Consider the following 72,089-nt stretch of genomic DNA (forward strand, 5'->3'; position numbering starts at 1 on the left):
ACCCAGGTCTCCCGCGTGAAAGTCCAATATCTTAACCATCACTCCAAAGGGACATCCCTATGGAACGAGAGCAGATACTAGACTTTTGAGGCTTCAGGCTGGGGCTGCGTCTCATCACACTGTGCGACGGTCTACGACCCACCACACTGGCCTCTCATTCTGTGTAGCTTAACACATTAAACGCCCATGTGGTGTCAACGCGCCAATCTCTTTGATGTCTACGTGTGCCCAACGACGCGTTGACGTGTTGTACAGTAAACTATACTGTACTGTAGCTACTGCACTTGGCACCGCGGTGATGAAACAAACTCCATTTCCCAACATGCAGCGCGAAATCACGTCACCAGGACGTGCTGTCTGTCGCGTTGACTTCCTGTTTAGCGGCTGCACAAAAATGCAGTTTTCTCCGGATTCTTTTCCTTTTTTCGTTTTTTTCTCAAAACGGCGGCCTCTTCTACCGGCCGTAACACAAACACTGTGGCTTAGAATTGATAAAAAACGGTCCTAACTGAAAGAAAAGATTTTCGTGAAATAAACATACTGGGATTACATTTACTCGGATTACTTTTCTCACCAGTACTTCGAAGGTAGGTAAAATGGCGGGTTGCCATGGGCACCAGCAAATTAAACGTTGAATAATTCTGGGCACCCGATGTGTTAATGACCAAATGAATAGAAAAAAAAAATTAAAAAGTATGTCATGACGTCACAGGTAAAACCCTATCCTTTGAGCTTTTGGGACTGTGGCTCCCCGACTATGTGGTTTCATTTTCCTGTGTGTCTCTGTGTAGAAAATAAAACACATGGCACTGGCACATGGCAGAATGGAAATAAGCTCCTGAGCTTTTCCGTGTTTTATCCTTAAATTCACATTCTAATGTATGAATTTATGTAAAAAAAAAAAAAGAAAAACATCAATCAAAACATAATAAAAAATAAATTGGTAGCCTAAATTGGTTGTTGAGGACAGCATGCTGTCCTCAACAACGAACCAATTCTCAACCAAACCTATCTTATGTATTTCCATCTAGGCCTATTGGTGATGGCCAGATTCCAAAGTTATGATAAACCACACCAAATAATAAACTCCTTTAATAAGTTTCAAAACTGTTTCAAGGTTTAAACTGAAAGCAGCCTACCATACCTTTTTAACAATCATTCAGGAGACATATATTAGGTGTGTGTAAATAACTTACACTGTACAATTTTGAGGTATTACTTGAGGTATTTAATCCACTACAATTATTTTGAAAACGTATAGTTACTTTGTTGATTGATTACAATGTAGGCCTACAAAACATAGGCCTACATTAAACACTTCAACCCTATATTCATTTGGCCATTTCAAAATACGATCTACAAGCTCACATTAGTGGCGTTTCCATAAAGCCACTTTTGGTATGAAAAGTCACCTTCAGGCGGCGCTGCTCGTGACTTGTAAATAGACTAAGCCCCCACGCTCCCACCCCCCTTTTTTCTGCCATTTGATGTTATGCTTTTTCTGTTTTTGAAATTGATGTTATCCTATAGATACAGTGCTATGTTCTATCCATCTGTCTTTCAATGTTATATCTGTGAGATAGCCTACATAAAGTGTGGTTCCTGTGGAAATATAAGCCTTGGCTTTCTAGGATCTCCTTTTAGTAGACCTTGTACCAGTGAGTTGTGCTGTCATGAAACTGTACTTTTTTCTATTGCAAACTTAATAAATTCTTCAGTCAATCAAAAACATTGTTTTGAGCTTGTAGATCTGCTATTTTCCAAAGATTTGTAGGCCTATACATTTGAAAACTTGAAATAGGACATTCCTAAATGAGCTACTTTTACTTTTGGTACTTTGATTTAAGTACATTTTACATACAAAAGTATGGATATAAAAATTATGCTCAAGTAGGCTAAATGTTGAGTTCCAAACTTACTGTAGAGTATTTCTTCATTGCAGTATTGATACTTTTACTTGAGTAGCCTACTTGTCTTTTTCCACCACTGACTGCACTCAGTGCACTGATGAGTTGATAATTTAAAGGTCCAGATCAGATCCAGCGCAGGTTTTTCATCATTCTCTCAGTGAGGGGTGGCCGGGTGGGCGGGGCCAGGCATTGGGACCAGGCCAGTGGTAGGATGCAAATATCACGGCTTTTTGTGACCACACGCTCAAAGTGGATTCATGTGGAAAAAGCTACTTGCAAGAGCGTCACTACAAAAGAACTCTGACAAAAAACAACCAAAAAATAACTAGGCCTACATTTAAAACTTTTCGGAACACGTTTATTTTATTATTATTTTAATTATTATTTTGTGTTGCTTATTTTGAATTCACTGCGCGTTTTCTTTTCTTTTTTTCCTTTTTTTCTTTTTGGTGGGTCTGAGTGGGCGATTTTGATATTGTGATAAAATAACGCGAAACATCATTTGTCTCATGCAATGCAACAAAAATGCACGTCTTTCCCTGCAGCTCAAATGGAGGTATCATGTAGGAGGAGTTATTTGTATAACCAAACAAGTTACGGATTTTCCCTTATAAAAAAAGGGAATTAAGCTCCGACCACTCTGGACTGCTATTGAAGGATCTCGCAGCGCAGGTGGGTTATATCTCTTCAAATTAATATTTCGCACGGATTCCCATAATTGAAAAAATACTATTTTAATTAACCATATTTGTGACAGCTAGTGTGAGGTCCATAATTAGACTACTTATTATAAATGTCAGCCTTTTTGTCATCATTATCATTAGTAGTCTAATTGCTTTTCATGTAGATTTACTACTAGCCTACAGCACATTCGCAAATTCAAATTCTCAGCATTTGTTTTTAATACAACGATATAAAGATAACATGAAACTTGAGACAGTCTAAGTTTATTATCTTCTGCAGACAGTGTAGTTTGGCTTTCAGTTGAATTCTCATCTATAGCCAATTTAGAGAACCGAGTGCAAGTAGTCTAGTCTAAATGGATAGGCTGATTTATTCTGGCACATCATGATGAGTGGCGGCAATTTGACAGTTCATTATAATAGCCTATGACTGAGCTGTGGAGTGTGGAGAGGGAATGATGCACCCTCATTCTTTCCTTACTCTCAGCTACAGTCTGCCCACCCACTGTCTGTCTGTCTGTCTGTCTGTCTGTCTGTCTGTCTGTCTGTCTGTCTGTCTGTCTGTCTGACTGTCTGTCTGTCTGTCTGTCTGTCTGTCCATGATACATCCATCAATCCATACGTTTCTCTGTCTCTCTTTAGATTTATAGATGTAGGCCAATGCATGGAGATTTGGCTCTCAAACCGTTTCATGTCAAGGACCCCCAAATTGACACTTATTAGCCCGCGGACCCCCATTTGAAAAGATATGCCAGGGACCCCCATAAAAGAAGATTTTCTACGGCTCTAGCAGTGGTTCTGCATCCTTTTTCATTTCAAGAAGAGTTTGACATGCTTTAGGCGACGGACCCCCACTTAATGGCATTTATATATCTCTGAAACCCCAATTTATATAAAGGGTCCATTTGGCTCCATTTGTACACTCTCCGAGTTACATACCCGTGAGGGTCCATTTGGTTCCTAACTATCATGCATGGGGACCCCCTGGAACTCTGTCAAGGACCCCTGGGGTCCCCGGAACCCCACTTTGAGAACCAATGATTTAGAGGGATGAACAAATAACATGAGGAGATATAGGCCTACAGTGTGCTGGCAAGAGGACAGGTGGATGTCCCCACTTGGTTTTCCATTGTCCCCAAAGGAGTAGCTGTGTGTGCAGCTCTAATAGTTAGCATGCTGTGCCATCATCATGCATGTATGCTCACAGCAGCACAAGGGATTACATAAAGGTCTATAACTCCAGTAGTGGTGACAGTAACTACTAGAGTGCATTTACTCTTGAGGTATCTGTACATGAGCATTTGTGTTTTTGGATAGCCACTACATTTCAAAGACAACTATTGTACTTTTGACAAATTATTAATTAACCACTTAAGCCCTATTTCTAATATAATAATGCATCACAATGTCACATGCTGTGAGTTTGTAGATCTGCTATTTTTATTAATATTGCTTTTTCTTTTTTTTCTTTCTTTTTTGAAAACTTGAAAACAAAAGTATTTTGATATGCAGTAGTAGTATGTAGTGCTTCTTTTGAATACAAGCAAATATTTTATCCAGTACTTTAACTGGAGACAAATTTGACAGAGCAACTTTCACTTATAGTTGAGTAATGTTTTGACCAGGAGGAGGACTCAAGTACTGGGGTTGAGTTACTCTGTCCACCCCTGCCCGTGTAGCACACCGGTGGGGTCCAGACTCCAGCCAGGTGTTTCTCTGCACACGTCTGCACTGTGCACAGTCAGCCAGGGTACAGCTACCTACTAGCCTCTGGTTTAGATTACAGGGTGTTGATAGGATGCTCAGCCGGGCCGAGTGTGGCCAAGCATGACCAGAAGACGGATAAAGACCGATGTTCCACTTAACCACTTATGTCTGGTATATACTTAGCTGTATGATGGCATCACATGGTGAAAATAGGCGATCGACAAACTTGTAGAAATGCTATTTTTGATATAGCCTCAGGTTATTTTTGAGAATGGGACGGCAGGTTTAATGTGTAACATGCCCCTCTTTCTTGCTTGGGTTTTTTCCCCACATTATCTCCTCGGTATGTCCGGGCTATCAACAACACATCTCGTGGCTTTTATGTAGAGATAAGGGTGTGTAAGAAATGGAAATGAATCCAACAGAGTTGTTAGTTGTTCTCTAAAGCAGGTGTAAATTCAACACACTAACCCAGTAACCCCTGTGGCTTTGCTTTTGCCTGTGCTTTTGTACCGCAGAACGCGGACTTTGGTGCGTCCATCCATGCTGCAGGAGCCACTTCACATTAATTTAATTTAAAAAAAGGAGTTGTAGATCAAAGCCACAAGTAGTAGCAGAAGATGCTTTGCTCCTGCTTTTTGTCTCTTAATTTTTGGGGGGGTACCACGGGGGGGACAAAAACATGTACTCTGAATTTTGGGTGCTTGAAATGACGGAACGGTACGCTTGCATTCATTCTTGTTGGTTCACTGGTGTCACGCACAGCGACATTCTGAGGGTTGATTTGGTCTCAGAATTTTGCTGTGTGCTGCTCACACTTGTTGAAGTGCCACTGCTACCTTTCTTTCACAGCAGGCTCAGACAGTAAATGTCTTTTGAGTCAGGCGCAACTGAAGGATTTCCACCTGTACTTAAAAATCACACCCGTGTGAACTGAGCGGTGGTCGTGGAGGCTGTGCAACAGCACTACTGGGTGGGTGCAGCGGGGTTAGTGTGCTTTACAATGCTGTAGTTTCTTCACACACTCTAATTTATTTGACCCTAAAACATTCAGTTTGTTAATAATAATAATAATACTTGACCACACATGCTGACCCACCCTTCCCCCCTGTGTGTGTGTGTGTGTGTGTGTGTGTGTGTGTGTGTGTGTGTGTGTGTGTGTGTGTGTGTGTGTGTGTGTGTGTTTGTGTGTGTGAGAACAACAGCGCCCCTCCCTTAACATGTGTGGTCAGAAAAGGTACTGCAGCCTTGAGGCTACATACAGACACGGACGGCCGGACGGCCGGACGGCCGGACACACACACACACGGTGTGACCACCGCTCAAAAAGACAGTATAGCCTGTGTGTGTGTGTGTGTGTGTGTGTGTGTGTGTGTGTGTGTGTGTGTGTGTGTGTGTGCGTTTGTGTTTGTGTGTGTGTGTGTGTGTGTGTGTGTGTGCCTGTGTGTGTGTGTGTGTCTGTGTGTGTGTGTGCGTGCGTGCGTGCGTGTGTTTGTGTGTTTGCTTTTTATTTATTTATGTATTTCAGTTGCATGAATCTGTGTGAGCAACCCAATACGTTCACTACTTTAAGGGAAAAAGTTCATGGGCAGGTTGCGTGACTCTAAGGTGGCACCTTCTCAGGTTCAACAAATTCCCAGTGTGGGAGCTCCCTTTCAGTTGCTTGAATAATTGATAGATCAAACTTAGGACTTACAAAGCAGGCAATTTAATCTCCTGACTATTTGATGAGCCCGGCTTGGCTTTCATTGGGTCGAGCTGAATGGGGCCAATGGTGAGGAAAGGGACACAGTGCATGTGGCTGTTTTAATGGATGAGGGAGCAGAGACAGAGATCTTTCAAAACACAGAAAGGTGCCACGGTGTTGCCACAGTGTTCCCATGGTGGCTCCGTAAGATGACCACGCATGATGTAGCGTGGCCAAAAGATGGGTATCTTTAGCATCGTTAAATAATGAAACATACGATGGATGGGGGCAGAGACGTGCTGGGCCCCTGATTCAGCCCGGGAAAATGAGTTGGAGAGGCCCTCATTGCGCACTACAGAGAGAGATCTCTCTATAGCGCTGCTGCTACTCAAAGCCATTTCAGATCATGACAAGTGACAAGCCAGTGGGCCAATTACATGAGTTATATTTCGTTGTTGTCGAGTGGAAACCTTGTATGTCCAAAACCGTTTGTTTTGTATTTATCATTTTAAAAATGATTTAAACTAGTGAAAACAGCCGATCTACAAGCACACAACGCCTCGCACCGCGAGGCATTGTGAGGCATTGTGTGCTTGTAGATCTGCTGTTTTCACTACTTTTGTGTGCCGGCCTTGTATGATGAAGCAGGGCTTTGCTTTGCGAAAAAATTTACACATTTTAAACTTGGAGATACGAGGTTTCTGACCGACAGTGACGATTTACTTTGTTGGCCGCCCAGCCCCCAAAATGGAACGAAGGCCGACATTTTATTTTTAATTTTTTCCTAATGGCCAGCCGGGAATGAACCGGCCTTTCGGGAGTTGTCCGGCCAGCACGTCCCTGGATGGGGGGGTCAGAGAGTATACCAACCAGGAGGCTCTAGTCTATGACCTGGTGTATTCCCTGGTAATCCACAGCCTGTTCGTGTCTCCTTTCTCTATGCTATGACAGCAGATATGGAAGGGCCGAGGTGGGCTCTTTGGCAGGTTGCACGGTCTCGTGGGAGTGCTGGTTTATGAAAGAGGCTCTGACACATATCCTGAGTTACTCAGCCCCAGAAATATTGTGTTCCGACTGGTCCACAGCCATATAGCATGTCCCTCTTGCCAAGCATCACTCTCTCAGCGAACAAACAGGTGCAGAGAACGACAGGCCGCTTGACGTTTCTGGCTCTTCTCAGTAAATATGACATTAACCGAGAGGTGTCATAGAAATCCTTTTCTCGTTAAAGCTCCACGAGGCAAACAAACTTCCAGTTAGGGGAACAAAAAGTCTGTGGTGCTTCCCAAATAGGAGAGGCTGAATTGTGGGGCAGTGTGTAGGGGCAATAAAGAAACCTTGTCTCCCATTTGGTTCCTTCTCAGAGATACAGTACTTGGCATAGCAGAGTAGTTACCTAAAAGAAGACTTAAATCTGAGGAACTTTATCTCAACCCTTGGAAATGGATGCGTTCAAGAACTGTGTGTGTGTGTGTGTGTGTGTGTGTGTGTGTGTGTGTGTGTGTGTGTGTGTGTGTGTGTGTGTGTGTGTGTGTGTGTGTGCGTGTGTGTGTACTGTAGCTTTTTGACTAGTTCCACATGGATGGGCTACAGAACAAAGCCACAGTTAGCAGTCTCTGTGCTCTTGGAGCTTCCTCCCAGAGAGATACTCCAGTATGCTCATATTAGGGATGATGGACCGACCAGTGATTGTAATTAATAGCATCCCATCTCACATTTTTAACATTTCACAATAGCAAGACAAGTTGTCTTGTACAAATCCCTCCTCGCCCATTTTAACGTTGACACCCATTTAGAGAATGAGAGGGTTCCTGGACAATATCAGGCTCTTTCGTTCATCTGTTACATTCTTTTAGCTTATGGTTGACATCTGCATTACAACAATTCTCTTGTTCTTGGATTTTGGCGTTTAAAAGTCAATTGCTTTGGCAGAACAAGAAGAGCTCATAAAAAGATTAGCATGGTCATTTTTGTTAATTTGTTTCATAGAGAACACAATGTTGTCTCTTGGAATGTTGTACCAAATGGCATTGTCCTTTGCATGATTCACTAGTATAGACCACACCATGAAACGAGAATGCACATTGGTTGCTTTGGCAGAACAGCAGAAGAGCTTATAAAAAGTTTAGCATGGTAATCTTTGTTCATTAGTTTCATAGAACACAATGTTTTCTCTTGGAATGTTGTACCAAATGGCATTGTCCTTTGCATGATTCGGAGCCACAACCGGCTCAACGGCCAAATATGGCCCTGTTTTTCTTTATCAAGCCGCGAGGGAGGACCCCCCGTTGCCGCGATCCCAACATGTACTGTGTGTCCTCTTCACACAAGAGCTGTAAATATAGGCAGCGTTTGACACTATCTGAAGAGATCTCAGCTCCAAATATGACGAGCTCCTCTAGTCCAAGTGTGTTTCTCATTTCCCAGAGAGAGTTGGGTATGTGCGGCACTTTCATCATTGTATAGGAATAGAATAAACATGCTTATTCTATCACGCTATAGAATAAGCATGTTTGAATACTGCTTGGAGAGGTGCCTTCATTGCCTACTGTAAGAACATTTGTGGCTTTTGGTTTCCTTGCGCTGTGGCTGGTGTTTGGAGGGGAGCAGTCAAGAGTTCTGTGCTTCAAACTGACAGTTCTCTGTGAACGGAGCACATTCTATCATACTTCATTAGTATTATTCAACATAGTGTAATCTAGTTGCAGTTATTTCCCCGATAACAGAGTCTATTACTTGCTCGTTTCGGGATAAGAATTCAAATCTCTGCAGGTTTCAATAACTGGTATTGATATCAAGTCATAGCTGTTTCGAAAACGTCCAGTTTTTGCCAAGATATCACTATCCCTTTGTCATGCTGATTTAATGGCATAGCGTTTAGAGTTTATGTTTCATTGTTTTTCTCACCCCATTACTTCCCACCCACTCCACCTCCCTTCTCCCTCAACTCTGTTGCCTGCGTGTGTGTGTGTGCCTGTGTGTGCGCGCGCGCGCGTGCACGCATGTGTGTGTGTGTGTGTGTGTGTGTGTGTGTTTCCTCCCTCTTTCTCTCCCCGGCAGGTCCTGGCAGAGGCAGATGCGTTGTCACGCATAGGAGCCCAGAACCTATCTCCGTCAGGCTTTCCCCTGTCTGCTCCCCCCCCCTCGTGACCCTCCCTCTTGTGCCTCCTCAGAGCATCTTTAATAAGACACATGCTCCTGAGCTCAGTCTCTCACTCACACCAAACTCTCGCCGGCGTCAGCACCGACGACAGGCTACCTGCTCCCCTGCCAGCCCGCCACTAGCTTCATGGGTTGAAGCGTCAGAACCGCCCCATTCTCTCCTCTCCTTTCATTCCCCCCTCAGTTCTTCTCCTCTCCTCTCCTCTCCTCCTCCACCACCACTGCTCCGTTCATCATCCAAGGCAACCCCTTCCACACTATACTTCTGACCCCCACAACAGCACAACAGCCCTCCCCTTCCCACCGTCCCCTCCCCGCATCAACACCTCAGCTTCTTTCCCATTCGGGCCGCTGCTACAGAGGCGACGATGGCTCGTCGCGCCCCGGACCTGTCGGGACCTCTCGCAGCCGCGGCGGCATCGCCCTCCGCCCTCCAGCGGAGCCGCGGACGCAGTGCCAGCCAGTAGAGGAGAGGAGAGGAGAGGGACAACGGAGGAAGGAGAGGGACAACAACAAGAAAGAGCAGACCAAGGGAGACGAGAGAGCGACCCAGAGGGAAGGGTAGCAGCAGCGGCCGGCGGTCCTCGGCACCAGCAGCACTAGGCAAAAGAGTTCCACCTGTCAGAGCAGGGGGGGGGGGGTTCCCCCTGCGTGGTCCGGCTGGCTGCTCGGGGGGGAACCCCGCGCGGCCGGGACGGCAGCAGGGACTATGCAGCTGGGACTGGCAGCGCTGGCGCTGGTCTTCCTCAGCTCCATGGGTCACAGCGATGTTGTCACGCTCCCCAAGGCCAGGAGACACAGACGGAGTGAGTACTTTTTAAACCGTGACGTGAAGTAAACCGTTTAACCTTTTCAACCGCATATATATTTTGTTGTACATGAAATAGGGAAAATAGCTGATCAACAAGCTCACGACACATCGCATCTTTTATAGTTTACATATCGGCTATTATCGCCTAATGCACAGAACTTATAGTATATATAGCATGGCTATGTTCGTCTGTTTTGACATTCCCAGAGTAGGGACGCCAGTAGTTCATTTGGTTAAAATTCGCTCCACAAAACATTTTCTCCCCACTCTCTCTTTTCTGATTTTCGGACTCTTCGGCCTTTCCGCCTTCCTCTTCTGTGGTCTGTGTCACGGTGGTGGAGTTCTTATAAACATTTAACAGGCACGTCTTGTTTGTTTTCCTCATCATTCTGATTTATTTTGCCACGGCGTTATGGTGATGTAGGCTCCACTTTAAGTCACTCACCCCGAATAGCTCGCCTATCTTCCTCTTTTTTATGATTATGCCTTTCTCGGTTTATGTTAAGCTTTTATGGGTATTAAGATTGTTTATAGTGAGATTTTCAATGGACTCACCTTCCTGAACCATGGCTTTCTCTGCGTCAGTCTCTCTCTCTGGGGGAAGTTAGTGGGATGAGGAGGCTACCTGTCTGATGGTTTTCAGAACCCAGACGAGACGTGCTGCCTTGTGCTGTTGTAAGAATTGTTCTGGCTCTATATCGTCGTTGTCGGGTGGAAACCTCGTATCTCCAAGTTTTAAATTTGTATGTTCTTTCACAAAGTAAATCCCTGCTTCATCATACAAGACAGTCGCACAAAGGTGGTGCAAACAGCAGATCTACAAGCACACAATGCCTCGCGGTGCGAGGCGTTGTGTGCTTGTAGATCGGCTGTTTTCACTAGTTTAAATCATTTTTAAAATGGTTTTGGACATACAAGGTTTCCACCCGACAACGACGATACGCACCCATAGAAAGTGTTTACTTGCTAGCGACCTCATGGCGTCAGACCCGGGGTGAATCTCTGTGCTTGGGAGTTATTGTCAGGTTTCGAGGCAATTGCTTCTCGGCACACGAGCAGCTTTCAGGGAATGCCAGCTCAATGAAGCGGAATTTATATTGAACCACGATTGGTCACAGCAACAGATGCAGGCCTGTGCCAACCACAAACATGGCGATGGGCAGCACGGGTTATTATTATAGTGAGAAGTTGCTATGTTACAGTCCAATTAATTCAATGCTCTGGAATGATTCTCTAAAGCGCTTTTAGACTTCATCATACAATGGTGTGGCATGCCGGGAATAGCAGAGTGAATTTGTAGATTGGCTATTTTCAGCAGATGTCATGTATAATGACAGTCAGAATTGTACACCTCTTTCATTTACAGTGCCCAGAGATTTGAAACCAAAGATGTATAGTAAATGAAATATGAAAATTGTAAACAATTGCTTCCTTTAACCGTCCTTGACTGCTTTGCTAAACCACTTGTCTGCACATTTGCTTGGCCGGTCCTCTGCTGTTACCAGACTGCTGCAAAAGCTGTGTTTGTTTGCCCATTTTCTAACGATGGAATGCGGAGATCAAACCGAGACCATCTTCTCTCTCTGGAGCAGAGTGTGTTTCTCTGCTCCTCCTCGCACTCCAGACCGCATGAACTCTCTCTCTCTCCTGAGCAGCCAAAGGGTCAGAGACTGTTTGCAACACCACATTTTCCAAATTCATAGCCTAACACCCCTCCCTACTGGCGGTTAAATATTATACCATGGATCATTATTACTATTATCATTATTACCGCAGCGATAAGGACATGTCTGTAACTGCTCCTCCTGCATCTGAGAGCACCGTGACTCAGACATGGTGTAATCGATTCACGCCGGGAGAACCTTTTTTTTTAAACGCTTCAACCATTCAACTTATCTGACGGAGACAGATGGATGGATGTGTTGCCGTGTGAGTGTGTATATATTTAGAGACGATACCGCACAGGACTGTAAATCAAACTCTGATGACTGCAGTTTCGGCACCCAACGGCCCCTAGAAACAGGATGTGCACTTTGACACGCTTTTCCCCGGCAATAACTTAAGATTACTGACTATGCGTACAATCTCTTTGCTTTTCTGGAAGATGAGGCAATTGGGATATAAAGTATGGTTCTTACATGGTGGTTAAGTGTAAGTACGGCTGTGGTATGTCTAGAGTTTGAAGGGTCAGTGAGTTGCTCTATTCGGCTTTTACACACTATTACTGAAAAGGTCTCGCCACATGCTGAGCTGCGGCGCTGTACAGAAGCACAGAGAGGGTTTTGCACATAATTACATTGGTGTGTTACGCACCCCCCATTGTTATTGGGCATTCCCAGAATCATTATTTTGTGATTGACGCTAGCTGGCCATATGGTGGCTGTGCGATGTCAGTGCCTGATTTTGAATGGACCTTGGCGGACTGTCAGTTCCAAACACTCGGGTTTCTCCAAACTGAGAATCTGTTGAGGATCTCTGGCGAGCAGTTTCAAGTAAACAGTGAGTAACTGTTCAAACAAAGAGGTTTGGCATGGCCCCTGGTTAGATTAAGCTGCAAACATTAACCCCTGCTAGTTGGGGTGATAAAGCGCTGGCAGGTTTATGGCCAACGCTGCCTGCAAAAAATGAGAAACGTGCCCTGATGTTGTTCTTTACTGGCACCACAGAAACTGACAGTCTTTGTTTCATTTTCCCATGAAAAAAAAAACAACAACCTCAGGCTGAAGATGGTCAACTGAGGTTGATGATAGCATAGGGATGGGACGATATGAACATTTCATATCACGATTATTGTGACAAAAGAAATCGCGATTTACGATATTTTCGCGATAATCAAAATCCATTATCCAGGAACTTTATGCCAAAAAAATAGCTGATCTACAAGCTCACAACGTGTCGCGCTGCAACGTGTTGTGAGCTTGTAAGATCGTCTATTTTTTGTCAAAGACATTTGATAGAGAGTGAAAAAAAGACTGTATCAAGTACGTATATTAGTGCCTTTTAACAATAAAGTGGTACCGGATATGCAGCTCGTCAAATAAAAGGTGAATTGTTCCCAGTGCATAACGGAGGACGATTTCACGATAAATTAAATCTCCACGATACGATTATCATGAGTGTTTTTTATCACGATAAACGATAATCGCATATCGTCCCATCCCTGGTTGACGATACCCCATAATATGCCGTTTGGTAATGATGCTCTCTGTTCCTGTACAACCCCCCCCCCCCCCCCCCCCCCCCAACGCCTCCCTCTCTTTTACTTTATCTTTCCAACAGTTAGCCCAGAGGTGCTGCCATCTTGCCCCAAAGGCTGCGACCGCTGCTCTGAGTATAATGGCTGCGTGAAATGTAAGCCCAAGCTGTTCATCTTCCTGGAACGCAACGACATTCGGCAGATAGGAGTGTGCCTGGCCTCCTGCCCCGTGGGATACTTTGGGATGAGGAACCCCGAGACCAATAGATGCACCCGTGAGTTTGAGCTTGTCTTCTTGGACCCCCTACTCAGGTGCATGGTGAGGGACACTGAGACCCCGAAAAGCTGAGGTACTGCCGGGCACATGCGATCCAAAGAGGTCGACAGGCCACATTGGTCACTGCAGGGTGCAGCCCACTTGTTAACCACTTTCAACCTGGCTTCCCTATTTTGGGCATGTCATTATAGGTGAAAACTTTGCAAAAATAACAGATAAACAAGTCATGTCGCATCGCGACATGTCGTGGGGATTGTAGTTTGGCTATTCTTGCTATTCGCTGTACAATGAAGTACAAAGGGCTTGTGGTTAATTCTGCTGTATACGTAGGTATCTATTTTTGCCCAATTACAGAGTTACTCCCTACTTTACAGCCTGTCGAGTGATATCACTGTCTAAACTGTGTAAAATGCTGCCATTATGACTGGCAAATTAAAATAAATATGACATAATTTGGTTCACTGACATATAAGCCTAACTCTTCTATTAGTTCACTTCTCAACATCATATGTTATATTCAGGAACATCGCTGTGCACTCTTTTGGGATTATCTTTTAACACCAAGTATCACTCCCTTAATTATTTTCTGTCACTGTAAAATAGAAATTAATAATAGCAGGAGGAACTTTACTTTTAAACGGACTCCTGTTCGTAGCCTCCTGGCCACATAGCAAACAAAGCAATAATGTCAAAACACATGCACACACACACACACACACACACACACACACACCAGGTAGAGATAAAACAGTAGAACTTTCAGTTTTTAGGGTTGGCTGCAGCTAGGTTTTGCTAATATGGAAGGCGTGTGGCCACAGTGTTTATCAAACTTCCCCGGTTGGCTCGGGTGGCACTAGCCTCATGTTTTTGGACGATGGATGCCAGCAGCTCAGTTTGCGGTCTGTTTCCCCTTACTTGTGGGCAGAAAACAGGATTGGAACAAAATCCCTGCAAAAACATTTCTAATGCACTGTTGTTTGTCTATTTTTGCGAGGATGTCTGTGTATTTATTTGGCTCTGACAGTATGTTCAGGGTGCTGGCCAGCCCAGACTCACTATTTGTTTATTCTTTCCATTGGCTTAATGCATATCGTCGTTGTCGGGTGGAAACCTCGTATGTCCAAGACCGTTCGTTTTGTATTTATCATTTTAAAAACGAACTAAACTAGTGAAAACAGCAGATCTACAAGCACAACGCCTCGCACCGCGAGGCGTTGTGTGCTTGCAGATCGGCTGTTTTCACTACTTTTGTGCGACAGCCTTGTATGATGAAGCAGGGCTTTACTTGGTGAAGAAACGCACAAATGTGAAACTTGGAGATACAAGGTTTCTGCCCGACAGTGACGATATACAGATATACCTGACATTAAATGTTCTGTATATTCTCTTTACAGTCACCTTTAAATCATTTGAACACAGCTGGTTGAAAAAGATACTTCATGAGTTTGCGCTACTTTAATGTGCTTTAGTTATGCAGTTATTATTTCACATTAAGTTCAATGAGAACGGATTGCCCAGCTGCGGGTCCATTCTCAAGTGATCTCCATTCTCGTAGTGCAGATATAGATTTCGGTCGGCAATTAGGGAGGCCTACAGCTTGTGTTCATTATTTTATTTTGCTACGGGAGGAAAAAATACAGACTGTTTGTTTGATGACCTGTTGCTAAATCACGTAATATATATCAGATGTGTTCATTAATGCTTTCACTCAAACGCACACACCCAACGGAGATAAAAGCTTAAAGCGTAAATCTGGCCCTTGATTTAAGAGCTTTGAATTTCACTCCAGAGATTTTGGAAACGGGAGCTAAAATGCGTACCCCTGTGGAGACGCCTCACAGCTAGGGCTGCCCTCTTCATGTTTGCAGCCTGTATTTTACTGCTCCGGTATCGACAGGTAGATTAGATAGCATTCCGAATCACATACTTATAGCCCCCTTATGGAATTTGCACAGCCTATTGTCCAAACAGATTCTGAGCATCATATCTTTAACGTTGTAAATCATCAGCGGCCTTCTAACTGAACAAGAGTGCCAGTATTGGAGAAGCAAGTCAATGGACTCTCAGATAAATTGAGAGAAGTGTTAAATATCGGGAGAGTGTTTTTTGCAGGTATTTCAGTCCGAGTGTATCAAAAAAAGCAACTGGGTTATGCACCGTTGGTCCGACCAGTTTAACATTCACCAGGTTAGCATTCACCAGCGTCGGCAGGTTAGCATTTCACCAGGTTAGCATTCACCAGCGTCGGCAGGTTAGCATTTCACCAGGTTAGCATTCACTAGCGTTAGTTTTACTGAGGTTAGGGTTAAGGTTAGGTTTAGGTGTCACCTCCGCGCAGCCAATCACAAGCTTACGCTGCCTTAACCCAGTTGCTTTTTTGATACACTCGGACTGAAAGACCTGCAAAAAACACTCTCCCGTTAAATATCACAATTATTTCACAGAGGAGTCACCGGACATGGGTGACTGTGAATGAGGTGACATAAAAAGACAAATGTGTATAAATGTTATATTGTTCCCTCGTACTCCCCCCAAATGTTACAGAGCAAGATGGTTAAGGCTTCCCTGGATTCCTTATGGCTGCCCTCAGTGGCTAACCTGAGCTTATTATCTAATCATCAAGTCATTCCAGCATGTCTTGTTAGCAACATTTGTCTTACATTAGGACTACAAACGTCAGTCCTGTCAAATTTAGCTGTCAGGGGCTTAAAAACTATAATTGAGAGCAGAGGCTAGAACATTAAGATCCCCGCGAAGGGATTCAGCGTTAGCTCATGTCTGACCTTGGCAAGAACCCAAGCAGCGAAGCAGACATTCTTCAGCACATGTGAACACAACGCTCTCCTGCTGCTCGAACGAGCCTCTGATATATAGAATATATTTCCACCCTAAAAGTGAGAGGATTGTGTCTTCTTGGCCCAATGCTTTTTATAGCCCCATTTTCCAGGCACCGGCTATGTTAATTCAGACGTACGTAGGTAATGATGAGAATAAAGAAGAGGTGTTTGGGATGAGACCAATGCCTCTTTGGTCGTCTACTAATAAATAACATCTGGTTTATATTCTCCCACGCCTGTAATTATCCCAACCTGAAGTAGTTGCTTGTTTCAGTAAAGAATTAGAGGAGACTTAACAAGACTGTGGGGTGCGAGGCTTCTCTCAACCACTTAAATCCTATACACAGTATACATAGTTTACCGGAGTCCCCCAGGGGTCTATACTAGGGCCCCTCCTAGTCCTACAAGCTCACAATGGGTCGCAACGGGACGCATTTTGAGCTTGCAGACCCGAGACCGGGCTGTTTTCACCGAATGTTTGCCCCAGAATCAGGGACGTCACAAGGGGGGGGGGGGGGGGGGGGGGGGGGCAAAGTGGAACTGAGTTACTAGGGCCCAAGGTGGAGGGGGCCTTAACTATTTTATACTTTAGCTATTGAAAAATAGCAGATATACAAGCTCACAGCGTGGTGCCGCGCTGCGAGCTTGTAGATCTGCTATTTTTGGAAAGTCGTGAAAATGTGTGCAAATCTTTGAATATATGTATTTTTTAAGCGAACATTTGTAACTCAAATTTTGCTTCTGGGGGGGTCCCCGGAACTAAATGTTTTGAGATGGGGATTCAAATACATATCATATTGGGGGTCCTTCACATGAAAACGTTTGAGAACCACTGACATAGAGAAACATATATATTTTTTAAAAACATAGAAGGATTTGATGTCACGATTTTTCTGTGAGCTTGTATATCTGCTATTTTTCAATAGTTAAAGCACAAAATAATGCATAATAATGCGTTCCCAGTCTAAATGGGTTAAACCCCCTCTCCCTATGAAGAACATTCATGGGGGGCCCGCAGTGAATCCCACCCCTGCCCAGAATAGGGACACTGCTGTAGGGTCCATGTGGTTAAGGAACCCAGTGACACGACCTGCCTGCCGGCCTTGGGCTGATTCACACCAGCCAACGAAAAAGAAGAAGAAAAAAAATGGCCTGTGGTATGCATGTGCTTTTAGGAGACGAGTGTTATTCATGAAATATCCCCCTAAACATCTCCTGTAGTTTTATCACTAATAAATCTCTCAGAGGGAATAAAAGTCAAGTTCTCATCGTCCTCCCTCCGCAGAGTTGTCCACCACTTGAACACAGTCAGAAAAGCATGTGCATATTATGTTAAAAGTGAATACTTAAGGCAGCACTCAGTGTTCACTTTAGATAATCTTCCTTTTTCATTGTTCACTTTTAAATTATGACGAACAAACAGTTGACACGCCAGGGGATTGCACTGGGACAAATTAAGGCATCTGTTGTTAAGCCTCACTTGGGCTTCGGCGAAACACGCGCCACCGCGACATGCTGTGTCGACAGTTTTTCCGCCGAAGCATAAATCAGGCTTTGGAATCAATGTGAGTCACGAAAAATGCGGATTTGGTCATTTGTCATTTGATCCTCTCCTTTTGTCTCCCCCTCTTTCTTTCAGAATGTAAAATAGAAAATTGTGAGGCGTGTTTCAATCGCAATTTTTGCACAAAATGTAAGGAGGGCTTGTATTCACACAGAGGACGATGTCACGTGAGCTGCCCTCCAGGCCTGAACACCGTTAACGGGACCATGGAGTGCGTAGGTGAGCGACTTGCAGTACGGCCTTTGGCCAACCATCTCAAACCTTCGCAATGTCCAACCCTCATGGCTTCTTTGAGACAGCTTTTACTGGCTTCATCGTTTCTAGCTCTTTCCTCTACACCAGTGGTTCTCAACCTGTGGGTCGGGACCCCTAGGGTGGTCCACAAATTATTTTGGGGGGGGTCCCCAGATGATTGACTTAATGTGCAACATTGTTTTCTCTCTCAACAGTAAACAAACCAACATAAAGTTTAAAAGTGTACTTAGGTTATCTGCACATTTCTAAAGTGACTTGAAAGGATTTTTTAATTCCTCTAAAATGACAAATTCTACATTGACCAAATTGTCTAATTTGGCAGAAATTGAGAAAATAGCCATCTACAACGCCTCGTGTTGCGAGGCGTTGTGAGAATGTAGATCTGCTATTTTCAGAAAATAGAACAGTGTTATACAAAATGTAATGCCTCAACTCTTAGTGCTCGTCAGGGTGGGGGGTGGGGTCCCCAGTTAAAATATTATTATATTGGGGGTCGCGGCCTGAAAAGTTTGAGAACCACTGCTCTACACCTTCTCAATCTCAACATGGGGTCCCCTGGAGTTCCGCAGGGTCCCCAGCTAAATGATTTGCTAATGATATTAGGAACCAAATGGACTCTTATGGGTCTGTAACTTCTAATCTAGAGGGTACAAATGTAAATACAGGGACCCTTTTGGGTAAAATTGTATACGCAGTGTTAAATTAAAGCCTCACCATGTAACTTTTCTTTATGAATAAAAGGTAATTTTGTCTGGTAGAGTATGTTAATACAATATAACTTATTGGGGTGGATGTATTTTTCCCTGCTCTTCTATTGAGACATTTAGATTGTGTCAAAAGTCATGTCTCACCTAGACACAGGATCTGACAAAAAGTATGACCTTTTGGTCAAGATTCAATTTATCTCCCGAGCAAGCATGCCGGCACTGTTAGCTCAATGGTGAAAATGTTAAGCAGGAAACCAGGTTCAAATCCGGGGTAGAAGAGGAAAGTTACATAGTGCAGCTTTAACACTGAGAATCACAAACCACATTTGATACTTGGTTATTATTTTATTTCTTTTTTATCTTTAGGAACCAAATCTACACTGTGAAATCCTGGTGTAACATTTACTCTGAGAGCGTATGATTGGAAGCAAATGGGTCCAAATGGGTCCATTTGTCCACGCTCTGAGTTACAGACCCGTAAAGGTTCCTTGGGTTCCTAACCGCCAATCAAGCTGAGGAGGTCGCCGGACCTTACATTGAGAACCAGTGCTCTAGTCCAGTGGTTCTCAACCTATGGGTCAGGACCCCCTGGGGAGGGGTCCTCACATGATTTTGGGGGGGGGGGTCCCCAGATGACAGTGAAGTGGCAATTTAAGGACTCTTAAGACCCTTTAAATGTAAAAAATCATCAAAAGTAATCAACAAACTATACTACTAGTAAGACGCCTAAGGGCGAAAGGCGGGGTCGCTTTTCTAACCTATAGTGCGGCTGGTTCTACAAACGGGGATCTCCATATATGGGCATAAACGGTATTGTATGTGGCTGATGTGGCCTCCATATATGGGCATTCCCATATGAAGTCCTGTTAGGGGAACCACACCAATAGAATCCCTATTGTGCCCATGCATGGAGATCCCTCTCTGTAGAACCAGCCACACTGGTTATATATATATATATATATATATATATATATATATATATATATATATATATATATATATATATATATGTATATAATTATATAGGCCTATATATTGGCATTCACAGATATGGGCTTAATATTGATGACATCGGGGATCTCCATATATGGGCATAAAAGGGATTCTGTTAGTGTGGTTCCCCCGACATCACAGTGATGTCAGAGCGTGATGTCAGAGTGTGACAGTCAGTCAACAATAAAAGATCAAACCGAGGGTTACAGAGACAGATAGATACGGTCAAGATGTGACGTTTCTCATAATAAACTGCGACCTACGGTCACAATAAAAACTGGTAAAATGTTTACAATCTGGCCAGTTTTTGCCAGACCCATGAAATGGGTAGGCCTACATAAGCAAATGTCGGTCTGTCCGGGTTTTCTATATAAAGGGTATATATGATGATGACATGATGATGACATGCCTACAAAAGGCATGATGTCATAAATGATGATGACAGACAGGGGGCCTGGCACAACCAGGTTGACCTGGTCTAGTTATAGTATAGTTTGAGGAAAGAGGCAAAATCTACAAGCTCATAATAACGCCTCGCAAAATGTGAGACGTTGTGTCTGTGATATTTATTGTGATCTGCAGAACGGAGTCAAACTACATTGAATGCCTCAACTCTACAGTGCATTCTAAGTGCTTATCGGGGTGAGGGGTGAGGGGGGGGGGGGTCCCCAGTTCAAATATGATTATTTTTGGGGGTCGCGGCCTGAAAAGGTTGAGAACCAGGTGCTGTAGGTGTAGAGCAGTGGTTCTCAACCTTTTCAGGCCGCAACCCCCAAAATAATCATATTTTAACTGGGGACCCCCCCCCCCCCCCACCCTGACGAGCACTAAGAGTTGAGGCATTACATTTTGTATAACATGGTTCTATTGTGAAAATAGTAGATCACGCAAGGCGTTGTGAGCATGTAGATCTGCTATTTTCACAATTTACTCCTCTAATATTTGGCCAATGTTTAATTTGTAATTTTAGAGGTATTAAAAAGTCCTTAAATTGCAGATACCCTCAATACACTTATACTGTATGTTGGTCTGCTTACTGTTGAGTGAGAAAAGAATGTTAACATTAAGCTAAACATCTGGCGACCCCCCCAAAATAATTTGGGGACCCCTCTGGGGGTCCGGACCCACAGGTTGAGAACCACTGGTCTACACCACTGAAACACCTCTCAGGTGCTGTAGAGCATGATAGCTTCATTCACCACCAGTTCCACTTCCAAGCGAAACAGTTTGGAAGGTGTGTTCCGCTGGTCAGAAGAACACGGCTGTCTGGCCGGGAACAAAACACTTCTAAATAATTGCATGAGTTTTGCCTTTCTCTTTTCTCTCTCTCTCTCTCTGTTTCTGCTGTTTCTCAATCACAAGTGCGCTGAACTTTGGAGTAGGGCCTGCTGGCCGATAAGACTTTTTCTAGACATTTCTTTTTTTGTAGACTATTCCCGTCATAAGTAAGCAAACAGCGCATTAATCTGAAGACGCAGTGCCCTCCAAGCAACTGCCTGAAGCAGAAGCCTGCATCCATCCCTCTAGGTCTGACGTGCTGACGTCACCCTTCTGGTTCTTCTGAAGCTGACCCAGAGCCGCGGCTACGGACACGCACACATCATGACGCTCGTACCGTTGCTGTCAGGCAGAAACCTCACATCTCAATATTTTTTTCCCCCCCTTTTCGGTGAATTAATGCCCTACTTTTTGCTATTTTTGAAAAACCTTTAAAGTGAAATTGTGTCTGTGGGCTTTACTCTTTTCACTGAAAAGAGTAAAGTATAAACAAGAGCTTGTGGCTAATTAACAACCACATTGGATTCCATTTCCTGAAAATAACGCATTTGGACAAACAGGGTTTCCACCTGACAGCGACAACTATTTGTTTTTAACATTATCAGGTTCACAGCAACTGCTTCTCTCCTTAATTTCCTCTTCTCTGGGCAATTTCAAAATTGTCAGCAAATGTGGACATGAAATTAAGCTCGGCGGTATGTCTAAAGGCTGAAACAGCAGACCGAAAGAAAGCGCTGCCGAAAGAAAAGTCGAAATTAGAATTTAACTCTCAAATACCTGGAACGCGCCCGAGTCGCGTTAGATTTTAACCACTTTAACCATTATTTTATGCTTTAACTTTAGAAAAATAGCAGATATACAAGCTCACAGCGCGGCACCGAGTGCCGCGCTGCGAGCTTGTAGATCTGCTATTTTTGAAAAATCGTGAAAATGAGTGCAAGTCTTTGAATATCTTTGACCCGATCTTTGACCCGACTTCTAAATCCTTCCTCTAAATCAGTGGTTCTCAAACATTTTCAAGTCAAGGACCCCCAAAATCACAGGTATTTAGCCACAGACCCCCATCTCAAAATATGTTGTTCCAGGGACCCCCCAGAAGCAAATATTTGAGTTACAAATGTTCGCTTTTAAATAGATATATTCAAAGACTTGCAAAGAAAAATCATGATTTTTTCAAAAATAGCAGATCTACAAGCTCGCAGCGCGGCACTCGGTGCCGCGCTGTGAGCTTGTATATCTGCTATTTTTCAATAGTTAAAGCAGTCAATAATCCTAGGCCCTAAATGGGTTAAATTAAAGGCAGGAAAACCCTAAAAAATGTGAGATGTTTTAACTGCGGGAGACACTTTTCACACCACAGCGGTTTTCTTCTGGCCTGGTGTGGTTCCAGGTCAGCCTGCCGAGTGCAGTCTGGGGGAGTGGAGCCCGTGGAGCCCCTGCACGAAGAAGAACAAGACGTGTGGTTTTAAGAAAGGCTCCCAGAGCCGGCAACGTGAGCCCCTCCAGCAGGCCTCCGGCCAGGACCGGCCCTCCTCCGCCCTGGTGGTCACCTCGCAGCCGTGCGTGCCGCAGACGGAGAAGAAAAAATGCACTGTGCTCAAGACCCCCTGTGCAAAAGGTAAAAGAACGGCACACATGCGACACGTGTGACACACACGCTAGGGCTGTCACAATTATGACATAATCGTCTAATCGTAACTATTTGACATGATCGCAAATATTTGTTCATAATCGTCGTAATCGTGAATGTTGAAAAATGTTCATACATTGATAAACATTTTCAGAAATAGTGGAAATAGCAGATCTACAAGCTCACAACGCGTCGCATCGCGACGCGTTGTGAGCTTGTAGATCGGCTATTTCCACTATCAATGTTCTTTTTTAAGTATAAAGTTGTCAAATATGTCAAGTAATTTCTTTGTATATTTAGATTATGTGTCATATCTACCATGTGCAACTTCAAAGCCTAAAAGCCAAACAAAAATGTAATTGTCAACGACAAAAACACAATTAAATCGTTAATCTCAATTATTTGAGAGAAAATGTATCGTCATGTAAAATGTCATAATCGTGACAGCCCTACACACATGCGCGCATGTGACACACACGCACGCACACACTGCAAATGACCGAGAAGGAACAACGGATAGAAAAAGTTCATTCATACGTACTATGCAAGCAGAATCACAAGTGATGTCATGTTCTGTTCCTTGGCCCGACGACGGCAGTAAATCAGTTTGAACTTGTGATCAGATCCATGTGAGACATGAAAAAGCCATCAGCGGTCAATATTATGAATGATGGAGGCATTACTCAACATTCAAAGGCCTGGCCTAGCCCGCCTGTGTGTCTGTGACCCGCAATGTGTTGATTGGGTTTGGTTTGGCTCACGCTCGCAGAAGGACACGGAATCTCTTGACTCCTCGGCATGTAAACAATAAGCCCGTGAAGCGCGAGCCAAGCCGATGATGTGCGGGTGCTTTTTGCACTGCGGATCTGGAGCGGGATCAGAGCTGGAGAGGGAGAGCTGTTTGTTTTGAAGCTCGACGCAGCGGGAGGTTTATGCGGTCCTGACATGTTTGCTCGGGCTCTTATCATGCGCGCAACCAGCGTATATACTCTCCTGTAGATTAACAGCCGTGCCCATCAATCAGTTGAGAGTGACCATTATCGACGGCGTGCATGGGGCTAACGAGCGGGACCTGGCGGAGACATTTGCAGCTGAAGCTGATTAAGAGATACCTCTGGCCAATCGGTCACGGGTTTATTGGCTGAATTGGGGGGAACAATATTGACTCTGGTCAGCTTGCTCGAAAGTGTCTTGACTGTGCGTTCACAGTGCAACACATTTTTGAACAGTATCCATCGCGATGTTGAGGAGGGATAAACATTGCAAAAGTACCCAATAAAACATCGTAAAAATGTTATTAATCTTTAAATTGTTTTAAAGAGCTTGTTCTTCTGTTCGGCATGGATCATTGCTGGGCCCAGTGCCGTTTGGCTCATATTTTTATCACATATCAGATTTCATATAAGTTGTCTAATTTCTTATAGTAGTCCCTGTTGTCTAATTAGCGTACCATTTCCAGCCTTAGTTGGAAACCCAACTAGGTTTTATTGAATTGTAAACCAGCAATATTCAAAACTTTAAGTGGAGGGTGGCACGCTTAGGAGAGATTTCAGGGCGCTCAGCAACATTGTGCGACAGATTTGGACAGACTCTCTGCTGTGCAAATGTTAACGTTATCTGCATATAACAGACAACAACATGGATATAATGTGAAAAGAGATGAGGGAGGCTCCGTCATTCCAATGGTCAGCTCTTGCCCAAACTCTGCAACTCATATGAAGATGTTTAGCACATTGTTTTTCATACCAAAAATAACCGATCTACAGGCTCGCAGCACTTTGTGATGCGGCGCGTAGTGAACTTGAAGATCGACTATTTTCAGTAAGCAACACCACCGTACAACAAGGTATATATTGTCACTGTCGGGCAGAAACCTCGTACGGTATCTCCAAGTTTCAAATATGTATGTTTTTTTCGTAAAGTAAAGCCCTGCTTCATCGTACAAGGCTGTCGCACAAAAGTTGTGAAAACAGCAGATCTACAAGCACACAACGCCTCGCGGTGCGAGGCGTTGTGTGCTTGTAGATCTGCTGTTTTCACAACTTTTGTTGTTAAACTGTTTTCACTAGTTTAAATCATTTTTAAAATGAAAAATGCAAAACGAACGGATTTGGACATACAAGGTTTTCCACCCGACAACGACAATATGAAGCATACTTCCTCGGTGAGGAGCGGACCGTGCACCGACTGGACACGGCAGTGACGGCATCGTTGGAGAAATGAAAAGCAAATTTATACCCTGACGTCTGCGTCCTGGAAAGAATTCGTACCTTGGGGTCAGAAGACTAATCAGCATTGAAATATTATAAACCGCCCCGTAAAAAAGCGGCCCGTGACGTCTGCCAAATGTCTAAAGTTAGGATGGGGGTGGGGGTGGAGGGAGCTAGGCCAAAGGGAGGCATGATGAGTGTGATGATGATGAGTGAGGTGTGACTCCGACTACCGGAGACGAGAGAGATTGAGCCGTGAAAAGCCTCCTGCGGGTTATGAAAATGGGGGCACTGTCAGAATCTGAGCGGTGTTTTTCTTGATTCCGATCCATATACAGCAGCAAATTATAAACGGCTTTGCTTTGAAAATTAGATGCTACTACTGTACTCTCCTCCCTCCCCGCCAGCGTGTGTACAAACACATCTCCGACTGGTGACTTTGGCCAGTAGTGATGGGCGGCGGTCGTTGCTTTGCGTGACTCGTTGCCACGCCGACGTTTTGTGTTCATAAACTCACCATGTGCTAAATCAATGCGACAGCAGATTCATCCGCGCGGGAGCTTGGCTGACAAGCCAGCTGTAAAAAAACACCAGGGGCAGAGCTTGTATAACATCAGTGATTTACTGGTTTGTAGATCTCACGCTTTTGTGTGTTGATCTGGCCACATTCACTGAACCCCCCCCCCCCCACACACACACACACACACACACACACACACAGCCTTCCTGAAGCTCTACAAAAACGGCTCGCACGAAACCCATTTTTATTATTGGACATGTGATTGCCTTTGTCAGGCAACGCTGTTTAGCTTGGATGGAGAGACGTTGCAATCAAGGCTGTTGTGAATTGATGGAGTCCCTGTCTCCTGCGTCCATTAGTGGTATGTCAGAGGGCTAATTAAGTACTTGCGCACAGTAAGCACACCAGTGTTGGTCCTTCATATTGTTTAAAAGTGTGTGTGTGTGTGTGTGCGTGTGTGTGTCTGTGTGTGTGTGTGAGAGAGAGAGAGAGTGTGTGGGTGGGTGTTTGTGTGCGTGTGTGCGTGCGTGCGTTCACGCATGCATGTTTGTGAGAGAGCGAGCGAGTCCTTAACTCCTCTCAGGTTCACCGTGCCTCATTGACATAAACAGAAACAATTACCTCCGAAACACTGAGAACTTATCGCTCCCAAATAGCTCCCAAATGTGTTTATTGATTTAAGTCTTCGCGGAGCATGCTAGACGCTAATGTTTCTAATGTGGCCCGCTTGTGTTCGCTGACCAGAAGGTTTGAATACTAGTGACATATAGTACGCTTTCATGAGTTTGGCACCCATGCCTTTTTGACAAAGAACATGAGCTTTTCCCCTTGACAGTGGGCTTCTGTGCGAGGCTTGTTGTGCCTCCAAGTTTCTTCCTGACTCTGCCAGTCTACACTACCCGACTGGGGCCTAGTTGTGAGCTGTGCTCGTTTTTCTAATGCAAAACACTATTAAATGTCTAACCAATTTACTGCCTTAGCAATATTTTTGCTTTATCTTTTTTGTAAATTATGAATCACTTTTACATTATTTTAGACACATTTTTAAAAGGAAAACGCTTTTTAAAAATAGAACAAATAGTCACGACTGTGACCTTGTAGGCTATTGTTATTATTTGTTATATGACAGCATATAGTAATGTAACATATAGGGCTTAATTAATTTAACCCTATGGGCCTTGTTGTTTAAAAAGAAAGTGACATATTGTTTGCACAGCTAAACTGAAAGAAAAGCCTCGAGGAAAAGTAACATACAGCACAATTATTATTATCCACAACAGCTGGCAAGCACAGTGGCAACATAAGCCCTAACTTCATCAAATGCACACATAACGCTTTCCAGCCGCACGCATGTTGACTTGGTTTCCAGGGAGAGCAAACTCTCTCAACAGCACCAGCACTGCAGCACATAAACATCCGCCGCCTCACACCTGACACAAACATCCATTTCCCATTCCCTCACACACAGTCAGGGACGTGCTGGCCATTGGGAAAAGCGGGACAACTCCCGAACGGCCGGTTAATTTCCGGCCGGTCCAGGCTGGCCATTAGGAAAAAATTAAACAGTTTGCACAAAAGTAAAAATTAAAATGTTTGCACAAAAGTAGTGAAAACAGCAGATCTACAAGCACACAACGCCTCGCACCGCGAGGCGTTGTGTGCTTGTAGATCTGCTTTAAAAATGATTTAAACTAGTGAAAACAGACGATCTACAAGCATACTTGTAGATCGGCTGTTTTCACTAGTTTAAATCATTTTTAAAAAGATAAATACAAAACAAACGGTTTTGGACATAAGGTTTCCACCCGACAATGACAAAATATAACTCATGTAATTGGCCCACTGGCTTGTCACTTGTCATGATCTGAAATGACAAATCTTTGAGTAGCAGCAGCGCTATAGAGAGAGATCTCTCTCTATAGCGCGCAATGAGGGCCTCTACAACTCTTTTTCCCAGGCTGTATCAGGGGCCCAGCACGTCCCTGCACACAGTGCTTCACGTCCACATGGACTGCCTTTGTGCCGCCGATGTTCCAGTCATTATTATGCCACCACAGTAATTAATTTCAATAGAATGTAAGTAGCTGCCCCCTCACCTCATTCATAGTGTGGAGTGGACCGAATGGATGCTTGTACTCAGAGAGTATGTCTGGTCGTGAAATGTGTGGCAGGTGCACAGTAAAATCCTCATCCTCAGTTTTAATTTAACGGACAACTTTGGTTTTTTACACCAAGGGTTCATATTTTAGGTTGTAAATAGAGACAATAAAAGATGAGTGTTAACAATGTTTTCATTTACTGCTTTCTATTGTTTTAGCGATTTTAGTATTTTGATTTGGGTGGGGGCATGCGTATGTAAGTGGCTAAATATGTCTTTTTAGACACAATAAGCCTTCTATTTCTTTACTATTTACACCAGCCACCATAAGTCACATCTGTCCATGAAAGATTGCGGTGCATCTTGGGAATGCGCTTAATGTGTCTAAAAATACATATTTAGCCACTTGCATGCATGCCCCCAACATGGGACCTGCATGCAAAACAAAATCGTTAAAATCACTAAAATTATAGAAAGAAGTAAAAGAAAACATATTATCATTCATCCTTTCTTTTCTCTAATAACTATAACTCTCTAATCTCTATAACTAAGTTGTCCTTTAACAAATGGATAAATTAACACACTTTTACTGTACAGGATTCAAAGTACAAGAGTAACTAAGTTAGATGAGGTGGTGACTTTTAGCATTGAGACAACCGGTGAGGACTGGTGGAGCGGAGCGGAGGGGGTGGTCACTGGTCAAGCAGGGCTTCGCTTCAAACCAGCTCCACTGAATGTTTATACGGACTATTAGATCGCATCAGAGGCTGTCTGTGCAAAGTGTTAAGAAGTGTCCGGGGCGGCTCCACCACAAATGCTCGGTCATTATTCTTCCGGCCCGTAGTTACAGTGTGCGCTGTTGTGTGTAAACTGTCAATGCTGCGCGGAACCTGCATCGCATCACATTGGCATTTATGAATGGGCCCTGCATCCTGTGCTGGATGTACAAGGCTTAAGCCATGATTAGCCCGCATTAAAAGGCCTGGTGAGGAGTCCCTGCTGACACAACCATGGCCTTATCACCCACATCCTCCCCATGGAATCCATGTTGTGAGTTTCACATCACAATGTGGAGCTCTTTTTTGTGTGTGCCACCGCGTCAGGCTGCTAACGCCTACAGTAGATTAGACAAGATTAGATTCCATTATTTTACTGTATTTATTTTTACGGCGTGGCTCTGCAGGAGTCTAGCCATCTATAAGAGGGTTGGTCTGTTCGCCTGTCTGTCCGTCCGTCCGTCTGTCTGTCTGTCTGCCTGTCAGTCTGTGTGTTGAGAGCTAATCTCGCTAAACCGCTGGACCGATCAGCACCACCACATTTCTTGTGCACACTGCCAGCAGGTCACAGAAGTGCATCCACACATTCCCACTATCTTTTTTGACTAATGTACTTTATGTTTTAAAATGTTTAACTCACATTTTTGTAATTGAAATCAACAGGGCTCTCTGATCAGGCTTGCCCAAATCTGGTCATTATGTCATTGTCAACATAATACATGAGTCATAGAGTCATAGATTGCTGACATCACACGCTAGCCACACAGAGTCACAGATCCACATTAGATCCACGCCTTTCCTATGTGGATCCCGAGATCCACATGATTCCGATTTTTTATTCAACCTTTATACATTTTAACCAGGAAAAACCCTCGTTGAGATTAAAAATCTCTTTTACAAGAGTGTCCTGGTCAAGACAGGCAGCAACAAATTAAACCATGATTACAGACAAACATATAGCAATTTACACACAAAACAATTAAGAAAAACAATTATAGCACAGTATAATCAATTCAAGTACCCAAAAACAAAGGTCAGCATAGATTGCTGCATCAAATACCAAAACACTGCCAGCTTGATTTCTCTGTCTCCCATTCTTTCAACATAGTTTTAAAGGAATCCTTTTTTTTTAATACGTTTTTCATGTGGTACAGTCTTTTTTCTTATTTCCACACAACAACTCCAAGGTACGGTATATTGATGACATAGTTCAATGTTGAACATTTTTAGTATTCCCCTTTAAAGCTAAAAGGACACAAAAAAGCTCTCAAACAAATCAGGTTGATGATGCATACTACATCACAAACAAACAATGCAAACACTCATGTTGATCAACACATAATAGAGCATTCTATTATGTGTTGATCAACATGAGTGTTGATCAGCATTCTGTTTTGACTGTATTCTGACTGAGTATCGTGTTTTCTAATTTCAGGCAGGAATAAGCCTAAAGGCGACAGAAGGGATGAGCCAAATAGGAGAGAGAAAGAGGGTGGAAGAGGGCGAGGAAGAGAAGGCAACAGAGGAGGAGGAGGAGGTGGAGGAGGTGGAGGAGGGGGCAAGAGGAGAAAGACCCAGAACAGCAGGACCACCACTGCATCCACCCTCACGCCTGCCTCCGTCACCTAACCTTCACCAGGCACCCACCCTGCCCCAAACCCACTCCACCTCCAGCACTGGCTGTTCCCCAGAACCCCCCCCCCACCCCCCCGACACCATGTCAAAAATGATGAAGGAAATGATTTAATGCTGCTATGCATGTTTAGAAGATGCCCAAGGAGAACTGGAGGTTCACTGCAATAAACAACGAGACTGTCCAGGACTAAAGTACTGGCTGATTTATGCTTGGTTGCGTGCCGGCGTCACACACCGAAAATAGCAGATCTTACTTGTAATACGGCTATTTTCGGTGCGTGACTACCGCGCGCAACTAAGCATAAGTCAGGCTTTGGGGGAAGAGTGTGGCTGGAGTGGATGAGCCGTCGTATAGGAGTACTCTGTCTGGAGAGGCTTGTGGGCTTGGAGTTCCACGGCGAGCGACCACTGCTGGATCTAAGAACATTTGGGACGAGACGTTCCATGCATTTGAGCTCTGGTGAACCCACATATAGGGCTCCGTTGAACTCTGAGGAGCCCCGAGCGGGGCTTCTCCTCAAGCTATGGGCCCTGTAATGACCGAGGGATCTCTTCGAGCCCTGTTGTACTCCATGATGTATCTTTTTTCCGATCTACTTTTAATCGCAACCTGTTTTCCATTTGCGTTCATGTTTGTGAGAGGTAGCAGATGGATTTTCTCAAGAGCCTCTAAAGAGATGTCGTACGTGATATAGGGAAAATGAACAGTATTAAGGGTCTTTGTACTTTTATTTCTTATTTTATGACGATGCAAAAAAGAAAGGCACTGGAACTCATTTGCGGTTGTGATGGAAAGAAGGTCTGATATATTTTGGGTTACAAAACAAAACCCGAGAAAAGATGTGAGGGGGGATTAATGGGGGCTCAGCACAAAACCTGCTACGGTATCTGGCCATTTGATAGCCTAGTTGTTTGTCTCCAATTAACTATCCTTGTTTGTAACAAAACAATAGATAAATAAACATGCATATTGTCGTTGTCGGGTGGAAACCTTGTATGTCCAAAGCCGTTCGTTTTGCATTTATCATTTTAAAAAATGATTTAAACTAGTGAAAACAGCCGATCTACAAGCACACAACGCCGCGCACAAGAGCCTCTTGTGCGCGGCGTTGTGTGCTTGTAGATCGGCTGTTTTCACTACTTTTGTGCGACGGCCTTGTATGTATGAAGCAGGGCTTTACTTTGCGAAAAGACATACACATTTGAAACTTGGAGATACGAGGTTTCTGCCCGACAGTGACGATATACGTATGCATAGGTGAGAGGTTACATGTGTGTCCGTGTAAACTCCACAACAACAAAGGTAGGCCTAGGGAGTACTCCTATGATTGTATGTATATTTGCGTGGTTGTGTTGTGTATATTGTAAGCGTTTCTATTCAGAAAGCTTGACGTCTGTACATGTGTGTTAATATTGGCCTCACAGGATGAAGAAATGCGATGGCGACAATGAGAGGAAGCATTCCAAGTGCACAGCGATATATCAAAAGCAAAATTATACGACAACTACAAGCCTCTGATTATTATGTACGCCATCACGCTGTCAGCTGCTCAGCAATCATATAAGTTTGCAACAGGGTCTGAAATATTGCACAGCCGTATCGTGTTTGCCTACTCGAGTTTCAGATTAATCGTTGGATTTTTCACTCTTCCAGTGCTACAACCACTGGCTTTGTGACATCACCCTGGAGTTGTTTGTATCGTTTGACACAAATGGTTTGAGCAATTACTGTCACATGCTTTGTTTAGCTTTCCCTGGGTCTGTTTTGTTTTCCACAAGATACTCGCTTCAAGAGAAGGTACACATTACATTATGCATTCATGTTATGGATTGTGATACTGAATATGTCTGAAACTGTAACTGTTTAAAATCTGTTTATCATCCATCATAAAAATCATCATAGTATATATTGTATTCTGTGACAGCTTAAATAATAATAATAATAAAAACATTCTGGTATACTTAACAAGTTGCAGCAGGCTTTTGAACCCCATTCGGTCATGCTTGAGTTTTCAACAAACTTTAGTTTTGGAAGATATTCAAAATGCCCAAATTTTATCCACTGATAACTTCTATTTTCAGCCAAATGCTTTTCGTGGTGGTGCTCAAGTAGGGAATCAGTGCAAGGCATATGCACCTCTTTAGTTTTTTTTTTTTGTTATCAATTATTTTTATTTTCCATAATCAAAAGAAAAATGCAATTAACATACAAACAACACAAACAATAGCAAAACAAGAAAAGGAAAAGAAGACCCACCCACCCCCTTTCCCCGGACCAACACGGAATGTACAATAGTGCATGCCTGTGCTAGGCTGTTACCACTATATAGTGATTTCTTGAATCATAGCCTTAAGCCTATCTGCAATGTCCGACCACATATTAATGTTTTCTTCTTTTGCTCCGTGTAACCTTGCTATCGACTGCTCTAAATATACTATATCTAGAAAGGTTAAGGCCCACTGGCGAAACGTTAACGTATGAGGAGGTTTCCACCGCGTAGCTACCATCTTCTTCGCCGCCGTTAATCCAGCAAAGAAGATGCGCTTGCGTATATTGTTTAGTTGCAACTGTGAGACGTCATTTAATAAAAATAAAGGAGGAGAAGATATGATATTGATACTAAAAATAGTTGAAAGTTTCGAGGCAACCATATTCCAGAATGACGACACATTTGGGCATTCCCAAACCATGTGAAGGAAGGTACCAATACTATTTGAGGCGCAGAGAGTGCAGTTGGGATTATTCAAAATCCTCATAGCACATAGTCTGCGAGGAGTTAAATAAGTCCGATGAACAAAATTTAAGTGAATTTGTTGATGGTCTGGATTTCTAGAAGATAGCCTAATGTTAGACCATACTGTGTCCCAACAAAAGTCAGGGTCCAAATTTGGTACATCATTCCTCCAAACAGTATCAACAGATAGGGGCCCATAACTACAGTCTAATAAAAAACCATATAGGGTGGAAACCAAACCTCTTGTTCTGTTACCATCACAGATAAACTCATGGAAGGGGTGCAATCTAAGGGGAGCTTGCCATGGGACCCCATAGGTCCTCATGGACGTTCTCAGTTGGAAGTAGAAAAAAAGGGTATTTCCAGGCAGATTGAAGATGTCACACAAATCTCGAAAAGGTCGTAAACCATTTCTATCAAATAAGTCCCCTAATGTACGAATCCCCTTAGCCCTCCACCTTGGAAAGCGAATGGGGCGATCCTCTATTAAAAGTCTTTGATTATTGAACACTGGGGAAAATAAGTTCCATTTACAATCAATCTTACACATCTTTTCAGCTGCCCTCCATACTGCCACTAAATGAGAAATGATAGGTCCAAAGCGAACTTTGCATTGATGTGTAGTTATGTTTGAATAGATAAGATCTCTCAATTCAACAGGCTGCACTAAACTCTCCTCAAGCTCTCTCCAAGAAACCTTATTTGCTGGGTTAAACCAATTTAAAAGGGGGCGGAGCGTGAAGGCCCAATAATAAAATTTAAAGTTGGGCAATGAAAGGCCGCCATCATCTCTAGCACGTTGTAATAGAGAAAGTTTAAGACGAGGGCGTTTCCCTTTCCACACAAACTTAGATATCGAAGAGTGAAGCTTATTCCAGTATTGCGGCGGTGGTGGCAAAGGGAGCATAGAGCTTACAAAGTTAACCCTAGGAAGAACATTCATCTTTATGATTGAAACTCGAGCTTGGAGAGAGTTGGGCAAAGATGACCATCTATCTAAATCAAGACAAATCTTATTTAGAGTGTCACCATAGTTGTTCTTAACAATAGCCTGAAGAGAGGGGAAAATATCTATGCCAAGATATTTGAATTGGCTTACTACTGGGATTATGGACGGCAGGATAGCAGATCTCATCTGATCATTTAGAGGTAGAAGGGCTGACTTCGTCCAATTAATTTTGTAGCCGGAAATGGAACTGAACTGATCAAAAATTTGAAGGACGTGAGTAATTGACTGTGGTGCATTCTCAATGAACAGTAGAATATCATCAGCATATAGGGAAATGCGATGCTGTGTGTTGTTAATCGAAACAGGAGTAATATCTGCAGACTGACGCACTGTCTGAGCCAAGGGTTCGAGTGAAAGTGCGAAAAGGAGAGGACTAAGGGGACAACCCTGCCTTGAAGATCTGCCAATCGTGAATAGCGGCGAACAGATCTTACCGGTTAGGACCATCGCTGACGGATTAGAATAAAGTACTTTAACAAAATGTATGAATGAAGCACCAAATCCCATTTTATCTAGTACAGCCCACAGGTAAGACCATTCCAGACGATCAAATGCCTTCAACGCATCGAGCGACAACACTGCGGCGGGGGTCCTCAGCTCCTTAGCCCTATCGATGATATGCAATAGTCGTCTAGCATTATCAGAGGCTAGTCTAGTTCCTATGAAACCTGTCTGATCACAGTGTACTAAGGTGGTCATAAAACCCTGCAAGCGACGCGCAAGCACCTTAGCAAAAACTTTTAGATCAGAATTCAAAAGTGAAAGCGGTCTATAGCTTGCGCAATCTGTGGGATCCTTGTTCTTCTTCAACAATAATGATATAATAGCTACATTCACATCCCTGGAGAAAGAGCCACTTTCAATTGCATATCGAAACATGTCTAGCATCAGCTGACCTAGATCTTCCCAAAAGATGGCATAAAGTTCAGGGGGTATCCCATCCAAACCAGGCGACTTGCCCCTACGCATTGCGAGCACAGCTTCCTGTAATTCCGCCAGATGGAGCGGTCTATCTAAGGCTTCCGCATCCGCCTCGCTAAGGGTTGGTAACTGTATGTTGGATAAAAAATCATTGCATACTGCATCATCGTGAATGACCTCGGAGGTGTAGAGCTCATCATAAAAAGCACGAAACGTGGCATTGACCTCTTTGGGTTCTGTAACCATGGCTCCCGTTGTTGATTTGACACTAACAATATCAGCAAAATGCTCATTGGATCTAAGACGTAAAGCCAGTAAGTGACTGGGTCTTGCACTATTAAAATAGTAGTTTTGCCTTGTGCGTTTCATTTGAAATTCTGAGCGGCGCTTGAGAATGGAGTTAATTTCTTTCTTAACTAGCTCCCTCTGGGTTGCTGTACTAACATCAAAGTTATTTTGGAGAGAATTATCCAAAGTAGAAAACCGAGATTCCAATTCCACCAGTTTGGCTGACCTTAATTTTCTCTGAGTGGACGCATAGAGGGTTGTATTACTCCTGATAAAGCCTTTAATTGCATCCCAAAGAATTCTGGGATCCTCAACTGAGCCTGTATTGATATTTATAAATTCGCGCAAACCAGTTTGAAACTGAGCTACAAATGCTGCATCGCGCAGCAGTGTGGTGTTAAACCGCCATCTAGGAGCTCTATCTATAACCTGTTTCAGTGAAGCAACACACAGCACCGCCTTGTGATCCGAGAGTGACATTGGGAGCAACTCTACCTTGGCAATTTTATGAAACAAGCTAACAGGGGCAAAAACGTAATCGATCCTAGAGAATGAAGCATGCCTACCCGACAGAAAAGAAAAATCTCTAACCGTTGGGTTCATTAAACGCCAGATGTCGAGTAAGCCAGTTGAGTTTGCCCAAGCACGTAGTTCTGCAGACGCTAGTGCTTGTTCTCTGCTTTCTACCCCAGTGGATCTATCTAGGTTATGTTGCCATGTTGCATTGAAGTCAGCACCAACAATGATTTTGAAATCCGTCAGTTCCAATAAGGTTTTAGTTAGTAATTTGTAAAACTCTTTGTCTAAAACATTTGGAGCATACACAGAGACTAGTGCTAGCATTTTACCCTCCAAGCGGATTTTAGCAACAGCTATCCTCCCGTCACTGTCAGCCCAATCACCCAAAAAATCCAACCTAAGGTTACGTCTAGCCAATATGGCTACTCCCTTGGTTTTGGAAGAAGCAGCTGAAAAGGCTAAAACACGATAATGTTTATTAGCCAATCGGTTGGAATGCTCTTTTAAAAGATGAGACTCCTGTATAAATGCAAAGTCAATTGATTTAGATCGCAAAACCCCCAAAATGCTGGTTCGCTTATGCGGTATATTCGCTCCCCTTACATTGAAACTTAGAAATTTATATTCTGTCATAATTGTGGTTCAAACCATACGCACAGCAAGCACAGTAGAACATTTTAGAATTTCCTAGTTGGTATGCACCTCTTTAGTTATTAGAAATATGTTATATTTTAAGAAGTCATATGCAGAGTGTCCTCTCTGAAGATGATTAGAACATCTTCAGCAACGTCATTAATTCATTGAGCATACTAGCCAATTCCCAAAGAGCTATTTCTGTGGTTAGGAATAATCTTTCCTAGAGGTTCAGGGAGTCAGCTTCAACTTTTGTCAGTTTGTAATACTGTATACACTAGGGCATTCACGAATAGTGATTTTTAGTATTCGAATTATTCGACCTCAAAGTATTCGAATAGTCAAATATTCGATAGGACTCGCCAAACTGTCAAATATTAAGTAAGCAAAAGGCGAACATTGTGAAGATAGCCGATCTACATGCTCACAACGCCTCGCAACGCGAGGCGTTGTGAGCATGTAGATCTGCTATTTTCACAATATTTATCTGCGGAACCGAGTCACATTAAATGTAATACCTACAATTCCAAGTGCTTGTCAGGGTGGGGGTCCCCAGTTCAAATATGTTTATTTTGGGGGTCACAGCCTAAAAGGTTTTGACAACTCATTCTTATGACTTCCTATCTAGCCAAGCATTATAAACTATGTATATTTTTAAGGAGAAAACAATAAAAAAATAAAAATAAGTGAATATTCGACTTCGGTGAACAACGTCGAATAGTGACTTTGATATATTCGAATATTCGAATAGTTGGTGAATGCCCTAGTATGCACCATGTACAACCATGCAATCTCTCACCTTCTGAGACAATGTAAGTGCTATTTTACTATTAAGCCCAAGCCCCCAGAACCCAGGGCTAGAGTTGAAGCAAAAGGACATGGTGCCCAACGCTGGAACTGCAGGCGGGGTGAAAAATACATGCACGAGCAAAAGAGCGCGCCAGTGGGGTCTACAACAGTGGTTCTCAACATGTGGGGGGGAGGGGTCCCCAAATTATTTTGGAGGGTCCCCAGATGATTAACTTAATGTGCAACATTGTTTTCTCACTCAACAGTAAACAAACCAACATAAGGTTAAAGTCTATAGAGGGTATCTGCACATTTCTAAAGTGACAATTTAACAACTTTTTAATACCTCTAAAATGACAAATTAAACATTGGCCAAATTGTTAAATATTAGAGGCAGAAATTGTGAAAATAGCCGATCTACAAGCTCATGTAGCATGAGCATGTAGATCTGCAATGTTCACAATACAACCGTATCAACTTTTTAGTGCTCGTCAGGGTGGGTGGGGGGGGGGGGGAGGGGGGGGTCCCCAGTTAGAATGTGATTATTTTGGGGGTCACGGCCTGAAAAGGTACAATATGGTTGCTGAGTGACGTCTCGACGTAAGTAAAATTGGCAAACTTTTGTTTGCCAATTTCCCCCACAACGCACCTGGATTCTGCTTCTTCCGGGTGCTTCAAAACGCCACTGAGCACTTAGCCTAATTCACGGCCCGCCCACTAAGCATCCCACGGGTGCTGAAGTCACATTTTGAAGGGGTAAATCCTACCATAGCCTATGGAGTTAGCAGAGAAATCGCAAATTTAATGCAATTTCCGAATAGTAAAGTATACAATACGGCTAGCATGATCAAGAACACAAGATACTAAACGGCACAAAGCACTATAATTTACTTTACTGTTAGAAATAATGATTTGTTGGCTTTAAGTCCAGTATAGTTTCCCCTTCTAAATTGAAGTCAGCACCCGGGGAAAACTGAGAAACGGAAGTAGGTGGGCGGGCCGTGAATAAGGCTACTTGCACTGAAATGAATAGCTGGGGGCGGGGCTATCCGCTCTCTATATTATATATAACTCTATGATTAAGCAATTTTTTATTTAATTGTATTAGTAATATCGATTTAATCACATGACAGTGCCAGTGCCGCTCAGGGGAAATAGCTCATGTGGCATGTTGTGACCTTGTAGATCTGCTATTTTGAAAATGTTTGATGATTTTGGCCTATAATGACATGCCCTAATAAGGACGCCAGGTTGTTAAATGCACTCAGGGGTTAGGGGTTACCCCTGACAGTCTCACTTAAAGGGAGGTGGAGAGTGTGAACTCGCTTTTTTTCTTTTCTTTTTGCTCCCCATCTGCGACGGGAGGCCATCTTGGGTGGTGGAAGGCGGACGTTAAGACGAGGGCTTAGCCGGGGCAATGGCTCCGATCACCGGCCGAAGGCTGGCGCCTGGGCAGGGGCCGTAAAACCTGAGACAGAAATAAAAACTAATGATGTGTCATAGCCAGGGGGAGGGGCCTAGCAGCGCTCGGGCCCTTACAACCAAACAGCCGTTTCTCATTACCAAAGGGGAGGGCAGGGGAATGGTAGAGCGTGCACTGTAAATTACACTTTCATCCCTCTTCCTGACCATAAATTCTTACCCCAGCTCCATGGGACGGAGCTCTACCCTCACCTCCCACTCTCCCTTTTTTTCCACCCGTATCCCCCACCACCACCCCCCTCCACTCCACTGTTTTCTGTGAGAAATTGGTGGTAAATCTCGGGGAGTATAGAAGATGCCCTCTGTTTGCCAGGATCATAAACACTTGATGATCTCATTAAGTTAACTTTGCTTTTAGGACCCGCACGGTCCTTGGGAGTGAAGCACTCAGTCATGTCCGTGTCTGCCTGCTCTTATTACTGTACCTTTACTCTACCTCGCCGGCGTCTATAGTACCTGTTCTGTCCACACGAGAGTTTTCACTCAAAGTGGCCCCTGGGTCCATCAAATCCCTTTCAGATTGCCCAGGATTTGCGGTGGATCTAGCCCTATTTCTTCTCTAGATAGACAGATAGAAAATGTTGTTTTCGTTCTGAGGGAAATTGCTGAAATTGTCGTACGGATGCCAGTGGACTGAGTCCAGGGTGTGATCCCGTCAGAGCCCCGGCTCTGTTGTCCGGTCACAAAGGGCACGCGAGTTCACTGTAGTCTCAGGGCCATCCTTCCTTCCACACCTACAGTACCTTTCACCATGAGGTTGTACCCTGTCACAGCACACCCCCCAGGGGCGTCACAAGGGGGGGGGGGGACTGAGTTACTAGGGCCCAAGAAGGAGGGGCCTTAATTATTTACTTTAGCTATTGAAAAATCGCGCTGCGAGCTTTAGCATTTTTTAAGCGAACATTTGCATCTCAAATTTTTGCTTCTGGGGGGTCCCTGGAATTAAATATTTTGAGATGTTTTTTCCCAAACAGTAAGTCGCGACCCATATGTGGGTCACAGACCAATTTTTATGGGTCATCACGACTCAAGTAAAAATCCCACTTTCTTTTCCGACAAAAAGAAGTGTTCAAAAGATTTTCCCCTCGCCAAAAAGATTTTCTAATATATATATTTTTTTTTTCTTTTTTTAAACTTATTTTTTATTTTGTCACATGCGCAATCATTCACAGGGTCAACAATTTACAACATTTACATCATCACATTATAGTCCATATCACTTCTCCATGGTGTCATTCAGTCCATTTCTCCCATTTTTCAAGAAACAACTCCTCTTGTGTATCCTGAGTCTATGTGTAAATCTCTCCATTACACACATTTCCTCCACAATGCACAGCCACTGCTCTGCTCACAAGTTGAGGAGTCACTTCTATACTCTAATATATGTTTTTAATAGAAATAAATAATTATATACATTTTCAAACAAACAAATATATCTCAGAAATTCCATAAAATAAAAATAATTAAGAAGTAGTGAAAATAGCCGTTCTACAAGCTCACAACAGTTGTGTGCTTGTAGATCTGCTATTTTCACTATAGTTTGGGTCCCGGGCAAACTCTTTTGGGTCTTATTTCTCTCTTGGGTCTGCCCTAGGACAGTGGTTCTCAACCTTTTCAGGCCATGATCCCCCCAAAATAATCATATTTGAACTGGGGACCCCCGACCCTGACAAGCACTTGGAATGTAGGAGTTGGGGCATTACATTTTGGTTGACTCGGTTGCACAGATAAATATTGTGAAATAACAGATCTACAAGTTCAGCTGTGAGCTTGTAGATCGGCTATTTTCACAAATTCTAAATTCTCTTTCTAATATTATTTGATCATTTGGCCAATGTTTGACCAGTTTTGCCTATAGTTTGTCTATTACTTTCGATGCAGCAGTGGCCTTTTTTCCCCTTTTCTATCCTTAATTTTGTATTCTTAAATTCTCACCCAAAAGATCACGTGCAGGGACCCCGACCCACAGGTTGAGAACCACTGCCCTGACAGTTGTCTTAACAAAGACACCAAACACAGCAGAGTGTCTTTCTAGCACTTTTATGAACCCTGGAGGACCCCTCAAGTCACACCACTGAGCCATGATTCTCTCTCTCTCTCTCTCTCTCTCTCTCTCTCTCTCTCTCTCTCTCTCTCTCTGAAACTGGAATTCTACTCAAAGAGCAACAAGGAGGAGATACAGTATTGTGACAAAAAAGATGGCCTTACATGTTAGATGTATGATGTTTGTATATAGCAGGGCACACTCAGCGATACTTATAAAGAATATAAAACTCATGTGGTTCTCAGAATGGGGCCCGGGGACCCTCAGGGCTCCGTGAAGGGGTTCCAACTGGACACTGTGTGTAGAGTGTACACATTACATTTTTACATTCTCAGAATAATGGGGTTCCTTGAAATTAAAGGAGTTCACCCCAAAAAGTACTTATCTTATATCAACTGCACACCCCATGAAGCCTTGATTTCATGGAGAATTTGTGTTGTTGTTTTTGTCGTAATCTTTATAAGCCAATTATTTGATGAGCACGGAGTCTCCGGTAGGAGACTGAAAGTAGCACTCAAAGAGTCTCCTTCTGACCGATGACCGGCCCTGATATTATTGTCTCAGGAATATGCAACAAAAACTAGGCCTACTCCTTTTAAAAGTTTGAGAAGCCCTATGGACCACAGCCCATAAGAGTAACATGATTGTGTGTACCTGCCTAGCGTCCCATGGCAAACCTGATGCAACCAAATAAATCTGAAGTTGAAAAGAAATGAGAAAACCCCTCGATGGAGAAAAGGACACATTATGGAACAACATAAATTTGACAATTAACATTACTTGATATATGCTGTCCTCTGGTGGAAAGACCTGTGTACTACTTGAACAGAACATTTAAAATAGAGATAGAGAGAGCACCTGTATCCGCTGGGTGACCGGTGGCAGGCCACGGTGAGGTGACCAAGTGGCTCTGTTGAGTCACACACCGTGACCAGGGGTGTGTAGGTGTCCCGATTTAAAATGAAACAAACATGGATCTGAAAGTTCTGTTGTGGGCTTATGGACTTACGTGTCTGTAGTTTCTGGAGTTTATGAAGGAGGCACGGCGGGTCAATGATGCCACCCACAACAAGGAAGTGAAGAACTCTGTTTACTTGTTGCGTAGCAGTGGAGTGAGGGGTTCCGAAAGGAGCTAGTTTACTTGCAACAACGTCAGGATAATGCAGTACAACAGGCGGCAATAACACATGAAGCTGGTGGTAGGTATACTCTCGCTTGTAACTCACTAATAATGTCTGTAGGGGAGAGCGGGGTAAACTGAGACACCTTTTACATTGGCTCCCTAGGCGAACTAAAAGATATATCAGTAAAAATGTACACATTTCCCAGTAATTTGGGATGTTTCCTAACGGGAACGGACCTCTATTCCGAAACACCGCTTTTTCGAAACACCGCTTTTCCGAAAATAAATAGAAACGCACCTCTATTCCGAATATAGGACTCTCTGTCTCACTCCCTCCCCCCTCCCTCCCTCACCCCTCGCTCACCCCTCGCGCTCATTAGGACAATAGAAACACCCATTCCCTCTCTTAATGATTTGTATGGGACTCTCTCCCCTTGCGCTCTCTCTCGCTCGCCCGCTCCCCCGCTGTCTCTGTCTCTCCCTCTCTCTATCCCTCTTTCTCTCTCTCTCGCTCGCTCGCCCGCTCTCTCTCTGTCGCTCTCTCATTTCAGTTTGCAATGCACACAATGCATGTAAAGCCATGATGGGAATTAAGGAATGGACGCACGGTCAACAATCAACCCATAAACGAAACACCCATCACCCAGCCATTCCGTCTCTAAATGATTTGTAAAGGACTCTCTCCCCTTGTGCTCATTCTCTCTCTCTCTCTCTCTCTCTCTCTCTCTCTCTCTCTCTCTCTCTCTCTCAAATATGTATTTTATTATAATGTAAATACAAAATATGTATGCTCTAAATATTCACTATATATTTCCTTTATTTGTAAGAATTAACTTGGTAAAGTGTCTTTTCAGGTTGTGATGACACGTTGCCTACCCCAATCAACATCAAACACCTGTGTATTAATCCTTCATTATTCTTCCTTTTATTAAATATGGTACAAATTTACCTCTGTCTTGTCTGTAGGCCTATGTCCTTTCGTGAAAGCAAACGGAAAGTTTGAGCATATGAAGAGATTCCGTTTTTAACCAGGAAAACATGTTGATATACAGGCTTGAAATGCATCACAGCGCGACGCCTTGTGAACTAGGACAGTGTTTCTCAGTTTCTCAAAATTTAAAATAAGGTCTCCTCTTAACTCTGACCAGTAACGACTCCCCATGGAGCCCAGCGCAAGGTGGTCAGAGGGTCTAGACTAGAGCTATAAACGGAGGGAGAGGTTCCGATCGAGCTGAGTGACACAGGTCCAGACAAAAACGTTTTTATGACAAAATATAGCCCAAACCATGTACCAGCAGCCTGGAGCAGGCTTTGTCAAACCGGCTTTCCTTCAAAAGCCCCCAAGTCAATAAAGACAGACAGATCAGGACCATAGACAGAGGTGGAAAAAGTACTCACATGTTGTACTTAGGTAAAAGTATCAATACTGCACTATAGATGTAGGTCTACTCCGTTACAACTTGCAAGTAAAAGTCCAGAATTCAAAATGCACTTGAGTAAAATTATGAAAGTATTGGCATCAAAATGTATTTAAAGTACCAAAAGTAAAAGTACAACATGTTTGAAAATAGCCGATCTACAAGCTCACAACGCGGCGCGATGCGACTTGTTGTGAGCTTGTAGATCTGCTATTTTCATAGGTATGGAATAGGGCTAAATGTATGGTTTATGTATGTCTTATAATATTATAATTTATGTCTGCAAAGTAGGCTAACTAGTAACTAAAGTTTTCAAATTATTGTAGTGGAGTTCAAGTACAATATTTGGATCCAAGATGTAGTGGAGTAGAAGTAAAAGTATTGGAAATTGAAAATACTCAAGTAAAGTGCCTCAATTGAGGAGCAAGCAACGCCAGTAAATCTTTTCTGTCATGTTTTATTTTTTAAGTTTTTAAATTATCCAATAGGCGGCGGGTCAATAAGGCCAGGGTAGGCTGTGCCTTCCCAAATGCTACGCTGGGTATTTTGCAAATTATATAATATATGAACCGCGGGGGCCCGGCCGTCAGCCTCCGACTGACAGTCACTCAGTCCAAATGAACGTCAATCTGCCTGACCGTCATCGTGCTGCCTCTGTTACACCTATTTCCTGTTATTTTTCTGAGTAAAATGTCACGCATTGGGAAGAAGTAAAGGGGGACACTTTATTGTGAAGGACAACAGGAAGAGCACAGACAGACAATGTTGTTTTGTTTACGTTTAGTGAGAAGTGTAGTGATGATGGCTGCAGTGGACCGCGCACTTTCAAAACCTTTTGTAATTTGTATCAACTGAAATATACCACAGACACTTTCAAATGAGACAGGCAGCGATGCACAAGCAAACAAAGGCATTAATCATGACGTCGACATTGGACAATTACGCCAGCGAGGAAACTATACAATGATATTATCATCATCACGGATACTTTCTGATTCTGGATGTGGAACACTTCATCTGTGAGTATTATTGCCTGAACAGGTCAACTGTTAGGACTTCTCTCTATCGCGCAGCTGAAAGCCTTTATCAACAGAATAATTGTGTGTGTGCGCGCGCGGCTGCGCCGTCACCGTGCGTAATTTGGTTGCATAAGATGTGATGTGTGTGCATACTGTTGTCTATTGTGTAGAGTAGACCTACAGATTGTTGTCATTGTGTCAGATAGGTCTGTAACTGTTTGGGTCGCTGTATTCTTGTTTATAAATGGCATGGAGGAAGTGTCTGACACAGCCGGTGGAGGCGCGCCGGGGGGGGGGGGGGGGGGTTCGGCGGGGTGCAGCCTCGCCAAACGTTTGGCTCACCCGCCGCCTCAGAGACGGGGAGAGAGAGACGGAGAGAGAGAGAGAGAGAGAGAGAGAGAGAGAGAGAACGAGAGAGAGAGAACGAGACGGAGAGAGAGACACTTTGGAAGCAGAACAGACTGCGCCTATAAACACTGTTCGAACGGTGTGAACGGAACGGACGATATGGACTAAATATTAAATAATAGCCTATAGGCTATTCGGAATAGCGGGGTCTTATATACAAATTATAACCACCGCTACTCCGAACAATGGAAGTCTACGTTCGGAATAGCGGTCTTTCGGAAAAACGGTGTGTAACCTTTCCTAACAATGGAAGTTATCAGAACATATTCAAGACAAAAGGCAGAGAAAATATGATTGTTTTTAAAAAAGTGGTCTTGTGTCTCGAGTTTACCCATCAACGGGGTAAAGTGATCCACTCACTTTTTTCACTTTAAAACTACCATAAAAACACAAAAACCCGGTTAACCGGGTTAAATATGCGCAATACAAAAATGTACAGAGCAGACATTCTTTTAATAGGCTTTGTCCTGTCATTTCCACCCATGTGTCAAATAATGTGACACATGGGCAGAAGGAAAGAACTAAAAACCCTATAAAAAATGTTATAGAAGGGTTTACCAAACTTTCCTCAGTTGATCCATATGTAATTCTTCCTGTAGAATCTATTTCTGCAAAGTATATTGTTGTATTGTGCATAACTAATGAAATAATAATAATTCTCTGTATCGTCTGAGAATGGCCACTGGGGGCGCCGTAATAATGCATTGTCAATGGAAGGTTGTTTGGTTTTTTGTCGTTGCCGTGTCTCTAGCTCAACCACAGCCTGTCTTTTGGCCAAGAGACACGGCAACGACAAAACACCAAACAACCTTCCATTGACAATGCATTAGTACGGCGCTCCCAGTGGCCATTCCTCAGACGATACGGAGAAGATGTTTCACGCAAATGTCTGTACGGCGCCTAAGGCGTCCCACACACAGCTGCGTGAAACATCTTCTCCGTATCGTCTTGGGAATGGCCACTGGGGGCGCCGTACTAATGCATTGTATGTGTGAGTCCAGCCTGACAGTCTCTGGTGGACATCAGTCCTTAATTCTCGGGTAAAGGCGGAGGATAAATCACTTGAACGTCTGTACTCTTGGAGAACCGGAACACAACTACACTAGGCATGCTGGGAGAACAAAAACATCACACCCGCCACTCGCTCTACCTGAGAGCCTGAGTAACACCAAAGATATTTAATTAATGAAGATAGCTCAACATCATTGGATCCACTAGAGTGCGACATTGTACACAAATCCTACAAATAGACTCCTAAGTGGGTGCCGGCTCTGACCGCAAATCTCGCGCACGTCCTGTTTACTGGTGCTATAGATCCCGCGAGAGTGTGTTGCTGGGACAGCTAGAAGAGCAATAACAAAGTTGATTTTCTCCTTTGTTGTGTCGATGAAAAAAGCCACTTTAGCATGACAATTTTGTTAATATTATGTGGCTTGTGAAGATCTGGTCCAATATTTAGTTCTTTGACTATAGCTTCTGAACTATTATTTTGCTCTGTGTTCACGTTAGCTCTCTCATTGTAAATGAATAGACTCCAAACATGCTTCCGCCTCCTAAAAAGGTATCCACCTACGTCACGCAGAAACGGGAAGCACGGTCTAATCCGCCCCAAAGATATTTAATTAATGAAGATAGCTCATCCATCCTCATTGGATCCACTAGAGTGCGACATGGTACACAAAGCCTACAAACAGACTCCTAAGTGGGCGCCGGTTCTGACGGCAAATCTCGCGCACGTCCTGTTTACTGGTGCTATAGATCCCGCGAGAGTGTGTTGCTGGGACAGCTAAAGAGCAATAATAAAGTTGATTTTCTCAGTTGTTCTGTCGCTGAAAAAAGCCACTTTAGTATGACAATTTTGTTAATATTATGTGGCTTGTGATGATCTGGTCCAATATTTAGTTCAGTGACCATAGCTTCTGAACTATTATTTTGCTCTGTGTTCACGTTAGTTCTCCCATTGTAAATGAATAGACTCCAAACATGCTTTCGCCTCCTAAAAAGGTATCACCTACGTCACACAGAAACGGGAAGTACGGGTTTAATGCACCCTAGCCTGGCTCCAGCCAATAGACCCGCCCACTCTCTGAGTGAACTGCATCTCTTGGTCTGGATGTGTCATATGACGTGTCTCTTGCTACCGAAAGCTTCTCAAACCGACCGAAACCGACCAATGAAATCAATGCAATGCGGAGGAGGGGCGCGTCTAACTTTTGAAAATCAACAGAAACAGTGGAGGGAGGGGTGGCTGCGTGGCTCACCAGAGTTCTTAATTGCTCCCTTTGAACTTCAAAAGGGCTCCGAACTGCAGTCATTGATTGAGCCATACAAGTGTCGAATAGCTCGTTAGTGATTCTCTCTAATCAATGAAACATCAAAGACAATGACCTGTTTGGTGCATGTCATTGAGGGGAGGGGGAGGAGGGAATGTTTTGTGTGCAAAAGTCAAACACTACCCCTCCCACCAGATCTCTTGTGATTGGGAATTTCAAATTTTAAATCCCCTCCCCTTTTCAATCAAATAGAATGGCCACAAGTTCAGACTCAAGCCCCAGCGTAGAGTCTGAAATCAGGCTAAATGCACCCTCTTGCTATCACCCTCTTGGATCGCCCTCTTTGGGTAACACCATAGAGTATCCACAAGTTTCCAACATCCCATAGTGCATTGCGCAGACGCTGTACCGAGCTTTCCGGCGCCGCAGCCGAGTGTGATTTACAAGCTCACAACAGGCTGCATCTGCGACGCGACGTGAGCTTGTATGTCTGCTGTTAAACCGGAAGTGTGGTCCAAATAATCTCCAGTCGCCTCCAGCAAACTCCCGCGGAAAGAGGTGGATAATATAATAGAGAGCGGACCAGCCCCGCCCCCAGCTATCATTTCAATGTAAGTTGCTCAGTGGCGTTTGAAGCACCCGGAAGACTGCCGGAAGCATCTATATATTGCACGCTGATTGGTTGGCCAGACTTAGAGGCCAAAAATGTAATTGGCCGAGGCACTGAGCAGGCGCAGTAGGGTAAACATTAGCCTTAGCAGTTAGCATACGCACGCGCAGTAGCGTTTAACTCGGTTTAACTGCAGTTCCAGGTTTGACCACTAGGCTAATGGCTGCTTCAATGCTCTACCGTGGTTCTGGGGGCTTGGGTAACACTCACACAATATATCCACGGGTTTCCAACGCCCCATAGTGCATTGCGCAGACGTTGTACCGAGCTTCCAGTGTGGGATTTACAAGCTCACAACGGGCTGCATCTGCGACGCGACGTGAGCTTTGTCTGCTGTTAAACCGGAAGTGTGGTCCAAATAATCTCCAGTAAACTTCCGCGGAAAGATAGAGGTGGATAGGCTGTCAGTTATCTGCCGACGCTGACGAAACTACTCTCTACTCCTAAACATGCTTGGTAATCTGCTAGACGCGTCAGTAATACTGTAGCTGGGAAATGGTTGGCATTTCTTCCCGCGTTACAGTTCCTATGATTGGCCGCTAGTTGCGCTGTTCTGGCACCAGTTCACATGTTCTTCATAGGATTCCATTAATTTCCCCCGAACTTTTACATTTGATTTTCTTACCTTAATAAACATTGTCATAAATACTTTATGGTTCCTGTAGCTAGTTTAAAGCCTTGTTTCAATCACCATGATTTGCGTTTTGTGAAAATATGGTCCAGTTTATGTTATATTTGATGTTATAGCAGGGTATGCTGTAGGAGGGGCTTGTAGTAAGGGGATTTTATAAGATATTTGACCAATCTGCGAAGTAAATCGTTACCAAGAAATTTCCACCCTCAAAAACGATGGTTTAGTGATGAATCATCACTTTTCACCGTTTTGTGGGGGCCATTTGTAGCCCAGGGAATGTTTTTCCCCCCATACTATTGTGATTATAGGCTTGTGATGATTCTTCCTCGTGTGCTTTATTTTTGGCAAGCTCAAGACAATGTCCCATGTATCCCTGCGGTTGCACATGACCGTTGGCAGCCAATAGCATTTCTTGGGTACCATTAAAACAATGATCACCCATACAACGGCCAAAAAAGCTTCATTTGCGCAACATAGAAACCAATGGCTTTCCACTGTCCATATGTTTTTACAGTCTGACACGCACGCGCGCGCGCACGCACGCACGCACGCACGCACGCACGCACGCACGCACGCACGCACGCACGCACGCACGCACGCACACACACACACACACACACACACACACACACACACACACACACACACACACACACACACACACACACACACACACACACACACACACACACACAGCTTAAAGAAATGAAATGCTCACATCCACCGCTCACTTCAAACTGGGGTTTGATTTTCAGCATTGATTGACCCATATAACCTGTGCCAACTGCATTTATATAGGCCTACATTTATATGAATACATCTATATTTGTAAATACAAACTGACTACAAGTGTGACAATGTTCAGATAATAAACATAGTTCAGCCAACCACTCGTGACTTATTTTCTTTCTCTTTTTGTTTGTGACTAACATGTTTGTATTAGACTGGCTCAGCAAAATAAAGGCTGTGGTGTAATGTAAATATTGACCACTAGAGGATGCTATGAACATGTCAAATGGTTTCCATCCTATAACTTACTAAACCAGGGTCTTCAACTTTTTCAGGCCAAGGAGTCAGGACCCCTGAGAGAGAGGAAGTCCTACATAGCCTACTGGATTCATGTTAAATGTGTGTTTTTAACATTTAATCACTCATACCCTCAATATTTTGTAAACTTGACCTTTGGCTTGGTGCTGGCTCTGCTCACCTTGTGAGCTTCTGCTATTTGGGCTAATGTTCCCCCCAGAATACTGAGAAGGCGAGGGTTCAAGTGGTTCATGTAAAAATAAAGAAATACAAGTTTTATGAGAAAAACAGAGAGATTCTGAAATCTTAACTCCCCCGAGTCCCCATCTTTAAATCAATCCAGTGACTTTGATTGGTTGATCAGATTGTAAATACCATAATTTATCTGTTTCACTGCAGATATCATCCCTAACCCTTAAATTCAACAAATTCTGTCAATGGACTAAAATCTTGTTTTATTTGATGGGCTTCCTGCCCTGGCATTTGGCCTTTGTAACCTCAAAAATGGACAACACCAAAGGCCTTGCCCCTAAAATGACAAAATTCCAGGCCTGGTCCTGGGTATTCCCAAAAGCCTGATTAGACAATAAAATGACCAAAAGTTTTTTTTTTAAAGTGAAATATCCCTTTGACTGGAAGTGAAGTGGTTAGGATAGTTTGTGTGCATGCAAAGTCACATTAGTCAAGTTATTGTCTATAGGGCACAGGTTGCCCCGTGACACACTACTATTTGCAAAGTATTCAGTCAATCAGTCCCACCAGGAAGTAACCTGAAGGACAGGAGATATGGAGGCATGATGTTTGATTGAGCTTTCCTTCACTATACTGCAGGCAGTGTTGGGGAAGTTAAAGTTACATGTAACTGAGTTGGGTAACTAATTTTTTTTTTTTTTTTTACAATATATTTATTGAGTTTTTTCCTTTTTTACAGAGAACATCAAACATATTTTTTACAAACATAAAACAAAAACAATCCCGTAACAAAACCACAGTTAGGTAACTAAGTTACATTTTGCTGTAACTTGCTGGTAACTGACTTACATTCATATTTCTGTAACTCGTCAAGTAACTGAGATACTTTTTGGGTCATTTTTGGCTCAAGTTACAAGAAGTTACAAGCAAAGTTATAATTTTACATTTAAGTTTTGTTAAGATTGACAATCAAATGTCCTCAACAGATCATAATTTTCTTCTTTTTTAACTTTATATTAGGAACACAGATGTTTACTAAAGAAAATGTCAACTTTTTTGAAATATAACATAAAACTCAGTTGAGAGGTATATTTCTGGCATGTGACTTTTTTTGTATATATTATCTCTCTTTTCATGTACACCATTTCTCTCCAAATGTACATTCTCAATTTAACGCTGAAAAAAAAAGTAACTCAAATTACTCAAATTACTTTTTCTATGTAAATTGAAACTTTATAAGTTACATTTCTCCATGGGTATAACTTTAACTTGATCAAGTTACTGCCATGGTGAGTTACTTGTAACTGTACAAGTTACACTTTCAAAGTAACTTCCCCAAGACCCCAACACTGACTGCAGGCAGCAATTGACAAATATATAGACAAGATGACAAATTACAAATGTTGACATGATGAATTATTTCTGATATGGAGGGACAAAAGTATAGATAGCTGGAATTATTGTTTTTAATGTAGGCCTACAGTACTGGACTCTACTGTATTATGCAATGATCAAATTAATAATTAAACACAAGAAATCTTGACTTAAGGAAAGCAAATGCTTTATTTGCCTCAAATCTGTGCCGATCAAAAATGCCACATTTAGCTACTATGTCCCTTGAACCTTCACGTGAAAACTGCTAGCCTAGCCGCTAGCATAGTGTTGGGAGAGGGGAGCGCTTCAGCTCTTTCGCGACCAGCACAGCTGATATCCTTGTTTGATTAGACCTGTGTGGTAGTACTCATTATTCGCATCATCGCATGGATAGAGAGCTATGGGGCTTTTAAGCCGTGTCATCATTTTGTAGTCAGACCTCCGAGCAGATTTATTATCAATATCTGTCCCTCGCTATTTCAACAGATCCGAGACAAAAATAACGACTAAAGTATAATTCTACCACTTTCCTTTCAACAACAAAGAGAAGAAAAATTTGTAAATAGTAAAAATAGTAAAAAGATTCACGGGCGCTGGGGCCTTTTGGCCCCAAAAGTTTTCCTCTGCCTACAAAATGATGTCAGACTTAACAGCCCCATTTCAACCAATCAGATTGCTTCGTCGGAACTACCTGTTGTATAATTCTGGTGACCCCCATGTAAAACTTGCAGTTGGGTGTAAAGAGCAGCCCAGCTCCCAGGGACTTCTGAGCCTTCTAGGGGTTTGAGCCTTGTCTTGTTTTGGCCATTGTACCAATGAAGACGAATGATATGCAAGTGTGTTGATCAAACGCAGTCATTTAGCATTTTGTGCCGGCCCACCATGTTCTTCTTATACTTAGTATATTTTGAAAACATGTATTCATTAACATAATCTGCTAAGGGGGTGGGCAATGCAGTGCACCCATTAACTAAACAAAAATGTATCCAAAACTCCCACAGTTAAATGCAATTTTACTGTGCAGAACTTCAAGCTCTTTCGGCAGGGGTGTCGCACCAAATTCTGGGCCCTGGGTACAAGGATTCACCGCGGGCCCCCCATGAATGTTCTTCCTGGGGGGTGGCACCGAGTGCCGCGCTGCGAGCTTGTAGATCTGCTATTTTTTTAAATCATGATTTTTTTTTTGTCAGTGGTGCTCAAACTTTTTCATGTGAAGGACCCCCAAAATGTGGCCATGGACCATTTTTCATGAGTATACGCATTGATACGGGCTACATACAGGCTATTTTTCAATAGCTAAAGTATAAAATAATTAAGGCCCCTCCACCTTGGGCCCTAGTAACTCAGTCCCACTTCCCCCCCCCCTTATGACGCCCCTGTCTTTCAGGTTCGAATGAGGAAAGAAACCGTAAAAGATGTTGTCCTCAGAGAAATTCGTTTGGATTGAGCAAGGCAATTTTCTTTTTACATTTCCTTTTGAAGTGTGCTGCCAGCTTGGAAGCAGCTTGGGGGCCCAAATAGACTTCATTCCCAACATTTTCTTGGTATTTTCAATTTTAGAAAATCCTATAAATTCTATTCCACATAATATGGTTATTCAAAACATCTAATCTGCAAACAAATGTTCCACTTTAACGGCTCAGAGGTCAACATGCAGTAGAAGACCAAAATTAAATTAAGTAGATTCCAGCCATAAGCAGTGTGTAACTCTTTGAAAATGAAGCTGTTATAGGTGCTGTGTGTGTGTGTGTGTGTGTGTGTGTGTGTGTGTGTGTGTGTGTGTGTGTGTGTGTGTGTGTGTGTGTGTGTGTGTGTGTGTGTGTGTGTGTGTGTGTGTGTGTGTGTGTGTGTGTGTGTGTGTGTGTGTGTGTGTGAGAGAGAGAGATTCCTGAATTCTTAACAACCCGTCCTGAACCCTAGCAGTGAACCCTAGGAAAAAGGTATAAGTTAGAGTTCTAGGTTTAAGAACGGTTGACAGGATATCATCATGGTACATCGGTATGAACGTACGGACAAGTTGAGTTCTATTTAAGACTTTTATTGTTCCATTGCACACACATGAATGAGCATTTGAGGGTTTGAGCAAGGAGGTGAGGCTTCACAGTTATAGTTTTGAGTTGAGTCACAATTCTTTTTCATTCTTGCATATCAATGGTTTCACTCTGAGACTCAAGGGCAGCAGGCTCTCGAGTGGAGTTCTCACTGCTGAAGGGACAGGCAGTATTTATAGCAGGACACTAGCCTACTAATGAGTAGTGAGTGAGGGCAGGTGTGATTAGAGCTTGAGAGGGAGCATATAATATGAGAGGGAGTGACAGCAGGTGAGGAGGGTGGATCCAATCCATAGGAATCAACCAGTGGTCCGGGGAACACCAGTGGTCCTTGGGGAGGTTCCTAGGTAGTCCCCAGCTAAATGATGGAGAGTTGGTAACCAAATGAACGGACCCGTAGCCTATAGATTTTTAACTCTTGAATGTGTAAAATGAAACCACATTTTTGGTTTCATTTTACACTTTCAAGAGTTAAATTATGGTTAAACATCTCTCAAGAAGAAGGATTGTTATTTTGATCACCACTGGAATGGGCCATGTATGGTGGTTGCTGTTGCTCACTAGGATGACTCTTTATGTCGCCTTGGAGACCCTGCCTGGTCAACAACAAATGATTAGCTGATTTAAGCTCCACCCACCCACATATATAGCCTGATACTTACAGACCGTGATGCTTTGTGAGCTTGTTGTTGATCAGCTGTTTTTGGTGCATGACAATTTGAGGGGAGCAGGGACGTGCTGGGCCCCTAATTCAGCCCGGGAAAAAGAGTTGGAGAGGCCCTCATTGCGTGCTATAGAGAGAGATCTCTCTCTATAGCGCTGCTGCTACTCAAAGATTTGCCATTTCAGATCATGACAAGTGACAAGCCAGTGGGCCAATTACTGTACATGAGTTATATTTCGTCGTTGTCGGGTGGAAACCTTGTATGTCCAAAACGGTTTGTTTTGTATTTATCATTTAAAAAATGATTTAAACTAATGAAAACAGCAGATCTACAAGCACACAACGCCTCGCGGTGTGAGGCGTTGTGTGCTTGTAGATCGGCTGTTTTCACTACTTTTGTGCAAACAGTTACATTTTTACTTTTGTGCAAACAGTTAAATCTTTTCCTAATGGTCGGCCTGGACCGGCCGGGAATGAACCGGCCGTTCGGGAGTTGTCCCGCTTTTCCCAATGGCCAGCACGTCCCTGCAGACCGTGATGCTTTGTGAGCTTTGTTGTTGATCAGCTGTTTTTGGTGCATGAAAATTTGAGGGGGGCACCATCAGATAGTATATGTGCAATGTGCTGGTGCTGAGCAAAAGAATTCACTCACTGTAAAACATCAAAAGCATTCTACCAGCCGGCGGTATACTTAATTTGTGTCACATAGTTGTGGTACAAATTGAGGTGGTTTCCAAGTCTGTAAAACCTTTTTTTTTCCCTTCTTTTTTTTTTTGCTGTAAACAGTGGCCAAATTTAATTTAGTTAGAATTGAATTTTCAAGCGTACTACTTGTACAGAGGTTTAACAAACACGTTTGGCGTCTGTCTAGCTACTTAAGGACATAAACATGGGTAGAAGCAGCCAGCTAGGTGTGACAATGGACAGAGACCAGATTCCCAGCAATCCTCAGAGTGCATTTTGGACACTTCTTTAATATTTTATTAGATTATCCGTTCTCTTTTTCTGCATTAATTTGATAGTCCACACCACAGTGAAGAGAGACAGGAAACAGAGAGGGAGAGTTAGGAAGTGACATGCAGTAAGAATCCAACAGGCTCAGGAAACGCATCAAATAAAATCAAATTTGTAATCTCATTTAAATTCATCTTAACACATTAATCATTACAATTTATCTTAACACATTACTTCTATAGCTTTCAGTTAATTATATTTTTTCTTGGCTATTAACGCAATAATTAGTGTGGTTGCCCTGTAGTACTTGTATTGTTTTCAGATAAACTTTATTTTGCCACGCTACTCTTCCCACAGTTTTGGGATGCACTTGGGCCATTATGTCAAATCAACCGGCTTCATCGGGAATCGTGTGCTTGCATTTTGCCATAGAGATATACGTTATATATAGTTTAATTTATATTAATGTATTAGTGAATTAATCTTCTCCACTGACTTGAAAGGGAAAATGGCAATTCAACCAGTATGTCCATATCTATGCATTCCAAGATATGGGCTTAATATCAGGGATCTCCATATATGGGCATAAAAGGTACAAGGACTGACTCGGAGATCTCCATAAATGGCCATTAATTTATTAGTGAATTAATTTTCCCCATTGACTTAAATGGGGAAAATTCTAATGGTAAGACGGAATTCATTTGCAAGTATGACTCGCGTCACAGCAACCACACTTGCAATTTCCCAGAATTGCATCTTTCTATTTCAATCTGATATTGAAAATGTACACTTGGTTATCGCTATCTTGTGTGTCAGATTAGGGCCAGTAGAGGGTGCTACAGCTTCTGAGTTGTTTGTTTCATCATGACATTGACATTTAAACTGCTAAAATAGCATTTACCATTAAAAGTATTGTACAATTCTTATCGATTACATACAGTATAGACCACTGTTTCTGGGTCCCAGCCAAATTCATTTCTCTTTTGGTATAGACTACCCTCTCTCTTTGTACTTTGTCTGAGGGTGTTTTGTGAAAGTAAAGCAAAATGTACTCAAAAGTATTATAACACATTACTTGGCACAGAAAGTGTTTTAGTAACATAACATTACTTTTGAAAAGTAATTCAAAATAAATAAATAAATCTATGGTAATGTTCACTTTTCACCATTCCTATATATTTTTTTTTAATCTGCCCATCTACTATCCTGGGTAGCATGCTGATTATTCTGATCAAGATTATGAAAATTCTTGAGTTATTTAGTTCCAGACACACATGCACGCATGTACGCACGCACGCACGCACGCACGCACACGCGCACACACACGCGCACGCACACACACACACACACACACACACACACACACACACACACACACACACACACACACACACACACACACACACACACACACACACACACACACACACACACACGGTACTGATTACAATACCCTGCCACTGCTGGATGATGAAGCTCATTTTGTTCAGAAATCAATATAAAACATTTCCTAATTGAGTTGAAAACGTTGCACAGATCTGTAAAGGATAGCAGTGTAGTATTATTATTTTCTTATTGTCAACATAGCCTATGAATGTCCAAGACCAAAAAAACTGCACTTCTCCTCAGTAGAAAATATTTTCGCTATTTGACATACAAGAAACTATATAGGGTTTGAGTGGTTACATAACTATAACAATTCTGTGGAGACAGTGTCGAAAGATGATTCCTCCATCCTTAGAATGTTCATGCATGATATGTTATCAGAGCAGCGATTCAGCCTGCTTGGTATCCTGAGTATCCTTCCATCCTCTTTGAGCAACACAATGACTGAGACGCTGCCCGGAGCGTGCCGGATCAGTGTGGTTGTAGTTGTCATCAGTCATCCCCAGACACAAAGGGATTTGACCGGGGGTGTGATCAGAGCTGCGGATCCAGGCATCTCATTCTAACCTCTGGAAAAGCAAGGCCCTGTTTTCCTGCCGAGAAGGGTTCATTACCAGACGGTATGGGAGCTTCCCACTCCGGCTACGACAGCCCGCAAGGAAGCACAACTCCTTGACCTCAGACGCGAGTGAACGGAGAGGACGAGGGTCTGAGCCAAGCCACAGATGCAGGCTCCAAACCTCCCAAACAAGAATCGGCCCTGAGAGTGTCAGCTTGGGACACAGATATACAGTGGCGCCTTCTCTCCACACACACTAGTTCATCCGCATCACTTAGTGTAGGTGCTTCTGCGCTCAGCAGATGATCACTCAGGCTTTTTGTCTAAAATGTTGGCTGGCCAATACTATGACCAGGCTCAGCTGCATACCAATGCAGAATCTGTAAGCAAGGCACGCAAGTGTTCTTGTTTCCGTTTGTATTCTGTTTGTAGTTCAAGTATATTCACCAATCTTTGGTTTTGGTGATGCAAGATTTGGATCCAGGTATTAATGTGTCCCAAAATACAATCTCGACTCAAAACCTGCTTGAGGCCCATCGATATTGTCTTACAAACTTTATCTGGGTTTAATCTGAAACCATCTGGTCGTACACGTCCAAAACACAGCAATTCTTAAATCGTTGTCAGGCGACAGCCAGTTGGTTTTCTGAAATTGTGATCAGGCTGACTTGGAGGTTCTCATCCCAGAAACTTTAGTGATGAGTAGGAGAGTTCAGAGTCAGACAAATAGCCGCACGATACAACTTTCTGAAGTGGCCAATGGCACAGCAAAAGGGTATCATTGCATTGGTAGCCTATAGAGTCTGGGTGGCGCAGGGATAAATGATATGCCCCCACCGTACCGACTAGGGCTGGATTACTCCATCATGCCTCCAACTTGGCGGGTGCCCATGAACACAATTGGTCGTGTTCATGGGTGGGGAAGCAGACAGGGCAGTGTGTTCTCTGTCGCTGCACTAGCAACTCCTACTACTGGTTGGTTGGAGTGCCTGTAAGGGAGGGGGCAGAATCAGGAGGGATAGCATGTTCCTTAGCATGCATTACACCCCTAGTGAAACCTGGTGATGAGAAACCACTGGCTATGGGGTTGTGACTATTATGACACACGGGGTGAATACATTTGGAGAAGAAAAAAATATAATGGCCTACAGTTGGCACTGTTAAGCAGTTGATTTGATTTTGGTTAGAGATGTAGAAGAAATGGGAAAAGCAAAGGTCCATTCCAATTTACCTGTTAAAATGTATTGTTTAGTGTTTTTGAATTGAATATTACGGCAGTATAACAACAAATGGATGAGGCACAAAAGGCTTGTTTCCATTGCGGTCCATTAAACATATAATACAACAAAATATTTTGACAATCATGGATTATTATTAACCTCCTTAATGTGAAAACAACAGCTATATCCCTTAAATTGAATAATGACCCCAGTGTCTTTGCCAGATGAGGGCAACTTAAAGATGGGTTGATAATTATTAAATGTTGTATTGTTGATTCATATACTTCTGTATTGCCAGTGAGAGCACAACACAACCTCTCACACTTCTCTCGCACTTTAGGGTTAGACTGCATGTGTCTACGCTCTGCTGAGGTTGGTCAAATTGACTGTGGATTCCACAACAGACACGAGTGTGGTGGATGATTGTACTCTGTCAAATGGACACCTAAGCTAAACCAAACCCTGGGTTTTTACAATACTCCCTCTAACTCCCTAAACGTAATGGTGGTGTCTGTCCATTGCCACGTCTCTCTGGAAAACACAGAAAAGGTCAAATTCGTCATACATTGAAAATAAAACCATGTATGCACCCTGCATGTCTCTCTCTCTCTCTCTAAATGTGGGAGAGAGGCATATAATCTTTCCTTTGCTGACAGAGAAAAAATATTTAGTGCTGATTCTCACACAGGTTAGTCATCATAGCTGTACTAAAGAGTAAACAAGTATCCAGACACGATTCGTGTGTGAAACACTTCACACCATCTTTTTAAGCTGATACAAATATTTATATAATAAATTCATTGCATACTTCACAGCAAGTAGTGTCAGATTGATTTAAATTGAAAAACATTTAATTGGTGATCTATGTTATTTGAGAATGAGCTCCAGCATATGGGTGGTGTGGGGGTGGGGTGACGGGTGGCCGGGGTGGGGTATGTGCAGGAGACTTATTTGATAACTGCCATACTGTGTAGATTATGCAACAGCATGCATGCACATGAGGACAGAGGACAATAACATTATCTCTGGAAATCACATCTTATTCAGTTGCAAAATCTACAGTACTGTATATGGCACTTATCAAATAAGTATCCATGCACACATCCATCTGCAACGTGCCATGGATACAAGGGAAAAAAGTATGTTCCATCACCCATTGTTATACATGTGTCTCCTGACTGACTGTGTTCACTGTAGAAGGAAACAGTTTCACTGCTGTTTTTTATGTTTGCTTTTGTTTTTCACTCGGATGTATCTTGTTATTGGAGCCACTCAATTGAAGAAAGCCTATGGGTTTCTCTTCTCTTCTTTTCTTTTTTTTTTCATTATATATTTCTATACATATTTTGTAATTGTACTTTCTAGCTAGCTAAAAAAATATATTTCCAGTTACTCAGAGTCTTTGTGGGTTGACTTGCGCTCCATGACAGACAACGAGGGGTTATGAGAGACAGTGTAACCACTGGACCCCTAATTTCAGGGAGTTAGGAGGACTACCAAGCCCTTGATTTATCATTGCTTTTTGGACACAGTTCCAGAAGTCAGTCCTGAGGTTCCTGGAGTCATCTTCAGTGAATCAACATCATCTCAACATAAAATGCTTACTCAGCCCTTATGCCATGTTGCATCACAGTGGAACAATAGTTATACTGTATATATCTCATAAACAATGATGCCTAGCTTTAGATATTTGACAACAAGCTAATTGTATATGATTATTTTTAAATGATCTTATGTTAAGATGGTTTAAGTTGTCTTAGTCAAGACATTTGTCTTGGACCATCTTTAAAGCACCACAACAACATCAATACGTGCCATATGTGTGAGTTCAGAGGACCCAAAAGCAGTATGACAAACAGGCAAGAATCAGGATTCAGGAGGTTCATTTTCCAATTCTAATACTGAACAGAAACATATAGGCCTTATACTTACAAAGTAAATGGACCTATTCAACAACTGACAGGGTAAATGGTCAAATAGAGTAATAGAGTATAGGGTAAAAGCCCATCTGCCCCATGCAGACACCATAATAATGTGTGAACAAGTAAGGAACACACTGTACATCTGCATACTGTGCATAGCATAATTTGCATCAATCAAAATGGATGCATATCTCAATAGTAGTGTTAGGGTTGTGTGGTTAATGTCACTGACGTTTGTTCATAAATCTATATTTTCCAAAAGGGATGTTCTTGGCTTTCACATTAATCAGCGCTGTATAATGCAATGATAACATAACTTTGACAAAATATAACTGCGCAATGTTATTTAGTGTACTGTGGTAGAAATATTTATAGTCAAATGTGTATTTATCCTACTTATATTAAACTTGGTAGAACTTAGCACAACTTAACACAAGCCAAAGTACTATTTTAGATTTGCCAGCAGCTGTCAGTCCAACAGCTGACATCCTCCACGGTCTGTGACTTCTACTTCTACTCTGTGTCAGCATAAAATCTGTACTAAGTGATGCTATACAACATGGTCATTGCTAACTTAACCAGTCAGCCTTATTATATACTATGGTACTTAGTATAGCATGTTCATATCGTTGTTGTCGGGTGAAAACCTTGTATGTCCAAAACCGTTGTTTTGCATTTATCATTTTAAAAATGATTTGAACTAGTGAAAACAGCCGATCTACAAGCACAAAACGCCTCGCGGTGCGAGGCGTTTTCACTACTTTTGTGTGACGGCCTTGTATGATGAAGCAGGGATTTACTTTGCGAAAGAACGTACAAATTTGAAACTTGAAGATACGAGGTTTCTGCCCGACAACGACGATATGACACTTGGGGAGGCTTCTGCCCCACGGGGCCCAAGCTCTGGCCATGAAGGCCAGAGCTCTGATGCTGTTTCTCACTGCTGAAAATCTTCAATAAATTGTCAACCTTCATCCTTGTGGAACATTATTTTTTTCCCCCATCACAGTAATTGCTTGAGTGTCTCAAACAAGTTTCAATTCTCTGTAAGTTAATATTCATGTAGTACTGTAGCATATAACGCCACCAGAGTTGGCATGCTGCTCAAAATTGTGTCTGACTTCAAATATCTTGGTGCCTAGATTGTTCCATTGAGAAGAACCTCGGACCAGAAGGGGGTTTGGCGAGGACAGTTTTCCACTAGATGAAGGAAGTGTGTATATGGCCCTCACAATAAGTCTCAGACTGTTCCTCTTCTAAAACAGTCTGTCCTACTACTGTATGGCTCAGTCAGAGCCCCCAGCCTGTCATGTCACACTCCCTTTATTCCGAGTTTAAACGCTAACATTTAACTTCACTTTAACTTAACTTCACTATGCCTAAACCTAACCTTAACCCTAACCCTAACTTCACAAACACTATGCCTAACCCTAGTCTTAACCCTAACCTCACAGAAATGATAACCTCAAAACCCTGTCCGCCTGGGAGAAAGACCTGGGAAAGAGTGAGACCTGTCGAACTCTGGCTATATTGACATTTATGTTTAAATCCCTTCTTTTCAGTATAAGTTACTGCTATTTATCATTTCACTTATGTCATTTTATATTTTCTATGCTTCCGCCACAACCATAACTAGTGGCCTTGTTGTCTGTCTGTCCGTCCGTCCGTCCGTCCGTCCTTCCGTCCGTCCCTCCGTCAGATAAACGTATTTGAATTTGGTGGTCAAAGGTCAAGGTGACTATGACCTTACAAAGAACATTTCCATAAAATACACTCACAAGTGCAATGCATTATTTCTAGTCAACTTTATTTTATTTATTTGTATTTTAAGTTATGTAAATAACACGATATACTCAGGAACAAATGGGGAGATTGTGAAAGTAGGTAACACTTTGTCAGAATTAGTGACACAAATTTTGGATGCCTACATTTAGCTTGAAGATCGTAAAGATCTTTTTTGATGCCGGGTTGATGATGTGTGTTAAGCATCCACATTTTGGAATGTATAGCTTCTTTGCAGCACCGTGCTGTACATATTTTGAGGCATTGTCTACTATCATGGCTTTTACATTGTGTTTGTGTGATTGCGACGCATTGTGATCTTGATGATCAGCTATTTTTGGCTAATGTTATCACCAGAATAAGGGTGCTGTGGTTCAAGGTAAGTAATGTCAAGTTTTTGATTGATTTGGACCTCACTACTTGTATGAGTCCACCCTATATTCACATGTCTATGAGCAATATGCCAGTCCGTGCAAGGGACACCCTTCACCTGCCCTTTGCACAAAATGTGTCAGATCAGATATCCGTTTGTATAATAACCCCTTGGCTTGATACATAAAACTGTTTTGCAATGTTCACATCACAATGTCTTGCTTAACAGTTGGCAATGGATGTGAACAGTAACGGCCTAAGTCTGAGTAATCCATCAGTCTGCCTGTCTAGACAACATCCACTGTAGTCAACGTTGCATGGCCTGGGGTTGATGAGAGAGACCAAACCCACCTGTTTCTGACTTGATCAAGTTTCTGCAAATGGGTAAAGGGTGCATTAATATAGTGCCTTTATCCAAGAGCCACTGCCCCCCAATTATCTATTTACTTGTTGCGACCGTCAGGTCGCACTTACTATCAAAACCTCCACCGGCTGACGGCTGTCTGTCCGTCAGTCACACGTCACACTTCACACTTTTTCCCTGCTCATATCTCCGCAACCGTTGCCCCGATCCATGCCAAATTTTGCACACACACTCCTTGCCTGCCAAACCACAACCCATCAATTCTCACATGGCCCTCTTCTAGCACCACCATGAGGCTGATTCTTGCAAAACACATTTTTGGACACTGCTCCTACAATTTTTGCCCTAAAATCATGCAAATCGGTACACAGTATGTCTACACTCATCTCATCAACATGGATCTGTCCCATTTAGCGCCACCTTCAGGCCGATTTTTAAAAACACATTTTTGGACACTACTCCTACAGATTTGCCCCTAAAATCACGCAAATCGCTACACAGTATGTCTACACTCATTTCATCAACATGGATCTGTCCCATATAGCGCCAACATCAGGCATATTTTTTCAAACACATTTTTGGACACTGCTCCTACAGATTTGCCCTAAAATCATGCAAATCGGCACACAGTATGTCTACACTCATCTCATCAACATGGATCTGTCCCATATAGCGCCACCGTCAGGCCGATTTTTTCAAACACATTTTTGGACACTGCTCCTTCACATTTTGGCCTTAAATCACGCTGCGACCTGACGGTCGCTTATCTCCTGATTAGGGAGTCTTACTGGTTGTTAAAGTGTTTTTTCTTTTATTTATTTATTTATTTTTTTGTTGAGACACAAAGTTGTATAGCCTAATGGTACTAACAACATTATAAGCCTTGCCTCGATAACGCCATTGCTTAGTATTTCATTTAATTAGGACCACGCATGGGAAATATTGCTGAAAAAACAAAAAGCCCGAACAAACAGGGAAACACTGGTCCTTTTTGGCCTTTATGTGGCATCCTGAAATCCATTTGTTTCTTCCTGGATGAAACAAACGCCTTTCTGTGCAGCGGGCAAATGAGATTTATCAACAAGTAATTTAATAGCACATAATGTAACGAGACAAACAAGCTTTCTTGGAAACAACATGTATTTCTAGACAAATAGAAAGAATAAACTGATTACAACTCAGCCTTTATCATGTTTACCGTGCTAACTAACTACCCTTGTGAACGTCTGTGACCTGCGATGCAATGCATGTGTAATCTTAGGACCAGGCCCTTTAAAAACTAAATGTATGCTTAAAAATGTTTGAACCTTTTTGATATCCATTCTTGTCACTACCAGTACGACACCCTAAGGACGAGAGGCGACCTCGCCCTAAAGGGCAAGGTCGTGCAGGACGGAATTCATTTGCAAGTGTTATTCGGGTTGTGGTTGGTTGTTTAAGTTGGACAAAATGTGGCCAAAGTGTGGCCATATTTTCCCAAATATGGATATGACCGATGTCTGACTTCAAAGATGTCTTACGTCATAGACCACATGAGACCATAATGGGCACTCCAAGCTATGGGCTTAATATTGATGACATCAGAGATCTCCATATATGGGCATAAAAGGGACAAGGACGGAATTCATTTCCAAGTGTGACTCATGTCGCAGCAAACCACACTGGTTAGACTGACAAAATATGTCCAGATATGGGCTTAATATTGATCAGGGATCTCCATATATGGGCATAAAATTGTGTCACATGAGACTATCGTCATAGACAGACAGCATGCGTTGCCGGGGCTGATGTCATGGCCTGTACAATGGCAACGGCCGTATAAGGGGATATGTGGCCTATATAAATCGGACTCTTGGCTCCAGTCTCTCCAGAGCTCCAACCACCATCGACCTGACAGCTCTACAACTAGGCTGAACAGGTCAGCTATATTGTGATGTCATTGTGATGTCAGAAGAGTGACAAAGACCGACAAAGAAGAGTGACAAATTAATAAGGGAATTTGAGTGACGGATATAGGATCTGGTGGCTACGTGGCTTTCATACTAAGTAGCAACCTATACGGTTGCACTATTTTCAGCTTAGAGCTTTGGGTGGAGAGTAAAGACCAAGTAAATTGAGATTAAGTTGTTAAATGTTAAATGTCAGAAAATAAACATTAACATGGATCCAACATATTAATAAAAAACATGTTTTGTAAACAAAAAACATTAATTTACATGACACTGACAATAGTGCTGCTAAACAAGTCTACATATACTATATATACTTAACTTCTTTGACTTGTCTTCGTTTTTATCTTACAATAAATGCGAGAAGTCTCTGCGTGCGTGTCTGCGTGTGTGTGTGTATGTAATCCGCGTATCTCGAGAACCGTTCGTCCCACCGGCTTCAGATTCGGCACGCGCGTTCCCCGCCGCGGCGCGGAGTGCAGTGCCGGGCCTTGGCCCGACCCGATGCGCAGTTTTCCCGAACCGGCACGAAACGTTCGGAATCTCCATATGCAGAGATGATTGTTGACATCAGGCTGTTCCGGAGGAAACCGGCGCAAGCGCTGACTCATTGTGACATCACTTCATAAAAGGCTCTGACATCACGTACGCCACATGAGTCAACAAAAAATGCCATGGTTATGTATTGAATGTCATCAGTATGACGTGTTCTAATGTTCATATATGGGCATGAATGGACACAGGCAAACATAATGGTCAAACTGCTCTTATGACAACAGGTATAATGGGGATTGCATTAAAGGGTAGGGCATTCACAGAGATCTCCATATATGGGCATAAAATGGATGCCCGTATGCAGAGCTGATGTCTGACATCAGATTTTCCAGAACCGGTACTGTGTCTGCAGAGATCTCCATATATGGGCATAAGTGGACAAAGGCAAACAGATAGTCAAAACTGGTCCTACAGAGATCTCCATATATGGGCATAAAATGGACGCAGACAGACAGATAACTCCATATATGGGCATAAATGGACACAGGCAAACATATGATCAAAACGGGTCCTACAGAGATCTCCATATATGGGCATAAAATGGACATAGACAGACAGATATCTCCATATATAGGACACACACAAACAGATGGTCAAAACAGATCCTATGACAACAGGTATAATGGGGTTTGCATTAAAGGGCGGGGCATTCATTCCCTATTTACATTGTTCCCGAGTTGGCCAGGTCGCCGACTAGACGCTCGGCCGCCCAAGCTTCTAGTGTTATTTAATTTATTCTACATTATCTTTCAACTTTCAATGTAAATGTGTCTATTTGTCTTTTTCGTTAATAGTACAGCTAGACACCATGGTTGTGGCTCTTTCGGAGCGGGAAGTACAAAAAAATTATCTGCAACACAGTTTTAGTATTAGTGTTTAGTATCTTATGGGGGTCCCTACTTCATCTCTTTCTCAGCTAAGGGGTCATAATTGGCCTGAAATCCTTTGAAACTCCCTGGTGTAGTGTTTTCAGCAGCATTCTGACAAACGGACATCTTCTTCTTCTTTCGTGTATCATCATCCTTGATGATTGGTTGACGACATTTTATTTCACAAGATTTCTTGTTACTTAGGGCCATGGGGCTGGCTGTCGTCTTCTCCACCTTGCTGACGTCGGCTTAGGCAGGGTTTGAACCACTCACCTTCCGCATGAAGGGCATATGCACTAACCACTACACCAACGTCGCGCCCCACAAACGGACATGTTTCTGTGAAACACTGTTGTGTTGTTTCTTAAGACGGTTTCTGTGATCTTCCCATAGAGAGATAAAAGAAGACGGAGGAGGAGCATGCTGAAATTATATTTAATGTTATTAGATTCATTATACATGTATAAATCAGGTTTTAAGAGAGATGAACACTCGCCAATAAACAGCCCTCCCATTTTCGGTGAAATGTCTGTCACAAGTTAGCCACTTAAGCTCTATTTAACATGTTTGAAACTTTTCACCTATAATTTGACAGACGCCAGGGTTAAAGGAATTAAACCTTTGAACAAAATAGATTCAAAGTATCTAGTGATAAGCAACACTTGCCTCACCATGCCACCACTAGTTTATCCTATTTGTCTATTTTTCTTCAAGACTGAATTCCCTACAATACTCGTATAAAGATGTAGGTCGGGCCGGGCGGCCCTCGTATGAAGCTGGGTAGAGATCTGCCCACATCGCTCTTTGTAAGATGCTTTCGATGACCTTTCCTGCCACTTCTCAACTCTTCGCCTTAGTACCCCTTCCCATAAATCCAATCGTGTGTAGGCAATGTATGTATGTGTGTGTGCGCATGTGTGCGCGTGTGCGTGCGTGCTTGTGTGTGTACGTGTACGTGCGCGTGCGTGTTTGCATGTGTGTGTGAACATAAGAGGGTTCTATTCTATTCTTTCCCCATCTTGTGTATAGTTTGGAAATGACAGCTTTGGCACACAGCCTAAAGGCCACACTCACATGTCCACAGTTGAGGACGGCTGATGGACCGAAGCTAGAGCATGTCAACTCTTGTTATTCTTTTCAGCACCACGACCCAAATATGATCGTTTTATTGATTCAATACGTCCCATTATAGGGCCACTTAAATACTCACGCTAATGTGTTTTGTCTGCAGTGAATCACCCTCTCTAAGTGAGTATGAGAATCAAGCTGTGATGCTATTTATTGAATTAACATTTACGAGCTAAAGTGAACGTGGCGTTTCAATAACAAGCTAAATGGAGGGCCATAATGCACTACTTTCTCAGGCCTTTCCAGCTGGGCAGACTTGATTCTACTTGACACATAAAAACAAAGAGACAAATTCAATGAGGAGGAGAAAACCTTTGTGTTTTCTCTACCTGTTTTTAAAAGGAAGAGGAGAGGAAGCGGAACAGAATGAGAGTTAAAGTGAGTAATGCTTAATTCATGTCATGCACACCGTCCCCGGCTGGACGTTCCTTTCCCCTCCATCAGACCAGGATTACTGCATGTTTTTTGTGAGGGTAACTACCCTAGGAGACATCGGGAGAACATGCAAACTCCACACAGAAAGGCCCTTTCGCCAACCCCACCTAGGGTGTGGGCACTGATGACACGGAGGAGGGAACACGCCCCCCAGCGCCCACAGTGTCCCCAGCGGGAATCGAATCCAGGACCTTCTAGCTGTGAGGCGACAGTGTCGCAACAGACTGTGCCACCTTGCGCTATTTTGGAATCCGTAGGAGACGCTTGTGGAAGGAGCGCTTGTTTTCTGTAACTCAGGCGACCTTAAGCCACGTGAGACACCGCCGAGCGAGCGGTAGCTAGCGAGTCGCCGTGTCGAGCGTTGCGAAGGTGGAAACACATGGCAAATCACAGGAATGGCTAGACAAGATAGGTAATAAGATACACAACACCTGGAGAAACTATAGTACAAATAAGACCAAAACACAGAAACTACTGTAGGCATACTGTAGATAGAATATAAAATATAATTTGGTCAGGAACACTCACGTCAAAGTAGATTCAACCATTTATTCCATAAATGGAATATTTTTTTAGCATGCTAAGCAAAACCAGGGAACGCAAAGCATTACCACCCATTGGGGATTACAAGCAGAACAATAGCAATAAATTGACATGTAACTTCATCAGTCAAAATCACAGTATTTGAGCTTAATACATTGACATGTAACTTAGTCAGACAATCACAAGTAGTTGAGCTTAGCCAGACTGATCGTGAAAGGTGGAGGAGGAGGCAGCTAGCAGTGAATGTTCTGAAGCTTCTGAAACCAAGCATAGGTAGAGAAAGCAAGGCACATTTAAAGGAGCCTTCCCTACTGATTGAGAGTTTTGATTGGAGTATGGCAGTCATGTGACGTAATGACCAGCAGATATGAGAATGAGGAATGAGAACAGAGCTGACTGACAGCATGACTACGGCTGGGCGGGGCGACTCCCGTGTCCTGCATAAACTAACGCGTCGCTTCATTAGGCGTACATAACGCAAAAAAAAAACAAGCCTAAAACAAGAAACATGAACAGATCCAACCACAAGTTCAAAGGCTGAAGAACATGGCCAAAACTGAGAGGAAGCCATAAATCGTCGTTGTCGGGTGAAAACCTTTTATGTCCAAAACCGTACGTTTTGCATTTATCATTTTAAAAATGATTTAAACTAGTGAAAACAGCCGATCTACAAGCACACAACGCTTCGCACCGCGAGGCGTTGTGTGCTTGTAGATCTGCTGTTTTCACTACTTTTGTGTGACGGCCTTGTATGATGAAGCAGGGCTTTACTTTGCGAAAGAACGCACACATTTGAAACTTGGAGATACGAGGTTTCCACCCGACAACGACGAAATGTCTAGGGGCTGGACATGCAGGCCATGACACAGATCATGACCTGACTTATGTACACAACAAAGTACACACAGCGAAATCAAGACGTACAGTATCAGGCTGGGGACAGAACAACATGTAAGGCCATACTGCAGCAGTTTGAAAAGCAGTCCATTCCAGCGTTCAGTTAACAGTCCAATAACTGATAAACAAACAGTCCGACAGTACATTTACAGTCCATTTCCCTGAGTTCAGTGCCTTATTACGAAGTGCTAGAGCGATGGATAGTAACACTAGGAGGGTGTGTGTCTGTTAGCGTGTTAACATAGTGAATAATTCATCAGGGGAAAGAGCGATTCGGGACTGGACTCTCTACGATACTCGTATAAAAGATGATGCACGGATGGCTCTCATAATGAAGCTGGGTAGAGATCTGCCCACATCTCAGCTTTTTAGATAATTTCGTAACGTTGACCTTTCCTGTCACCCATCACCTCTTCGCATAACTACCCCGAGCGCTTCCTATAAATCCAATCGTGTGTGTGTGTGTGTGTGTGTGTGTGTGTGTGTGTGTGTGAGTGTGCGTGCGTGCGAGCAACTGACCCCCCTCCCCCCCAACCCAGTGAAAGTGCCATGGAGCAACTCCAGATGTGAACATCCTCCCCTCTTTCTCTCTCCCACAGTCTCTCTCTCTCTCTCACTCACACACACACACACACACACACACACACACACACACACACACACCCTCCCCCCATGTGGCTATGAGTTTTCCATTTCCTTTTTTGGCGAAAAAATCTGAAACAGAGTTTGGAGGGGGGAGGTTGGGGGGTGAGCATTCACCACCGATGCCGACAGGAGAGCGTATCTGGCGGTCTGTTTGTTATTGGCCTGTATGTGTGTGTGCTTCATCAAGGCCATGAAACAGTCTAGTCAGCATAAACACCAGCTCATGCGTACACACACTAACATACACACGCACGCACGCACACACACACACACACACACACACACACAAGCACATGCTTTCTCGCTCTCCCTCTGTCTGTCACATAGGCATGCACTCGCTCACACGTACGCACTCAGGGCGAGGGAGGGGGGGCTTTCCTAGAAAGACGTTTGATGCTTAGCACACCATTGGGATTAGCTCTGGATGTTGGAAGTGCAAAGAAAACCTTGGTCCAAAACTAAAGTTACAGGATGCAAGCAGGTTCAAACTGAAGTGTTATCCCACTACAGACACACAGGCACTGTTGATATACATTGATATACCAGTAAGACTCCCTAAATCGGGAGATAAGCAACCGTCAGGTCGCATACACAAACTTTAGATGGCAATGGTAGCCAATCAGGAGGGAATTTGGGAAATGGGGCAGATCCATGTTGATGACATGACTGTAGAGATACTGTGTACCGCCTTGCGTGATTTTAGGGCAAAATCTGTAGGATCAGTGTCCAAAAATGTGTTTTTCAAAAATTGGCCATGGTGACGCTAGATGGGACAGATGCATTTTCATGACATGACTGTAGAGATACTGTGTACCAGTTTGCTAGGGCAAGATCTGTAAGAGCAGTGTCCAAAAATGTGTCTCGCAAGAATCGGCCTCATGGTGGCGCTAGAAGAGGGCCATGTGAGAAATGAGGGGTTGTGGTTTGGCAGGCAAGGATTGTGTGTGCAAAGCTTGGCATGGATTGGGGCAACGGTGGCAGAGATATGAGTAGGGGAAAAGTGTGACGTGACGGACAGACTGACAGACTGACTGACTCATCAGTAAATAAAAGAAAAAAAGAAAGAAAAATAAACAACACATAAAGTATCATTTAATGTACATTTATTTGATAAGACTTACTTCACAAATAAATCACATCGATGTCAAATTTGGTCACATCAATTATCATTTGTTTAAAGTTTATATTGTTCTCACATTGATGGTCTATTTTCTTTCCATCTTAAAAAGCACATTTGCCAACTCTGACTTGCCAGCATCAAAGCTCAAATATTGAAATATGGGCATTTTTTTTTTTACTTTTCATATAAATGTGACAAACAAGGATAACAAAACAATAGCATTAACAGCAACAAAATAATTATTGTGGCAAATAGCCATGAAGTACAAATACATGCATACTGAAACCGTAGCAATACACAGAAATAACTCATTCCGGCTTCTTTTGGGCAAGCCCATTTTTCTCTCTTAAATGCTGGCTCCGAGCAACGGTAATAGAAACATTTAAGACAACAAAACGAAAGACAGGGACAGATAAGGGCTTTATGAGGAATACAAAATGTAAAAGTCAACAAAAAGACAATACAGGATCAAGAGTGGTCTATATTCACCATATTCACATGGTGGTGATCTTTCTCTTCCGTCATGCACTCTGTTTATTAGCAAAATGGTCACCATGTGAATATGGTTCTATGTGGCTTGTGCCATGTATAAATTCTTTGAATCGTGTTTGTATGTGCACGTAACATGGTAGCAAGAGAATATCTTATCCATAGTGCAAATGACTTGATTGCGAGTAACTTGGACTACCTTCTAAACCTTTACAATGGCTCTGTCAATCTCTCTCTTTCTCAGTATATTTTTCTATACTGCACATTTTGCCAGGGTTCGATTTGTTCTGGGGTGGGTGTGTGGGGGTGGAATCCATGCCTCTTCTTTTGATATTCCCCCTCTTCATTTTTATCGCCAGGTTTGGATATCTTTTTTTTTATCTCTGCTTCTAGTCAGACTGAATAAAATAATTTTTTTTTTGTCTGATATACCCATTTAGGCCTAGAATTATTGAATGCTTTAACCAGTGAAAAATGGCAGATATACAAGCTCACGGCACTCGGTGCCGCGCTGCGAGCTTGTAGATCTGCTATTTTTGAAAAATCGTGAAAATTAGAATTTTGAAGTGTTGTTTGAATCCTTCTAAGGTTTTTTGAAAAACCCTATGTTTCTATGTCAGCAATCTGGCCAGCCATCGTCAAAGAAAAGGTCCTTTTCACTTAACTGGAGCTCAGTTAGTCTGTTCTTGAGAGACTACTATGTCAGTGGTTCTCAAACTTTTTCATGTGAAGGACCCCCAAAATGATATTTATTTGGCCACGGACCCCCATCTCAAAATATTTAGTTCCAGGGACCCCCCAGAAGCAAAATTTGAGTTACAATTGTTCGCTTTGAAAATATATATTGTCAAAGATTTGCACACATTTTCACGACTTTTTCAAAAATAGCAGATCTACAAGCTCGCAGCGCGGCACTCGGTGCCGCGCTGTGAGCTTGTAGATCTGCTATTTTTCAATAGTTAAAGCATTCAATAATCCTAGGCCTAAATGGGTTAAGTATATAGGGCCCCTCCTGTTATATTTACAAATCGAACCCTGCATTTTCCAAAGGAGATTCTACTTTGGATGTTTGGTTTCCCGCACAGAAGACCAGGGTTCAACTCTTAAGTGGTTACACATTCACCTTATGAATCTCAGCAAAGTCCATACAGTACCTATCGTGTTCTCTTTTGCTCAGTGATTCTCAATATACGGTATATATTCAAAGATTTGCAAACATGTTCCAAGATTTTTCAAAAATGGCAGATCTACAAGCTCGTAGCATGACACGCTATGTAGACCTGCTATTTTTGAATAGCTCAAATCTAAAATGTTTAAAGTATACATTGATGCTCTGAAAATGCAAGCGGCCCATCCATCTGACCACTAAACCGCCACTCAACGCTTTGGATATTTAAGGCAGTGGTTCTCAACCTTTTCAGGCTGAGACCTGCTGCTATGGTGTGAAGGGACATGAAGACAGTGTAGAAGGAGGACCGACACTTTGAGGACATTCAAAAACAATGCATACAATGCAATTAGAACAGCATTAACAACAGCAACTCAACCACACCTGAACATATGCAGACAACAGCTTTACTGTTTCCTGGGGTCTGCTTCTCAGAGTGCCACCACCTCCATCTGAGGTGACCATTCATTCATATCAAATATTCGCTGAATGATTGCATAGCGGTTTTCTCTTAGGTCTTCTTT

The 72,089-nt window shown here is 42.9% G+C and overlaps 1 protein-coding gene across 1 annotated transcript; it reads left to right on the plus strand.

Annotated features, from left to right (window-relative positions):
* Positions 1-9,858: 9,858 nt before the first annotated feature.
* rspo1 (R-spondin 1) lies at positions 9,859-29,930 on the plus strand (the record flags this gene model as incomplete). The annotated part of the gene is made up of 5 exons (XM_080753398.1): positions 9,859-9,955; positions 13,240-13,431; positions 17,910-18,061; positions 22,463-22,685; positions 29,737-29,930. 5 exons carry the CDS (start codon positions 9,859-9,861, stop codon positions 29,928-29,930), a joined length of 858 nt encoding a protein of 285 aa, XP_080609524.1.
* Between the last annotated feature and the right edge of the window lie 42,159 nt (positions 29,931-72,089).

The sequence above is a fragment of the Nannobrachium achirus genome (genome assembly GCF_963921795.1).
Source record: "Nannobrachium achirus genome assembly, chromosome: 2".
NCBI classification, from domain to species: Eukaryota; Metazoa; Chordata; class Actinopteri; order Myctophiformes; family Myctophidae; genus Nannobrachium; species Nannobrachium achirus.